At 31.9% G+C, this 62533-nt stretch overlaps 2 long non-coding RNA genes and 2 other non-coding genes across 6 annotated transcripts; all 4 read right to left on the reverse strand.

Moving 5' to 3' along the window:
• Positions 1 to 18109: 18109 nt before the first annotated feature.
• Positions 18110 to 21352, reverse strand: LOC131647968 (uncharacterized). Of its 2 annotated transcripts, XR_009298006.1 has the most exons (4): positions 21082 to 21352; positions 20340 to 20438; positions 18978 to 19094; positions 18110 to 18592 (listed from the first exon to the last, which is right to left on the reverse strand). It is a non-coding gene; the product is annotated as an uncharacterized LOC131647968 (long non-coding RNA). The 2 variants fall into 2 exon arrangements; XR_009298005.1 differs by lacking the exon at positions 18978 to 19094 and having other exon boundaries at positions 18115 to 18592.
• Positions 21353 to 37653: 16301 nt separating this feature from the next.
• On the reverse strand, positions 37654 to 37760 carry LOC131654331 (small nucleolar RNA R71). The gene has a single exon (XR_009299372.1). It is a non-coding gene; the product is annotated as a small nucleolar RNA R71 (small nucleolar RNA).
• Positions 37761 to 42099: 4339 nt separating this feature from the next.
• On the reverse strand, positions 42100 to 45342 carry LOC131647969 (uncharacterized). 2 transcript variants are annotated; one of them, XR_009298008.1, is made up of 4 exons: positions 45072 to 45342; positions 44330 to 44428; positions 42968 to 43084; positions 42100 to 42582 (listed from the first exon to the last, which is right to left on the reverse strand). It is a non-coding gene; the product is annotated as an uncharacterized LOC131647969 (long non-coding RNA). The 2 variants fall into 2 exon arrangements; XR_009298007.1 differs by lacking the exon at positions 42968 to 43084 and having other exon boundaries at positions 42105 to 42582.
• A 9912-nt stretch (positions 45343 to 55254) lies between these two features.
• LOC131654332 (small nucleolar RNA R71) lies at positions 55255 to 55361 on the reverse strand. The gene has a single exon (XR_009299373.1). It is a non-coding gene; the product is annotated as a small nucleolar RNA R71 (small nucleolar RNA).
• Between the last annotated feature and the right edge of the window lie 7172 nt (positions 55362 to 62533).

Here is a 62533-nt window from a genome sequence, read left to right on the forward strand (position 1 = left end):
TGCTTTTTACACCTCATTTTCAAAATGATTTCAAAGGCTACACTTTATTTACAAGTTAAAGTCCTTTTTCAAAATCTTTTCTAAACATACATTACACTTCTTTCAAACAAATCAAATAAACAAGTGAGCTAAGCAATTAAGAGCCCATGGATAACTATGGATACAAAGGGTGCTTACACCTCCCCTTTGTATAACCTACCCTCGAACTCAAAATCTTTAAAGGTCTTTCCTGTTCTTTTTTCCTTTCCAATTGGATAAAATAAAAGTCGGCGGCGACTCTTGCTATCCGCAACATTTTAAAATAAAGTCAGTTCTCCCACTGTATTACAGTGTGCTATCAGAAAACCTGTGGATAATTCTTCCCATATTAATTGGTTTTCTTCATCCATCTCCTGTGAGTTTAGAAATGAGAAAATTAGATTTTTTAGAGACATAATTGGCTTGGATCCTCCTCCTTTAAAGTCGTATTCCCTTCTTTATATCGGTTATGTGATCCGGCTCATCTTAAAGTTGGTGAGGTTGGGGTTTGGGTAAATAATTTTTAAGTGTGGGACATCGGCTTTAATGGGGTACGTGGTCTTGAGGGGATGATGCTTTATTGTTGGAAGATTTCTTTTTTATTTTGCATGTGGTAATTAATTAGAATATTTGGTTTATTTAATAAGAAAAATTTAACTTGTATAGCAAAATTTAAATAATTAGAATTTAAATATTTGATTTATTTAATAAGAACTAATAGTTTAAGGAACTATATATATATTACTTGTATTGCTTTGTATTGCTTTCCTTTTTATAAGAGACAAATCATTTTTTAGGTTCATTGAATAACTAATGTATTTGGTCTCTTTATAGACTAGATACATTGATTATTCAATGAATCTAAAAAGTGAATTTTCTCTTATAAAAAGGAACGGAGGTAGTAATTATTATTATTAATATATATATTAGTTTAAGGAACTAATAGTTTAAATAATAAGAAAATCAAGTAATATATATATGATGATGCTTTATTATATATTAAATTCAACTTGTATTGTAAAACATGAGAAAAATTTAAATATTTGGTTTATTTAATAAGAACTAATAGTTTAAGGAATGGATCGATCAAATTAAATATCTACAAAGAGCTATTAAATGGAGTAATTATAATAAAAATCACTCTCTAAATAATAATACAAATATTAATAGAAATAATTAATTATAATAACATGTTATATATACTGATATCTCTAACATAAGCTAATTCTAACGGATCAGAATTTGGTGACTTTGGTTTTTAGTAACTTTTTCTTTGTGTCATTCAGACTCAGTTTTAATAAATTATTTGTTTTAATTATTTGTTTTAATTATATTTATTTATTAAATACATTCACAATAACAGTAAAGTCATTCAATCTTCTTCCAATTCTAACTTGTACCGTTGACTTATGGTCTCGGCTCTGCCTCTAGACAAGAGAATTAATGAAACTTGGTTTTCGGTACATATTTTGAAACCCCTAAAAACAAAATTTTTAGTTTGTTTATGAAAATCTAAAGTTCTTTGTAAAGTTCTTATTTTCAGTTGGAGGTTAATTGTTAACAAGGACGAAATTGGTCAAGCATGGAATTATTGTATTTGTTGGCTATTTTATTTCTTTGGTTTTTTAGGTTGTATAAGGATGAGTACTCCTAATATTTATTTTTAGTTGTTACCATTATTTCTTTAAGCCTACTTGAAATGACAAGTCCGGCGATTTTGAGGGTGAAAAGAAGCATGCATGGCCCCTGGCTGCGGCTCTCCGGTTCCACCACAGTTGCATGTATTGACTAATTCAATACACATTGCTACACCGCGATAGAATTTTCAACATATCCCAATCTCCATTTATTGCGATTATTATGTCATTCGTCCTCATTTATCTATCTATCTTTTTCCGCCCCCATAAACAAAACATAAAGCCGACAATACATCATAAACTTAAATTTATACTCATCAAAGGAATATACTCATCATCTATCATCTGTGTATTGTGGACGATAATGCCTATTTAAGAAGAGTTGAGAGTTCAATTACAATAAAGCCGACAAAATATCATAAACTTAAATTTATATGCATGTATATCTCACAATTATGTAGCTATCTCCTACTATATTAAGAAAACACTATAATATGAAAAGTTTGTTTTTGCCCCCATTTTATTGGAAAATTGATATTTTTTTTCTATTTTATCAAATAAAAAATATTTAAATTCATTTTTTCTACTTTTTCATCCATTTTAATTAATATACTTTTCACTTGCTAATGCTCTTTGTTAATATTTGTAAGCTTTGTTTATATAATATAAAATTTCTGCTTTGTTATTAATGAAAATATACATTTGTAAAATGATATAAAGTAAACATCTAATAAATATTTATTAATAATAAGTTAATTAAAATAAATAATTTTATAATATTAATGACATAATATACATATATATATATATATATATATATATATATATATATATATATATATATATATATATATATATATATATATATATATATATATATATATATATATATATATATATATATATATATATATATATATATATATATATATATATATATATACTCCAAATTTTTCATTTATAAGTTTTTTTCATATTATTATTTTTATAGATAAATTAGTAAATAAATTATTTGAGCATATTAGTCAAATGCAAGAAAATGTTTATCACTAATTAAATAATTAAATTTAGTATTTCAAATATTTTCTCAATTAAAAATATAACAATCAAAACAATACATCAATTATAATTTATTATAAAAGTCATATATGAATCAATTTTGCACCAATAATTAATTAAATAATTTTTAATTTTATTAATATAAAAAGAAAAACATATACAGGGTTTATTCCTACAAAAATATTTATAATTTACTAATATAATTTAGTATAAAAGACACACTTTAATTATTTAATTTTTTTAAAAGTAAGTCACAAATATTTGTTAAAGAGTACTATTCATACACAATAAATACATAAATATTTTACTAAATTTATTATTTCTTTAATATCTTCAATAAAGAATGAGAATAATTATAATAAATTAATTGTAATATATTACTCATACTCAAAAATGTTTACACAATTAATTATTTCACGTATGATAAAAATCATACTAAAAAATTAATCATTTTACATTGAAAATTGACAAGTTTTCAATTTTTAATGGCATTTAAGTTAATTTTTTTTATCGTACCAAAAAAATATTACATATATTTTTTTAGGCTTTGTTTGCGAATTTGAAAGGGAGGAGAAGAGAATGTTTCGGAAAACGAATTTTTTAAAAAATATAATAAAATATTTGACACTTTTTAAAAAAATAACTTTGTATAGAAGAATAAAAGAGTGTTTATTATTACTATATGTTTAATTTTTTGATTACTAAAAAATTTATATAAGTCTTCCAAAACTCTCTTCAATACAAATTTTTAGTTCTCTCAAATCAAAAGGTTTATGGTGCAATGAATAAAAACAAATCCTCCAAAACCCTCCCAATCAAAATCCTTTCATTCTTTCCACTCGATCTTTCTCTTTTTTTCAAAGTCCTCTCCTTCCTTTTACTCCAAACTCCCAAACACATCCTTAAAATCTCAGACAAAAAACTATATGATAATTAGTCATTCTTTTTTTTGGTTTATCACCACCGATTTAGTTCGGTTCGAGGGTCAGTTATGACACCAAGTGGTTTCAACCCCCTACCGATCACAATTGTGGGGAATCGAATGATAAATCAAAATCCTTTCATTCTTTCCACTCGATCTTTCTCTTTTTTTTCAAAGTCCTCTCCTTCCTTTTACTCCAAACTCCCAAACACATCCTTAAAATCTCAGACAAAAAACTATATGATAATTAGTCATTCTTTTTTTTGGTTTATCACCACCGATTTAGTTCGGTTCGAGGGTCGGTTATGACACCAAGTGGTTTCAACCCCCTCCCGATCGCAATTGTGGGGGATCGAATGATTATAAGTCATTCTTCACTAGTCATATCTCATTTTAAAATAAATTTATTATCAATTTTAAGCAAAACATGAGAAGAGGATAAAAAAATATTTAAATTTAAAATACAGATACTATTTATGTGAATAAAGTAAAATAAAAGAATAAAATTGTAATTTAACCTTAAATTTTATATATTATATTTACTACTATATGTTTTCCACGATGTTTACACGATATTGTTTTAATTGGTCAGTTAAGAAATTACTGAAACACCCAATTTATACGAGCGACGTTATATTTATTATAATTTTTAATAAAAATCTTACACGAGTCATTTGTCTATTTAATAACTTTAAAAATATACAATTATAATAGAGAAAAAAATGAGATTAGTGGAGATATGTATGGTTAGCACTCCATTCATTTTTTTACGGTGGTGTGAGATGAATTTGTATGGTTAATACTCCAATATCTAAATGAGTTCAAGATTCAAGATGAGCATAGTGAAAAGTGGAGATAAGAGATTGTAATTTGCTCTTAGTGTGTGAGCTGATTTTGTACCTTGGGTCAAGTGGGATGGATTTGAGATGGATTGAGCCTTGGTCATTTGGGCCTTTGGTCAGCCAAGAACTGTTGCCCGCAAGACTTTGTCGAGCACTGAAAGAGCCAAGGAAACCTTAAGTAATACTAGTCGACCTTCAAGATGTGGTCTGATTTGAAATAGAATTGAAACGTTTGGAATCAGGTGAAAAAAGTAGTGGGGAACAGAAGTTTTAAATGCAGTCCCATAGTTGAAATGCTTCGACGTTATTTTCTGACACGTGCAGTGATGTGACCAGCTAGGGTATGTCGTAGTTGACATAGTACTTGAGAGCACTCGAGTTGGTGTGTATCCTTGAGTGGAAACCTAACAGTTGATCTTGTTGTGAAGTCAAGACTCTCCATCTATTATGTTTTGATGAAGAAAAAATGATAAACAAATGAATGGAGAAAGAATGGAAAAAGCTTCAAGTTTAATTGTAACATCAAGTGATCAAGATTCATCATAATGAAAGCTAGCAACAAATATATCAAGAATTTTACTTTGAAGACTAACATTGATCTTAAATTATTGAGGTACAAGCATGCAATTATATTGATAATTTTAGTGCTCAAATTATTCTCCAAAAAATCACTTGCATGCATTGTTCATTTGTGTTCAAAATTACTTTCAAATATATTTTTTTTAATCATATTTGAACCATGTTGAATCACTTTTAAATATAATTTTTTATCATGTTTGAACCATGTTAAATCACTTTCAAATATAATATATTTACTTGGATAAATCAATAGATGTTGTATAAAGTTGGTTCAAATATTTAGATAATTTTTTAAAATTTTCAATTTTTAAAACATGCAGAATTTGGTAAATTATGGCAGTTTTAGCCCTCATAACAGCACTGAAAACCGCCATAATTTACACCGATCTGAAACAGTGTTTTATTTAAATTTTGAAATTTGCTGCCAACTTTTTATGTCAGGTAACCGTTGGAACCGACTTAAAAAGTACTGTACGAATTTAATAAAAAAACAACAACTTTTTAACACATTTTCATGCACTCTTCATGAAACATTTTCATTTTAAATTGACATTTTTTCATGATATTTTTTAATGACTTCACCATGGTTCATAAAGGTGTTATGCTCTTATAAATACATTAAATTTCAAATTACAATTCACCTCTTCCATTGCAATTTAACATCATATATTTTTACTCAAATTTTCAAACAAGTGTTTTTGTTCTTAATATTTCATAAAGAATTTTTTACATGTATGTTCATAACATTCTAGAAAATTCATATAATTCTCATAAACACTTGAGCACTATATTTTCATCATAAATTTCTTGTTTGGAAGAGAAGATCAATCCTAGTGATTGATATATGTTCATCAACATTACTACTCAAATATATTTGGTTATTATCGACTTGCTATCTAGGATTGTTGGAAGCAATGGTTTTTGATTAGTGAGAGGATTGTTCTCATAATCAAGTTAGTAAATCTAAGAGGATTGTTCTTAGTGGTTGAAATCTTGTTGTCCAGGATTGTTGGAAACAAGTGAGTCATTAAGGGAGGATTGTTCTCTTAATGTACTTAGTGAAAATCCAAGAGGATTGTTCTTGGTGTTTGGTGTGTCTTGTGTAAGTCACAAACAATAGTAAAATCTCTTTCATGTTGAAAGGGGACTGGAGTACTCTCGGATTGTGAGGGGAACCAGTATACATCATTGTGTTATTTACTTTTCCGCATTTACCGCTTTCACAAATCATAACCAGAAAAGAAACTAACACATTTCTAAACTCTTGCACCAAACCAGAAAAATAAGAACATCAAGTATTCAAAAACCGGATAAATCTTCAAAGTCCTAATTCACCCCCCTCTTAGGTGCACTCAATAAACTTACAATTGGCATCAGAGCAAGTTATAGGTAACTTGTTTCTAAAGATCCAGAATGACTTCCGCAAATAAAAATCTTGTTTTCAAAGATGGTGGTAGTAACAACAAGCCTCCGTTGTTTTGTGGTGAATACTTTGACTTTGGGAAAATCCGAATGAAGGCTCACTTAGAAGCACAAGGAGAAGAAGTATGAGAAGCAGTCCAAAATGGTCCCTTTGTTCCTACAATTATTGTCTATGGCGTTGAATCAACAAAGCTTAAAGTTTCATGGAATGATGATGATAAGAAAAAGGTCCTCTATGATAAAAAGGCAATCAATCTTCTTCAAGGTGCACTTAGTATGGATGAATTCTTTCGTGTCTCGGCATGCACAACGGCAAAAGAAATATGGGATACTTTAGTCGAAACTCATGAAGGAACCGTTGAAGTTAAGAGATCTCGTTTAAATACTTTAAGTCAAGAATATGAATTATTCAGAATGCAGCCCAGGGAATCAATCCTTGATTTACAAAAAAGATTCGTTCATTTAATAAATCATTTGAGTGCTCTTGGAAAGATAGTCTCTACCGAGGAACAAAATCTAATGGTGCTTAGATCTTTAACAAGAGAATGGCAACCGAAAGTAACGGCGATATCCGAGAAAAGGAATCTATCAAAGATGACTTCTGCAACCTTGTTCGGTAAACTTCAAGAATATGAAACAAAACTCGGAAGACTTGAAACGCATGAAATTCAAATAAAAGATTCAAAAGACATTGCCTTAAAGACAAGAGTCAAACATCATGATAACAATCAAGAGGATGAATCCACTAGTGAAGAAGATAATGAGTTTATTAAAAAGTTTGAAAAATTTCTAAGAAAAGAAAGGAAAAATGAGATCATTAAAGAGGAAACACCAACAAGGAAGGTTAAATGCTTTGAATGTGGAGAAAGAGGACATGTCAAAAGTGAATGCCCTAAACTTGAAAAGAAAATAAATACTTCAAGAGAAATAAGGATAAAATATCAAAGAAAGCATATATAGCATTGGAAGACAATGATGAAAGTTCATCATCCGATTCCAAAAGCAAAGAATATACAAATCTGGCATTGATGGCATCACACCATTCTGATGATGAAGACAATGAGGTTAGTAATGAATTTACTATCTATGAAAATGATGCACAAGGTGCTATAGATGAATTGTTAAATGAATGCAAAAAATTATATAAAACTATAGCATCTCAAGAAAAACAAATCTTGTCCTTAGAAGAGAAAGTAGAAACAATTGAAAAGGAACTCAAGGATGAAAAACAAAAGATGATTAATGATCAAAAAGAAAAACTTGTGTGTAAGAATTGTGAATCATTGTCTTTTCAAATTGTTCAATTTAAGAGAGTTCTTGAAAGGTATGAAAAGGGACAAATTGGGTTGGAAGGTGTCCTTAGACAACAAAGATTCTCTAATGATAAAAGTGGTCTTGGTTATTCAAAGTCTAACAAACCAAGTACTAGTAAAACTATTTTTGTGAAGACAAGTGACTAATCCAACAAGAAAGAAATGGATAAAGCACAAGAGGTTCATTGTTATCATAAAAGAAAAAGTTTTGTTAAGAAGAAATCATATACTCCTAGATATAGAAACAACTTTGTACCTACTTGCTTTTATTGTGGTATTGTTGGTCATACACCTAATGCTTGCTATGTTAGAAACTTTAGTGTGGCAAGTGGTCATTATGTGTGGGTTAAGAAAGGAACTAACTATGATGGACCCAAAGCACATTTGGTACCAAATCAAACATAATTTTTTTTGTAGGTTTGCTTGAGGACCACCTACAATCTATGGTGTTTTTGACAAGTGGTGGTTCTAAGCATTTGATGGGAGACATATACTAACTTTCAAATCTAGTTCTATAGTCCAAGAGTTATTTCAAATATAGGGAATACCTTAAAGGAAGAATTCTTGGTATAGACAAAGTTGAAGTACTAAATTTCACATCCATTAAAGATATACTTTATGTTGAAGGACTAAAGCAATATCTTCTTAGAAAAATCCAACTATGTGACAAATGCTTCAAGTTCATTAAGGATGATTATTTGATGAAGCCACTCATGAGGTAAAACTCATAGGTAAAATAGTTAATAATATTTTCATAATTTATTTAATATACTTGAAGTCTCCATCCTTTTTGCTAATGACAAAGGGGGATAAGATTCTATGTATTTTTGTATGTCTTTCTATAACATTTTGTAGCAAGCATAAAATATCAAAAACTCTCAATCATGGATCAAGGGAAAGCATTGATCAAGGGGGAGTTATCATTGTTAGGGGGAGTATAATCCATCAAGCTTTCAATGGTTTGTCATCATCAAAAAGGGGGAGAATGTGAAGTCAAGACTCTCCATCTATCATGTTTTGATGAAGACAAAATGATAAACAAATGAATGGAAAAAGAATGGAAAAAGCTTCAAGTTTAATTGTAACATCAAGTGATCAAGATTCATCATAATGAAAGTTAGCAACAAATATATCAAGAATTCTACTTTGAAGACTAACATTGATCTTAAATTATTGAGGTACAAGCATGCAATTATATTGATAATTTTAGTGCTCAAATTATTCTCCAAAAAATCACTTGCATGCATTGTTCATTTGTGTTCAAAATTACTTTCAAATATATATATATTTTTTAATCATATTTGAACCATGTTAAATCACTTTTAAATATAATTTTTTATCATGTTTGAACCATGTTAAATCACTTTCAAATATAATATATTTACTTGGATAAATCAATAGATGTTGTATAAAGTTGGTTCAAATATTTAGATAATTTTTTAAAATTTTCAATTTTTAAAACATGCAGAATTTGGTAAATTATGGTAGTTTTAGCCGTCACAAAACATTTAAAACCGCCATAATTTACACCGGTCTGAAACAGTGTTTTATTTGAATTTTGAAATTTGCTGCCAACTTTTTAAGTCAGGTAATCGTTGGAACCGACTTAAAAAGTACTGTACGAATTTAATAAAAAACAACAACTTTTTAACACATTTTCATGCACTCTTCATGAAACCTTTTCATTTTAAATTGACATATTTTCATGATATTTTTTCATGACTTCACCATGGTTCATAAAGGTGTTATGCTCTTATAAATAGATTAAATTTCAAATTACAATTCACCTCTTCCATTGCAATTTAACATCATATATTTTTACTCAAATTTTCAAACAAGTGTTTTTGTTCTTAATATTTCATAAAGAATTTTCTACATGTATGTTCATAACATTCTAGAAAATTCATATAATTCTCATAAACACTTGAGCACTATATTTTCATCATAAATTTCTTGTTTGGAAGAGAAGATCAATCCTAGTGATTGATATATGTTCATCAACATTACTACTCAAATATATTTGGTTGTTATCGACTTGCTATCCAGGATTGTTGGAAGCAATGGTTTTTGATTAGTGAGAGGATTGTTCTCATAATCAAATTAGTAAATCTAAGAGGATTGTTCTTAGTGGTTGAAATCTTGTTGTCCAGGATTGTTTGAAACAAGTGAGTCATTAAGGGAGGATTGTTCTCTTAATGTACTTAGTGAAAATCCAAGAGGATTGTTCTTGGTGTTTGGTGTGTATTGTTTAAGTCACAAACAATAGTAAAATCTCTTTCATGTTGAAAGGGGACTGGAGTACTCTCGGATTGTGAGGGGAACCAGTATACATCATTGTGTTATTTACTTTTCCGTATTTACCACTTTCACAAATCATAACCAGAAAAGAAACTAACACATTTCTAAACTCTTGCACCAAACTAGAAAAATAAGAACAACAAGTATTCAAAAATCGGATAAATCTTCAAAGTCCTAATTCACCCCCCTCTTAGGCGCACTCAATAAACTTACACTTGTGACTTGTTTCTTTAGTTGATTTGAAACCTTTGAGCTTATGTTGCTTATAAATAGACAAATTTAGTATTTGGATGTTTTTTGCAACCCCTGTAATTCAACTTACAGTTACTTTCTAAGAGAACATATTTGTTTCCTCTTCTTTGAGAGTGTTGCTAAGACAGATTTCAATGCTTTGCTTATAACTTTCTCCTTTCTTCATCTTCTCATGCTTCCTCAATCTTAAATAACCAGGTACAATCCTAACTCAAGATTTTATCTCCAACATTTCCTGTTTCCTAGTCAGGATGAGTGATAGTATAGTTGACCTAGTGAGCGATTATGAAGGTGAAACTTCATGTGCTTATAGAATAGGGACATCCCCGATTCTCATCTCCTTCCTCTTAGTAGTGTTCACCTAGAACCATAAATCATACCCATATCTGACGATTATGACTCAAAAATGGTATCGCAAAATTCCTTGGATGAATAAACTTCGTCACCTGGTTCACAAGATTCCCTTCTCTCAAATGTTGACAGAGGAATGAACTACACCTAGGTCCCTATACCCTCTCGTGTCTTATGGAAAGAGGATACGCAAGCCAATTTTAAAAAGAGAGAATACACTAAAGATTACATGCAGCTTTGTATGCATGTTGATGGTTGTCATCCTAGCAACGCTTATGTGATGGCATACTTAAATATTTAAAGTTGGACGATTCTGTTGGAGTGTGACTATGTGGATGTAAAAGTAGCAGGTACTTCCTCAACTCTGAGTACTGAGACCGCTATAGATGTGTCTGGCATTGTGGTCGATGATCCCCTAGAATGGGTAACACTTCTAGTTGAGCCGAAAAAGAGGATATACAGTTCTTTTGACGGCTGTGTGACCCCATTCTATGAATGTTTGTTTACAAGAATAGAATTGTGGTTGTCTTATTTTGACTTTGAGGTAACCTTCTTAAACACACAAGGGAAAAATCCATGTTGCAATACCAAATAAATCTTGGACACGAAGCCTCCCTCGACAAAGAAAAAACTTTAGTATTTGTTGGGAAAAATAAACTTCCTAAGAAGATTCATATCCAACTTAAGTGGCAAGACACAAACATTCTCGCCATTACTTCGACTTAGGAAAGAGGATGATTTCAGATGGGGAAGTGAACACCCGAAGGAATCTGACAAAATCAATATATATTTGACGAAACTCCTATTTTTTACCCCTATTAGAAATAAGAACATGAAATTGTACATATTTGCATCAATTTCGACCATAGGCAACATGTTATCTCAAGAGGACGAGAATGGAGTCCAAACGCTTCCACTTTGTCGATATTGATCATGTACCTCGACTGGAGAACCAAGAAGCAAACGACTTATCACAAATTGCTTCAGGCTATAATGTCTCCACAGAGAGACTATAAGAGTTTTTCTAGGTCAAGGATAATCAGATTGCGATTGAATGCTACCTAGTGAGATCAATAACATCAAAACTTGGGGGGCAGATGAGTTTGGAGTTATACCAAATCTAGAGAGTTCTAAAAATTTTGAAAATTTTGAAACTTATAAAGTTTTTGCCATTGACCTATAGTCAGATAAGGATTGGCGAAGACCAATTGTCGAATACATGGAAAATCCAATAGGAAAAACAAATCAAAATATTAAGTTTAGGGACTTTAGCTATGTGATTATTGGAAGCGAATTGTTTAAGAAAATCCCTTAGGGGGTTCTTCTTAAGTGTCTTGGTGATAGAGAAGCATATCTAGAAACTTTTAAAGCAGATAGAGGATCATATCGCTCTTATCAAGCATGCCAAAAAATGAAATGGTTGTTGTTTGACTCTGCGTGTACTGGCCAACAAAGCTGAAAGACTCCGTAGATTTCGCGAAGGGTTGCCAAGAATGCCAAAGGCATTCAAGTATTCAGCATGCACCTGCAAGTGAGTTGCACTCAATAATCTAGCCATGACCTTTTAGAGACAGACTTTAGACATAATAGGTGAGATTAAACCTTCGAAGTCGAGAAAGCCTAGATATATCCTAGTCGGATAAGATTACTTCATTAAATGGATAGAAAATATCCCTCTACCTAACATCGACCTGGAGGCAGTGATTAGTTTCATCCAAAACCATATTATATATAGGTTTGGGATTCTTAAGACTATTACCACAGATCAAGGCTCAGTGTTTACAGGTCAAAAGGTGGTAGACTTTTCCTTAAAGACATGGTTTAAATGACTGACTTCAACACCCTATTATGCTTCACACACCACTTCACCTAAATTCCTCTTAAACATAAAAATAAACAAAACTTTACAACCGTTGGGGTGCCTCCCAACAAGCACTTGTTTTACGTCGTTAGCTCGACGCCTTTATTGTTTTGGTGTTTGGAAAGTAGCTTCCTCCAATCATGCCATGGTGACGTCTCACCGTACAAACCTAAAGAAAGTGTCCTAACCAAAGCACTCAACAAACGTTATAGGTACAAATATATACAAAAACTTCACAAACATAAAAACGAAAGTATACAACTATATACATAAACAAACACATATGCACAAGTATGGAACACAAACAACTATTATCATGCAAAAAGGAAAAATTTGTGAATGTAAACAAGTAAACATATACAAGTGAAAATATACAAGTGAAACTATACAATATATACGATATATACAAAGCTCAAGACCATATAAACTATTGCAATGCAATTCAACAACCATCCCCGGCAACGGCGCCATTTTGTTGAATGCAGTATAGGGCAAGCAACAAAAAAGATTTGGAAATATTGATCCGGGAATTATCGTCCTCAGAGATGGAGAGATGCCATTCAACAGTTTCTACGGTTTCGAGCTTGGGTTTGAATGAGCAAAAAGTAAACAAAGATATAGACAAGAAAAGAATAAACACATTCTTAGAAGAGAAATAACTTATCAGGAATGTAAATATATTCACTCTTCACAAACATACACTTACCAACCCGTTATACTCAACCTACGATACTCATCTATGTTATCACGTATCTCTCACATAAGCGTCCATTTCTGGAGCATAAACGAGATCATCTTACAAATAAGGTTATCTCTAACGCAAAGTCACGAGAACATCTGTGTTCTCGCGTCGGCGATCTCTCGCGCGGCGCTCAAACACGAAAGCATTATGTACAGATACCCACAGTGAATGCTAGCTCTAAATCTATCTCTAGAGTTCAGAACCAACAGATTATCATCCTAGATAAGGATTCAAGAAGTTTATCTCTAAAGCACCCCAAATCCCCAGCATAGAGCAAAAATCCAGGATAATATCAACACAGATTTGTAAAGCAAGTTAAACATAACATTATAATCGGTAAATATACATAAGATTCAAGTAAATATACAAAAAAAACCAACCAAAAAGAAATACACAAAGAAGAAGAGAAATGAACCGAAAATCTTCCGGTTTGTCAGCTCCGTTCGACGCTCAATCCACCTCCGATCATCCGTATGCAACCTCCGAAGTTGTTTTCTAAGCTAATTTTGATCTAAGAATGAAAAAGATGGAGTTGGGACTAAAACTTTCCCAAAACCATAACCCTAAAATGTCTCAAATGAAGAAATATAAAGAAAATTCTGCGCAGGTCCGCTCAGCGGACTCGAAATTGCATCCAGCCTCTGATTTGCTCCGCTCAGCGGATGACAGCAAAAGTGAAATCTTGTTTTCGCCATAAGTTGAGAACCGTAACTCCGAATTGCGCCCGGTTCGAAACGTTGGAAAGCTTATTCAATGCTCTATCCAATAATGAATGAATGGAGACCAAATTGATGATTTTGATCATCCTTATTTTGAGTATTATTCTTTGATGAATTGGTAGAATTTGCATTCTTGAAGCTTAGTCTTTGGTCTTTATTACTCAATGCTCCAAAGATGCATGAATACCTATAAAATGAATGGAAAATTATTAATTGGTATAAAAATTAATCAAAAACACAAGTATGCACATATTTACACAAAAGTTAGGATTTTATTACAAAAATCATAAGATTAAAATTGATAAGTGTCACAAATATATACTCAAAATATCGACATTTTGGCACTTATCAAACTCTCCCCAACTTGAAACTTTGTTTGTCCTCAAACAATGTCAAATAAATCAAAGAATCAAAAGTAATAAACCAAAGAATTGTAAATCAACAAGTTTTAAAAACCAAAAACAAATGTATGGCTCAATACAAAAACATATAAACAAAGTAAATACTTACCACTATCCTACAACGACAACATGTAAACGAAACACATCTTAAGTACAAAAAGCATACAAAATATTCTAACACAATACATGCTCACTTCATGAATCACACCTAGCAAAAATTCATCAATGGATGAATAACACACAAAGGTGAAGGACTTTTAACACTCATCCAACAATCTTGCAAACAAAAGATTAAATTATGCATTCATCCAAAAATCACATTGAAGATATAAAAGCAATAATCATAAGGACTTTTAAAGGTTGTAATGTGGCTTGGTTAACAAACAAGGGATATGTCCTAAGGCTAATCGAAACAAAAACTCGCCTAAACCTAAGGGAGTGATCAATCCACCAAAGATTTAAACAACACAATCCGATCAAACTTCTTCCTTAACCACAAGTTTCTCAAACCAATCACAATACTTATTAGCACAATTATTCACTTCTCTTTTCTTTTTCTTTTTCAAAACTTTTTCACTTTTTTCTTTCTTTTTCTTTTCACGTTTTTTTCTTTTTTTTCTTTCTTTTCAACCTCATAGAAACAACCACATAAGTAGCAACCATTTCTCTCCCCAACTTGAATTCAACCACACCATCATATGAATACTCCCTACTTTCTAGGCAAGGTAAAAATTCATACCAAAAATCATGGTTGAGGGTTCAAGAAAAAAAAGAATCAATCATCCATGCAAAAATGAGAACTAAACACTCAAAGATAAGCATTTAGCAAAAACAACATGGACATTGACAAAAAGGCTCAAAAGGGTTAACAAATGATCACACACTCACAAGGTGAATTGACTATTTGGTTATGGTGGTTGTGCTCAAAATGAAACAAAATGCCTTGATCCTTATTTTGAGTCTTATTCTTTGATGAATTGGTAGAATTTGCATTCTTGAAGCTTAGTCTTTGGTCTTTATTACTCAATGCTCCAAAGATGCATGAATACCTATAAAATGAATGGAAAACTATTAATTGGTATAAAAATTAATCAAAAACACAAGTATGCACATATTTACACAAAAGTTAGGATTTTATTACAAAAATCATAAGAATAGAATCGATAAGTGTCACAAATATATACTCAAAATATCGACATTTTGACACTTATCAATAGGTCAGAAGTCAAAAAATTGGCATAAAATTCTAGACTAAATGCTTTGGGCATGTCAAAATCCCCCTAAAGAGTCGACCAAATCCACACCATTTCGACTCATTTATGGGCACGATGCAGTTCTTCCTATAGAAATATACCTTAATTCATCTGGAATTCAAAGGCAAGCTGAAATACCAACTAAATATTATTAGGGTATGATGTTGGATGAATTGGTTAACCTATATGAAGAAATATTGATTGCTTTAGACGTTTTGATACGACATAAAGAACGAGTAGCTAAGGCTTGTAACAAAAAGTTTAAAGCAAAAACCTTTGTGTTAGGAGACTTCATCAAGAAAGTCATTTTGCCCATGGTTAAGAAGGATCAAACCTTGGGAAAATTGTCCCCAAATTTGGAAGGATCATTCCGAATCATGCAAGCATTTACAAATAATGCGTATAAGTTGAAGATTTAAGCCCTGAAGGTTGAATCCTGCGAATAAATAGTAAGTACTTAAAATGGTATAAACCTACGTTACAGGAAATACAAATAAAGGAAGAATAGAAAATCATGCTTCTATATAAAAATACTAAGGGTTTTTTCAACCGATGTTCCCGAGTTCAGGCTCTCTGTCTTCAACCTTATTCACATTTGAATGTAATTCCTCTATTTGCTGCTTCCACTTGAGGATGTTAGTGTCGCAAGCATTAATTTCTTCATCTTTCTTTTTGAAGGTCTTTTCTAAGTCTATAATTCGACTCTTAGATTCAATTGCTAAATACCACTCTTTTGACCGAGGGTTGCAACTTGACCAACATTTTTCTCTTTCTCTAGATATCAGCAGTTACCTGGTCGAGTAAAGGTTCAAACTCTACTAAAAAGCTAATGATAGCAAGGGGGACCAAGAAGTTCAAGTTTCTTCATTAGACCTTCGATCCCATAAGAAAAGATGAAGTCCTATTCGATCGCTTTAAACATTTTTGTACTTAGAAGTTTAACTTTCAATTAGCGTAGCACTTATTCAATAGGCTCGACTAAAGAATCTCCACCAGAGACTGTTGAAGAACTTGAACACTTCTCAGTTAAACATCTTTAAGATGCTTATTATCCTGTGGTGTGTTCTTTAAGGATTTATCACCATCTATTGGTTCATCTTCAAGTCCTTTTTCTTCAAAAGAATCGGTGATTTGTTGCCCCTTGTGGACATTCTCGCCATGATCGTGGCATCTAGGATAAGAAGCATTGTGATGTTCTTCTTGTTCAGGAATTTCCTCTTTGGAAATGTATTCCATTTTTAATGATCTAGTTCTTCATTGTCAGATTTTGAAGATGATTCATCAGAGTTTTGAATCCTGGCCTCTAAATCAGGAAGTTTGTTATTTTCCGCCTCTGTGGGTTGGTCGACTTCGCTGACTAATTCTTTCATCATCTTAAGATGGACTGAGGAAGAACTAGTATAAGGGGGAATTGTATATTTAATACTTGATTCACATTGGTAGAAGGATTTTCCAACAAAAATTAGTTTGTTAGCATCTTGAGACTATTAGCTCAAGAAAGGTAGTAATTAAAATAAACTCACCTTAGTCGCACCAATATCAGGACTAGAATTGGCACTTTCAGGTTCGACGGAGGCAAAATTCTTTACTTTCTTGGCTCCCTTTTCTCTAGTTTGTGAAAAGGACTTTTTTTCCCTTTTTGCTTCATTAATGAGGGAAAAGTTGGACCATAAATGACCTTTTGGGGACCAATCATAAGGGTTTTTGATTTATTTTTCTTCTCGTTAGGAGTTTTAGGGGAAGAAGTTTTGAAAGTAACCTCGTTCTCAAATTCTTTTATCTTTGTGCCTTTTAATTGCTTGTGAGCGGATGCTTGAGGTTTGTCTTCTGTATGAACATCGACGAGAATATTAACCTGAATAAGAGAGACAACTAAGGTGTATATGTTCGAAAAGTATGTTCAATATAAAAGTGAACATGTACTTATTTCTCTTCTACCAGAGCCTTCTCTCCTCTAGTTCTCTTTTTTAAGGCAGTAATAACCAAACTAGCATCCTTCATTGTGTTTTTCTTGTGAGCAACAACTGCAAGGAATACGACAACAGATATATAAGAATAGCATAAAGGAAATATAGGATAAGTTGATCCCAAAATTTCTTTACTTTTCTCACCTTCATGTCACTACAACATTTTTCCTCTTTGACAACAATTGAAAAATGTTGCCAGAATTAAGAAAAATGTTGCCTAAAAGAATAGGGGACGTTTTCCAGGCGTCCTCTATGCGAGCATTGCCTATTATTTAAGGGGACGTTTTTTTCGGCTTTTGGCCACACTTTCGTAAAACGTCCCCTAAGCTACAAGAAAAGGGGACGCTTTTCCCTAACATTTTAGGCAACGATTTTAAGGTGTAGTTAAAAAGTGCAACGCCTGAAAATTGTCCCCTCAAAGTGGTAGAGTGGGGATACTTTTTGGGGACAGTTTTCAAATGTTGTCATATCTGATAACTATTACAAATTGTTCCCTAAAAGTGAAATAATAAGAAAGCTTAATAAATGTTTCTATAAGTTACTTAGAAATTTTTTTTACCATATATTTTATAAAATAAAGAACTCAAAGAAGAATTGCATCAATCATAAATTGCATGTACCACAAAAGCTGTGTCAATAAAATCTTCAAACATTAACTCAAATACACTTAAGAAACACAAAATGTCTGGCATCACTTAATACTATAAGCTAACACTTAGAAGTATGAGTCTAGTAAATACATAACTTCTTTAAGCTTAATGCGTAAGTACAAGCCTATAACAACAACGTCTAACTCATTTAAATTTGTCAAACTCATCGTCATCTTCATCATCCTCTTCATCACCTATGTCGTCCTCTTGAAGTTCATCATTTATGTCGTCCTATTGAAGTTCATCACCTATTTCATCCTCATCACTTAAATCGTCATTCTCATCATCTTCTTCATTGATATCTTGCTGCATAAGAAAATTATAACAAAATCAAGAACAAACAACCCCATAGATGCGTAAAACCAACCAAATATGCAATTTGAAATCAAAATGTTTAGGGGATTCATGACAAATCAGGAAAAAGAAAATTCCATAAAGCCAAATCAATAGAGATAGATTAATCATTTCACATCTACTAGAAATTGGCATCCAACTATGCTGCCACCAATAAATTACTACTATATAAAAGGAATTACCCTTTCAATTATAAACAAAACACATGCTACATGCAAGTAGTTTTGTTACCCAAAGAAAAGTAGATTCAAAACCGAACCATGCATTTCATTTTATTAGAAAGCTAAAGAAAAATAAAAACTGAAGCAAATATATCAAACATTATGAGAAACAATACCTGAACAACATAATGAAGAATGAATGTAGCAACAACGAGAACACAACAACTCAAAGAAGCAAGAATGCAACAACGCCGAAAATGCGACAACTGCAGAACATGTCGAAATTGATGCTTCTACCATATGTTCAAAGAAGTTAATAAATTTGAATTGAATTATATGCTTCTTAAGTACAAAAATGACATGGTACAACAAATAAACAACACATCAACCTAAAAGAACACAAGACTACTTGAATTATAAGCTTCTTAATTAGGAATTGTTCCACTATGTTGTGTTCTAAATATAATAAATGCAAGTTTTGAAGATTCAATAAAGTTTCAGGTAATTGGTCGTGAAAAAGATTGTATTCAAGAACCAAAAAATAAAGATTGCTAAGATTGAACAACCGTATAGGTAGTTTAGAGAAAACATAATTGTAAGAAAGATCAATCAATATGTTTAAGTGAAGTGAAATTGGCATATTGAAGAGAAAATATCATTGGAAGAAAGATCAATCAATATGTTTAAGTGAAGTGAAATTGACATATTGAAGAGAAAACATCATTGTAAGAAAGATCAATATGTTTAAGTGAAGTGAAATTGGCATATTAAAGAGAAGAGCTTGCGCTTTCAAGTAGGCAATTACACCCACCGGTGTTTGAACCGGCTCGAAATTCAACTAGTATAACAGAAGAAAATATTATAGTCACGTGAAATTTCAGTCTAATTAATGCTACCATTTTACTTTACAGCTGCACATACATCAACATTTTTCAAATGTCAAAAGTTGTCTATGCCTTATCAAATCCACTTTTTCAATTAAGTTTATCAACTTCTTCATTTTAACTTTTCATCACATCACTCCACGCTCTCTTTCATCAATATATACAAATATATATTTTTTAAAGTATAAAAAAATGTTTCTATGCTTTAGAAAGATAAAATGTCACCAGTGCTTTGTATATCAAATAAACAATGGTGTAAGAACAACTTCAACCATAAAAAATAATTTCAAAGAATAAGGCTTTATTTGTATTAACAGTTTAATTAAGAAGCTATAGCATATATATAATAAATCATGCGATGTCATAAAATGTACTAAGATATTTCTATATCAAAAGATAAAATCAAATCAGGTTGTTTTTATATAAGCTAAGTTAATGGAAATAAGTTGAAAATAATTTATGGACATTTCGTTAACCGTTTTCACAAATAAGTCTCTCTCATATCTTTCCGTTAGTAGGAACTTCAAATAAGTCTATCTAAACAGAAGATGACGGTTCTCTTTGCACAGATAATATATCTAGCAAGTTTTTCACATTACTAAAGACAAAGCATGGAGTGAACAATAGAAGAAATATCCGAAATTCAGAACTCACCGGAAACTGATCTGAATTTGCTCAAAATATAAAATATATTGCTCCTTCGGCGGTGGAAGCTCTATGTTCATAACGTGCACCTGTTTTTGCGTTTTGTTCCTGAAATTGATGTTTATCCAACGTTCACAATCAAACATAAGAAGCTAAATTACATAAAAAATTCAAAAACTATATTACAAAATACCACTATTAAATTCCATCAAATACTAAAACAAATCAAACAATTAACGAATTTGAAAAAACATACACAAACCATAGAGGTGTCCTAAAAAGTTGAATAGTTTAGAGACACGCTCAATCTATCTCTGCTTCAAGCAATAAACATACACATCCGCTGAGAACTTGTATGTGAACAAACAATTCCACTTTCCTTTCAAAGTTTATAAGTACAACTTTTATTTACACTAAACTCAGATTTTTTATCATATACTGACCATCATAAATTGATTTAACAATTAATGTTTTTCATTTTCTCCTTAATTAACTACACACACCCTGATAGAGAAATAGGACATAGTTGCAATAAAACAAATCACATATATAAACCCAATTCGAAAAACAAACCAAACAAAATTAACAACAATGAACACTACAAGCCTATAAGAGAAGCCTATAAGGGAATTAGTCCTTTGAGGTATTATAAGGCAAATAGACGAACACTTACAGAAAAAGTAAAAACAATATGATAGCAATAGAGTAGGTAGCAAAACAGCAACACAACAACACAACAACAAGATGATACCAATTGAAGCAACTCGGTGGTACTTATGACTTTAGCACTGAGGGTACACGACGCATCGGCGAACAACAACATGGGAAAAAAACGCAAGGAGCAACAACAACAAGAGTCGTTTGAGATTAGCTTTTGCCTAATCTTTTTTTTTTTTTTTGAAAAAGCCAAAAGATCTATTAACAGCAGCACAAGAAGTGCCTAAATTCTGATATCTTTTGCCTAATCTTTTAATTAGGGTTCGCATAGGAGAGTTCCCTTTTCCCTTGTGGCTATTCTTTACTTTCCCTAATTAAACAGGTTATGACTTACGATAATAAATTTTTTTAATTTTTTAAATAATTTAATACATTAAACATTTTTTTATTCTTTGGCCAAGTTGAATTCTATTTATACCGAGTGTTTTATTAATTTTATTTAATAATTTAATTTTAGAATAAATATATTTTTATGAATATTATGATAAATGATAAATATATTCTATGACGTTTGGAGGGAAAATTGCCGATTCTTTTTTGGTAACAATTTTATGCAACATTTGAAAAATGTACCTTTTTGTCAGGAGTATTGTAACAATCTAAAATTGTTCTCATAAGTATTTAAAGGAACATTTATCATTTATTGCTAAAGATAAAATATAAAGACGCTTGAAAATTGTTCCCAGAAGTATTTTAGGGAACATTTATGAGATGTTGCGAGATTTGTCTTGGCAACAGGCAAAAAGTGTTGCCTAATTTTCTTTTAAGCAACAATTTACACATGATGCATAAAAAAGTGTTGCTAGAAGCTATAAATGTTGTAGTGTGTATAGTAGATAAAACCATAACATGATTTATGTCGACATGAAGGTGACCTTTGAAACTAAATATATCATGTTTAGTCATATCTGCTCATTTGACAAGTTTCTGTTTACAATCCTTCAAGCACGAGGCCTGTATGAGCTAAATGATTAAGCTAGAACATTTTGGTCCAAGTGCAAAAACCTTTCTTCTTCTTCTTCTTCTAAGACTCCAATTTTCATTATCACTATCTCATTATCAATATCATTGTGATGTGAGAGTGACAATTTGATGTATTATATTCAAAATTTAAAAGACATTAAAGTCTCAATATTGTATTTTTTGTTGTTGTGTTATGATACAAGTGTGAGTTAAAAGTCTCATACTGTTTGAAAAAATGTAGGCTGAGAAATATATAAGTGAGAGGAGGCATAACGCTTTAAGCTTTTAAGTGAAGAAATGATTTTTCTTTTATTTTTATGGTTGCTCTTAACGTAATGTAAATGTCCCCAACACCCATCAAAATAAGAATCATTGGGTCTGACTTAGGAGCGTGCAAGACGGACTACCACACATAGCCTGAAATTTGTTACAGTTAAAATGTGGTTAAATAGGGTCTTATTAACCATCTGGCTAAGAAAAATTAGAACCAATAAAAAATTGAAGATAAAGTTTTGTATATTCACTTTAGCTTAATTACAAAAAGGTGAATGTCAGCTATATATAGCCTAGGGGATGCTAATAATATGGAACAGTTGGAAATGTGCCCAACGACTATTTTCCAGTTATACACAAGGTAAAACAAAGCTTAAAAATAAAGATATAATAAGGTTACATGTTAATACCATCCCTCAAACTAGAATGGATGTTAAGAAATCTTAGTTTGCTAATACGGCTGGAAAAGGACCAAAGTGCAGAGACTTGGTAAAAATGTCGGAAGCTTGGTTGGCAGAAATCTTATTGAATGTAGCTTTTTGATATTTGCACACCAAAAGAATGCTTTTGTGTAAAAAATAAAACAATGTACTACAATAGCGTTTTGTAAAGAGTGCTATTAATGAAACATCCTATAATAGTGGGATAGAAGGGGGTAAGGTGGTGAATTCAAGGGCATTAGCTGAATCAGTGTTGGTATTTACCGGAGGTGTGGGTAGGATGAGGGGAAAGAGCAGTAGTCATTGTTGGTGTTTCAAAGGGTTATAAAGGGTGGGAAATATGGTTGGGGTCCTGAATGTAAGGATGGAAGGTGGGAGAGTAAGTAAGTAAGGTTAGTTATAATGGTAGAGGTTTAGTTTGGTTGTTTTAAGGGAATATTTGTTCATAAAAATGGTGTTCCGGGGTAAAAATAATTTGCTTACTATTAATATAAAAAAGAAGGTGGCCCTTGGTTCCATGGTTGTAACCAAGATATAGGCATTTTCTAGTTCTACTATCTAGTTTGGTTCTATGTCTCTTAGATCTAGAAGCATAGTCCAAACAACCAAATATTTCCAAAGAATTATAGTCAGGCAGAATATTAAACAGTAAAGTGTAATGATTTTCATATTTCAAAAGCCTAGAACGCTTGCGTTTGATAAGAAAAACAACATGAGAAAGGGCACGAGTCCAGAAAGTTTTAGGTAAATGGGATTGGAAAAGAAGGGCATAAGTGACACATAGAAGGTGTTGGTGCTTTCTTTCCACAATGCCTTTTTTAGGTGTATCCACACAAGAAGTGTGATGGATAGTGCCCTGAGTTAAATAGAAGTTTTTAAGGGTAAACTCGGGGCCATTATCAGACCTCAGTATTTTAACACAAGTTTGAAACTGGTTTTTGACAAAAGTGATAAAATATTTTACGAGCAAAGTAGTTTCATTTTTTTGTTTCATTAAATATATCCAACAAAAACGACTTGAATCATCCACAACAGTTATAAAATACTGATGACCTTGCATAACAGGGGTGAAGATATGCCCCCGGATATCCATGTGGATAAGGTCAAAGGGTTTAGTAGTAGTAGTGCTATGGGGGAAGGGGAGCCTCCTTTGTTTAGCAGACAAGCAAGCATCACAATGAGTAGGGTGTTTTGCATAATGAGGAATAGGAACATTTTTATTAATGTGTAACAAAGTATTATTATAAGGTTGGTCCAATCTTTGGTTCCACATATGATAAGTATTTCCAGTAACAGAGTTAATATTGGAAATGTGATTGAAGATATTGTGTAAAATAAGTGTGATTAACACATAGAGGCCATGAAGAAGCTCAGCTGCACCATTTGACAAGGCAGGACCACGAAGGTAAAAGGCGACAATTTTTTAATTCTTGCCAAAGTTTTTGAAGAGATGTGAAGTATTGTGTTATAGTGGAATCACTTGTTTAAGGGTAAAGATTTCCTCTTGAAGTTCAGAAACCCTAAAGATGTCTCCTTGAAGATAGCGATCTTGTAGTTCTTGCCAGATTTTGTGCGCAGTATCCATCCATAAAACACTTTCAAGAATTCCAGGATCTATGGAGTTGGTGAGCCATGCCATAACCATTGTGTTGCAACAATCCCAAGCTAAAGTTGTTCGATCGGTAGATGAAAGACGGACTAGGGTTCCATCGAGGAATCCTAATTTATTCTTGGAACAAATCCCCACCTTTAAAGACTGAGATCAAGTATGGAAGTTTTTGTTGTTCATAGTTTTGGAAATAATGGTGATACCTGGATTATAGCTAGGGTGCATGTAGAAAGGATCGAGCATGTCAGTTTGGTATGATCGATTGTTGTTATCGGGTTTCTTTAGTGAAGATTTTGGAGTTTGTTGTGTAGATTCATCGAAATTGGAGCTTGTCATGGAAAAGGAAACAAAAAAGGTTATAGGGTTTGTGTGAAGAATATAACAAAAAAGAAGCCAAGAAGAAAGAAAAAAAGGGGAAAGACAAGGGAAGATATGAGAGATCTGGGAAATCTAATCAAAAGAATGAAAACGGAAGGAGTGGGTCACGTGAGGAAATAGAAAAAAGTAAATCAAAATCACAAGTGAAAGGCAAAGGTAATTATTGAAGGAAGAGAAAGAGGTTATTAGAGCATTAATTCACCGATACCATATTAATCATCTAGCTAAGAAACATTGGAACTAATAAAAGATTGAAGATAAAGTTTTGTATATTCACTTTAGCTTAATTACAAAAAGGCGAATGTCAGTTATATATAGCCTAAGGTATAATAAGGTTACAAGTTAATAGGTTTCATAAAATATTATCATAGTTAAATCATGCTTAAATAGAATATTTATTTGTTTTGCAATTGTTAAATTGCGGCTAACCTACACAAAGTCTCTAAATATTTGAGACGACTATAAGAATCAGATTTATCGAAACAAGTCTCAATATATATGTTGAACTTAAGATTCATAAATTTGTGAATTACTTACACCTTTCCAAAATAAGTATCAAATTTAACAACATTTTTTGTCTCAAAATTATCATTTGTAATTTTTAATGCATTATCTTCTAATTTTTATATTTAATATAATATTATATGTTATACTCTCAATTTATAATTTTCATTTGGCATTTGTGAGATTTGTGAGTTTTTTTTAAAGTTGTTGATTTATAAATATGAGTAATTTATTTTCATTAATATATTAAAAATAAAGAAATGTTGTTGCAAATGAATAAACTATGAACAAACAATTCACATGTATGATAATTAGAATACACTAATGTTAGTAAAAATATTTTGAAAAAATTATTACTCTTTTTCATATTTTTCTATTTATATGAAACTTTTTAATGTGATACTTATTTTAAGACAGGTTGGAGTAATAATTTTGAAAATATTCTTTAGGAAGAAAAAATTAATACTCCTCCCTTAAATCTTTAGGAAGAAAAATTACTCTTCCCTTAAAACATTAACACAATTTTTTTAACTACAATGATTGTTAACCAAAATTTTTAATGCTATATAAGCAAAGAACATGCTCCCACACAACCAGAATCGTCGGTGTATTTAACTACACTAGTCGAATTTAATGACGGGGCATGCATGGCCCCTGGTTGCGACTCTCAGGTTCCACCCCCTGGTTGCATGTTTTGACTAATTTAATTTAATACACATTGATACACCACTACAACAAAATTTCAACATACTATCCCCATCAATTTATTGTGCTTATTATATAATTGGTCTTTCAAATAAATTTCTCTTTTTTATTCAAGGAATATCCATCTATCATTTGCCTAATTTGGACTATAATGCCAATTTCAGAAGAATTCAATTACAATATATATATATATATATATATATATATATATATATATATATATATATATATATATATATATATATATATATATGTAATGTATTAAAATTAAAGTTTTATATAACTAATTCCTATAAAAAATATTATATATATTTTTTTTTTAAATAAGCAATTGATTATAAGAACTCGCACTAGGGGTACAACCCTTACAAACGGGACGGACTAAGCCGAAGAAAAACAATCCAAAGGAATTTTGTACCAATTATAAAAGCTACTAGACACAAGCGGATTATATGAATATAACCAGCTCCAAGAATAAAACATCACGTTGAAGCACACAAGCTATATTCGACACCTTGACAAAGCTATATTTTCAATCAACATGAAATTTAAAATTTTTTCAATACCGACAATAAATCATAAAAATGATATTCATGTATATCTCACAAAATAAATTCTAATATGATGTCATGATTAAATATTATAATCAATTAAATATATAAGTTGATTTTGTATTGTCGATATATAGTTCCTCGCTTAAAAATTACTCAATATATTTTAATAATTACCATATATATGATGCATATATTTTTTATATCTAAAGAATTTTAAATGATATAGCCCACGTATATCTAATGAAAATTTGTGAGTTTGAAATTTATTTATTTATTTTTGACAGTAAAACAATTTCACTCATTAGATAAAAAAGGAGTACAAGCATAATGACAAACATTGATTGAGAGCATTTCTCATCCTTAATCTAAAATCAACACTAATAGCTAAGTTTACTGAGAGAGTTGGACAATAGTAAACTTTGAAAGATTACAATCCAAAAGAGTAATACCAATTCAATGAGTTTGGGAACCACAATCTTTGAATCTATCCAGTTAAGGATCATATGTTTAGCTGTATCACGCACAGTTCGATTATATCGTTTCTCTATCTTGAAAAAATCCACCATCTCTAAAAGAAACCTTTGTTGGATGGAATAGAGAAGCTGGTTAGAAATCACCCTTTGATTTTTACTCCAAAGTCCATTATCATCATTCAAACCTCTTTGGAGCAAAACATCAAACACCTTGAAGGCCCACTGCAGATAGCTTAAACTAAAGCATAACACACACAAAGATACCAAAAGACGATAACACAAGAAAGAAACCATAGAACTAAAATTAGATAAATGGAAAAGAGGAGGAAATCGTAGACCGTAGGGGAGTTTATCATGATTTGACACTCAGTGGTGTGGACTATCAAACTTATCAAATATCTCTCCATTCTCTATTTTTTTTCTCTTTCATCACTTTCTCACTTCTTTGAATAAATTTTTCCCGTATATCATTCTTGACTAAAAAATATTTCGATCATAAATACCATTTTTCGTATATATATATATATATATATATATATATATATATCAATAATAGTTTTTTTTTGTGGAAGAAAGAAGTGAGAAAGTGATGAAAGAGAAAAAAAATAGAGAATGGAGAGATATTTGATAAGTTTGATAGTCCACACCACTGAGTGTCAAATCATGATAAACTTCCCTCTGATCATAACCAAATTCTCAAGGAAGAAAAAATCTCAAACAATGAGATTAAGTTTCTCAGCAAGACCATTACCTTACCTAACCACCTAAAAATCTTATACTACATATTAATCAGCTTTGCATGTAACAAACAAATGAGAGACATATTCAATAGACTCAACACACCACCCACAAGATAGACCATCATAATCAAGAATAATTCATCTCTTAAACAATTTATCTCTAGTTGAGAATTTACCTAGGAGAAATTGTTAATGGAGTACATCCACTCTTTAGGGGGGTCCAAGTACACCAGTAGAAGCCACCATCTGATGTAGACTACTAGAGAGAGTGCTATATGCAGATGCAATATAGTAGACATACATCTTCACCCTTTAAGAACAACATTACTTTTAGTCAAATCTTACTTATAGTCAAAAAGAGGTCTCATCTGCTATAAATTTCAGACCAAAAATCCATCGACTCACCTTCCAATGTCACCCACCTTTTCTATTTTCTATGTGAAAATAAAAAAAAAAAAATAAAGAATGAAACCGTACTAGGAATATCCTCATCCTATGAATCTTTTCAAAAAGAAGTAAACATTTCATAATCCACCTTCTACCTCAAACTCCAAGAGTAAATTTTATTTTTTTAAAATTAAAACAAACACACCTATAATTAATGACTTAAAAATAATTAATTTGATTAAATAGATAAATAATTTAATTTATACCGAAAAGTATTATTAATTTATATAATTTAATTAATTATAATATTAAATATGAATTGAATTAAGAGTTTAAAGATAGTGCATTAACAGGGTTAACTAACTTTACATATACAACCAATTAAAATCCTTATACTTGCCATGTCATATTAGTTTTTTTAAATTAAAATTGTGTTTTAATTAGATACATGGTTGTGATTGGTTGACAGTGTAAAAATATTTTATACTGCCAATGCATATCTCTTTTTTTCTTGAATTAATTATTTCTTATATAACTGTTGTTTTTTTATTAAGATGTCTCTTACTAGTCAAAGCCCTTTGAGGCTATATATATGTGTGTCTTACAACCATCATATATATCAAACAGACACATAACATCACAAGTGAAGTGAGTCACATAAGTTTATATCATCACCACTTAAGCCATGGAGAAGAAATCACTAGCGGTCCTGTCCTTCCTTCTCCTCGTTCTCTTTGTTGCACGTAATTAACTCATCATTCTTAGTATATTAATTAATTATTATATACTGCATTTGTTGTATTTATTTATAAAAAAAATATGAATTTGATTTATTACCTCTATTTTTTCACCCATCAAATTATTAAAATAACAAAGATAAAGTATTTTTATACATCTCATTATTAAATATTGGATGCTTTTGAGTAAATCAGGAGATTTAAAAAGGAGAATCAATGACTATATATTAACTAATGTAATTGTATTTGGATGATGCAGAAGAAATAGTGGTGAGTGAGGCAAACACTTGTGAGAATTTGGCTGGTTCATACAAGGGAGTATGCTTTGGTGGATGTGACGGTCACTGTAAAAACCAAGAGGGGGCGATTAGCGGAAGGTGCAGGGATGACTTTCGCTGTTGGTGCACTAAAAACTGTTAAATGCCCTTTCTCCAACACCAGCACGCATAATATAGCATGAATAAATAAAAGACACTGCAACTATATATGTATTGTGTTGTTTCTGAATTATATGTGTGTAATCAATATCGTGTATAACGTGTTAGTTATGCACTTTTATTATATGGAATAAAACATTAATCAATAATTTCCTTTCCAATATTCTACTCTAGCACTAACTTTCTTGGATTATATATTTTGTTTGTCATTTACTACGATATTTCTGTACCAGAAATGAAAAAATCTCATATTTGGATTCTTTACCATATGTACTACTCAACAAACAACTATTGCCTTCTTGAATTCTATATTTTGCTTATCATTTACTACGATATTTCTGTACCAGGAATGAAAAAAAACTCATATTTGGATTATTTACCATATGTACTATTCAACAAACAACTACGGCAAGTTCAAATATAATTAAATGACAATATTCAACTTTTTCTAACCGAAAATAATTTATACATAAGAGAATTTTCAATTTTAACTAAAGGTTTCGAGACAGAAACACTCTTAGTAAAATGAGTCTTACATTTTTTATAAAAGGGTAAAACACCCAACACCATGCCAACATCGGAACCCAAAAACCCAACAATTCAAAGTAAAAAATGGAAGTTCGCAGTGGAAAGAAAAATGAGATGATCATAAAGTAAAATCCATCTTGACTTATATTTTCAGGTGGAACCAAAAATATGTGAGATGATGAATGAAGAAGTTCTTTGGTGCATAAGTAGGAGGAACTCTTAACGCGGCGGAGGGAAAAAAAGACATGCAAGATTATCACTCTAATATCTAAATCAGTGAAGTCTAAGAGATGTTGTTTGTAAGTGAGAACGCGGTAATACCCGAAACGGTGCATCTTTGAATTTATATATGGTATACAGTTTAAACTACGGGATGTCAACTTGCATCCATTAGCGGGGATCCCCGTGGAGATCCCCCCGCGGGGACGGGGTTGGGGAACAAAGTCTCCCCGAAGGCATTTCAGGGATGGGAGTGGCGTAAATATCCACCGCCCTGTGGAGTCTCTGCCCCGCCTAAAATAGCATAATATCTTTAATTTATTTATAATGTTAAATTATTATGAAAGTTTATTTGTCATTTCATATAATTAATCTTATACACAAATTTAAAATATATATGTATTGTTAGTAAAAGGGTAAGATCTAAATAATTATTTTAATTTTTTTAGTTAAAAACTTTGGTGGTCATCAATAAGTCAATATTATAAATTAAAAATTGTTAAAATAATATATTTATCATAAAGAAATAATTTCTCAATATATTCTGGTTAGTTTTTGAAGCTTTTACTATTAATTTAATTTAAAATAATAAAATCATATTTCTGGATCTCTGCATGAACCATGGGGATCCGTGGGGACCCGCGGAGATCCGCGGGGACGGGGATGGGAGACAAAACCCCCTGTAGCGGGGATCCGAAGCGGGGACGGAGAATAGATTCGAGGCAGGGATTGTGATGGAAATGTATATTGAAGAAGAGTTTTTGAAGACTTACATAAATTTTCAAAATATTTTTTATTTTGTTATAGTATTCAAAAAATTAAAAATATATTAATAATAGAAATTCTTTTATTACTCTATACAAAATTATTTTTTAAAAAAATATCAAATATTTTTTTATATTTTTAAAAAAATATCAAATAATTTTTTATATTTTAAAAAAAATTCATTTTCAAAAGCATTCCTCATCCTTCCCTTCCAAACTCCCAAACCAGATTTTTGCAATACTTTTCTTTCATATTATTTTTAATTAGCAAACATACATTTGTTCTTTATAAAATGTTTACTACATTTTTTAGAATATAATTGTTTAATAAAATATTTAATTTTAAAATATATTTATTATATTTTCTTTTGTGTCTAAATGAAATGATAGAAACTTACCAACCAATTATGAAAAAAAGATATCCATTGCTTATTATTATTTTTATTGATAAACAATATAAAATTATTATTAATAACATTTTAATATTAAAATATTTTACTTAAATTTATTGGTTTATATGTAGTGCTTATACCCACGGAATTAAGTTCATTGTTATTGTAGTTAGCAAGATATCTTATACTTATACTTATTATACCAACTAGTGTCTTACCCGTGTGTTCGTACGGGTACCTGTCGTTTTCGCGCATTGTGATTGAGAAAAATAAAAGATTTTAGTACAAGATTAAGTTTTGGTTAAAATTGAAAAAGTTATAAAAATAGTAATATTTTAATTGACAAATTATAATTGAAGGAAAGTTTTAAAATCGCAAATTCACAAATTATAATGAAGAAATATTCAATCAAATTATATAATTCAATTAGTGATAACTTTTTAATATAATTGATTAAACTACAAACTATTAGCCCAATCTCAAACTATATCAGCTAAGGAGAATCGATTATTTTTTGCTAGCTAAGGAGAAAATTAATTATTTTGGCTTAATTATAACTACAAATTATTAGCCTAATCTCAAACTATCATCTCTCCCTTGTAGGCCAATGCAAAACCACTACAAACTCCATTTATAATGATGATTCATTCAAAATACATAATTAATAGAAAAATACTTTGACCAGTTACTTCATGTTCCCGTTAATATTCATTATTTTGATAAGTAACTTCGTATTCCCGTTAATATTTTAAATTTCTTCCCGTTAATTTTCAATATTTTGATCAGTAACTTCATGTTCTTGTTAATATTTATTATTTTGATCAGTAACTCCTTGTTCCTGTTAATATTCATTATTTTGATCAATAAGTTCGTGTTCCCGTTAATATTCCAAATTCGTTTCCGTTAATATTCAAAAAAATTATCAGTAACTTAATGTTTCTGTTAATATTCAAAAATTTATCAGCAACTTCGTGTTCCTGTTAATATTCAATATTTTGTCAATAACTCTGTGTTCCCGTCAACATTTATTATTTTGATCAGTAACTTCGTGTTCCCGTTAATATTCAAAATTTGTTCCCGTTAATTTTTAAAATTTAGAACAGTAACTTAATGTTTTCGATGATATTCAAAATTTTGATCATTAACTTTGTGCTCCCATTAATATTTAATATTTTGATCAATAACTCCGTGCTTCCGTTAATATTCAATATTTTGATCAGTAACTCCGTGTTCCAAGTAATATTCAATATTTTGATCAATAAACTTCATTTCCTGTTAATGTTCAATATTTTAACCAGTAATTTCATGTTCCCTTTAATATTTTATATTTTGATCAGTAACTTCGTGTTCTCGTTGATATTCAATATTTTGTTCAGTAACTTCATGTTCCTGTTAAAATTCAATATTTTGATCAATAACTTCATGTTCCCGTTAATATTCATTATTTTGATAACTAACTTCGTGTTTCCGTTAATATTCCAAATTTGTTCCTGTTAATATTCAATAGTTTGATTAATAACGTCATGTTTCCGTTATTATTCAATATTTTTAGCAATATCTTCATGTTTCCGTTAATATTATATACTTTGCTCTTTAATTTAATACTCACGTTAATATTCAATATTTTGATTACTAACTTCATGTTCTCGTTAATATTCAATATTTTGATTAATAATTTCATGTTACCTTTAATATTCAATATAGTTTGATCAATAACTTTGTTTTCCCGTTAATATTCAATAGTTTGATCAATAACTTCGTGTTCTCGTAAATATTCAATATTTTGATCAGTAACTTTATGCTCTCATTAACATGCCATTTTTTATCAGTAACTTCATATTTCCATTAATATTCAATACATTTAATATTTTGACCAGTAATTTAATATTGCTTTTAATATTCAATATTTTGATTAGTAACTTCATGTACCCATTAATATTAAAAAAAACTATTAATATTCAATATTTTGATTAATAACTACACGTTCCCGTTAATATTCAATTTTTTTTATCAATAACTTCATGTTTCTATTAATATTCACTATTTTGATGATATTTTTAAAACAAAAATAAATTAATTTTAACATTGTTTAAAAATATTTGATGATAATTAAAATATTTTATAATAACAAAAATCTTAAATTGACAAATTATAATGAAGAAATATTCTATCAAATTATATAATACAATTAATAATAAATATTTAATATAATTGATTAAACTCAATTTACAAATCAAATATATTATTCCATATATAAAAATATTTGAATCAATAGTTAATTATTCCTATAGGGATCGTATCCGGTGAGAACTGATATCTATTGTGAGAAATGAGAACTAACGATATTAACCTTCTGATTTAATTAACGCTTCAGATTTTTTTATTCCATATAAAGAGCATCATACTGAATTATTTCTTTTAGACTTAATAATTAAAAATTCCATAAATGGAGAATCTTATCATAACTATTTTTCTATTTATTATACTAATATTTGGTATAAATAAAAAATATTTTTTTTCGATTCATTTTATTTTTAAAAATTAAATAAATAATAATATTTAAATTTTTAGTTTGTCAATATTTAAAAGGAGCTATAATTATTATAATATTGTATTTTCAATCAAATGAACATTCCAAATTATTTATAATATATTTATTTTATACTTTAAAATAGATATAATTCTATTTACTATTTATTTTTGAATAACCTATATACATAGTCTTTAATTTATGTTCTAGACTTAGTGTAATTTTATTCATTACATAATTATAAATATATTGATCTATAACATATTTTGATGAAAAAGAAATAACGTTCTAATATATTTATCTATAATTTTCAAGTATAAATAAATCTTTTATAAATAAAAGCATCTTTTTATCTTTTATTATTTTTCTATTGTGACCATTTTCAATAAAAATATATTATTGATTTATTACTTATATTTTTATTTGATCTAAAATGTTAAAAAATGTAAATGATTACATATATTTTAATTTTGTTGATTTATTTATTTTCAAGTTAATAAATGTTTTATTTTTTATCTTCAACTTTTGGAACCGTTTAAAATAAAAATAAATTATTGATATATTACATAAATATTAATTTGATAAGAATTTAAAACTATCACCTAAATTTTAATTGAGTTGATTTATTTATTAGCAATTGAAAAAAATTACTTTTAAATATTTTTAAGTTACTAGCATTTTAAATAAATTTTACTATTCTATAAATATTATGTTAATTATGGTGCTTATTAGATATTGGCAAACTAAAAATTTATTATTTATTTAATTTTTTAAATAAAAAAATATTAGTCTTTATTTATACCAAATTTTAATATAATAAATAAAAAATAATTATGATAAGATTCTCTATTTATGGAATTTTTAATTATTAAGTATAATGGAAAAAATTCAATATGATGATCTTTATATGGAATAAAGAAATCTGAAGCGTTAATTAAATCCGAAGGTTAATATCATTAGTTCTCATTTCTCACAATAGATATCAGTTCTTACCGGATACACTTCCTATTCCTATATATAAATATTTTTGTTTTGGAATTATTTATAAAACTATTTAAATCAATTGTAAACTTATTCTCGTTATTATTCAACATTTAATTAAATATGTTAATATGAGTACCATATGCGCGTACCATATAATTACGCGTGTGTATCCGTAATATATTATTTTGTATTTGGATAGAATTGACCCCATTAAAGTTTTAATGGTAATATTTCAATTACTCCAGGAGTAAGTTATCAACACTTACTCCTAACCATGACCATTGATTCTTCTCAATCTAATGGTTAAAATTAATGAGTGTTATTTTTCTCTTTCCACATTTAATTACTCATTAATTTTAACCATTAGATTGAGAAAAATCAATGATCATGATAATGAGTAAGTCTTGATAACTTACTCCGTGAGTAAGAATATCCCTCCTCATATATATAACTTTCAGATTTTATATTTTAAGAGCATCCACACACATGCGACTCAAAAAGGTGGTATAAATGGACCCCACTTAATTAATTATATTTTTTTCTTACACTTTTTAATTTCTTAAACTACTTCACTATATCTTTGAAACATCCATACCAGTTGATAACACGATTTTATATCGTATATTTAGCTTAAAATCCATAGATATTTATAGCATTTTCCGTTTATTATGTTAATTTATTATGATATTACGCGTGTATTTGCTTTGTTTCAGGTTTTACACTCTTATTATGCCGAATTGTGAAAAAGAGAAGAAATGGAGCCAAAACGACCCTTATCTATGCCTAAAAGACGTAAATTGGGTGCTGAAGTAAAAAGGGAGTGCAATTAAGAGCCAAGTGTGCTGAGAGAGACCCAAAGACCCAATGAAGCAATCTAGCCCACGAAGGAAAGCAGCCCAAGCCACACAAGTAAGCAGAGACGCACGTCTCTGCCACCTCAGCAAAAGGGAGACGCACGTCTCCACCTCCCTAAAGACTCTCCACTTGAGACGCACATCTCAAGTCTCCCTGAAGAATCGGAGACGCACGTCTCCACGTCCCAGTCTGCAGAATCTCCTCTTTTCACGCAAAGCAACTGCAAAGCTTCCCCTATAAATAGAGCCAGCCACTTCACTTCAATCTGTCCGATTTCCTGCCAACGAAGTGCTGCCGAAATTGTACCGCGAACTGCTTTTCTTTATTCTGCCTTCATTTAACCGTTTATTTTCTCACAACGATTTCTACACTGGAAATTGTTGTGAACTTTTCGTAGATCTACCCTTACGTTAGATTTATCGTTTTATTTCCTTGTTTTTATTTTCTGCCATTTAAATTCCGAAGAACGATCCAGCCAACCTGTGGTGGAAGTTCGAGTACTTCAAGATTCAATTCAATTCAGATTTATTTAATTCAGGTTTTTATTTACCGCCTTATTTATATTATTATTGCATGATATATTATATGCCATTTAATATGCTTATTATTATGAACCGAACCGATATATGTATGTTTAATAGTATCAATATGTCTGGCTAAATTACTAAAGGTGTCGGTATGTAAAGTAACTTAACCGTAGGGATCCGAAATAGATTGGCTTAATTATGTTTTATTAATTATCACTTATTTTTGGTTTGTATGTCTAATTTAATTAGTAAGTCTTAAAACCAATAGAGCGAAAGTTTGAGGGGTTAGGGCGGTCAAAGGTTAAAATCAATAGAGCGAAAGTTTGAGATCTTTAACCGGATAGTAGGCATAGGACATTAGTTTTAAGGATGGCGAAAGCGTATTAAAACTGATTGGAACTTATTTATTTTCAAAAATTGTTTTTACACTCGAGCGGGATGGCGAAAGCGTACGTTAGGGTTATTAGCTTGCTCCGAGTCAACAGAGCGAAAGTTTGAGATTAGGAGATTTAAATAGATAACAACCTCGTAAAATAGGCATTTTATTAATTACATTGTTTCCAAAAAGCTCTTCTAAAATCTAATGGGATGGCGAAAGCGTACATTAGGATTAGGATAGTAGTCTGAATCAACAGAGCGAAAGTTTGAGACGAGGATTTTTAATCAATTGGAATTAGTAAAGATTTTTAATTTAATTATGCAAAAGCCAATGGACCTTCGGATTACCTTTAGTTAAACGAAATACATACTGATACCTGTCTTTTATTATTATTCTTTATTTTCTCACAATCACTTTCCCTTAGGAACAATTGAAATTTTAGTACTCCTAGCTTTACATAGTAACCTTAGATAACGGTAGATCGATTCATAGTCCCTGTGGATTCGATATCTTTTAAAACTACACGACACGACTGTGCACTTGCAGTTACCAGATTTATAGACACGTAAAGTCGCGATCAAGTTTTTGGCGCCGTTGCCGGGGACTATTTAAGTCGATATCGTAACTCACTGTTACACCGTAGAGACTAGGACAATTCTTCCCTTTCTTTTTGAACGATTGTATGCCAAATACTCAATCACAAGGAGGAGATTTAATACAACGAATTAACGAGATCGAACGTTTCATTAACGTCAAACGACGAGCTCGCAATCTTCCCGAAGTAGCAGAAATTCCGATTAATCAGGAATTGATTTTTACTGATCAAATTAATCAAATCACCCCGAAGTTAGAGATGGCTGCTATTCGTCCTCTTAGAGACTATGCCGCTCCTTCGCGCGCTGAACCGCATTCAAGTATCGCACCACCTGCGATTGAGGCGAACAATTTCGAACTCAAACCTTCACTGGTCCAACCTGTTCAACAGAATCAATTCTCTGGAAGCCCTGTAGATGACCCCAATCTCCATTTATCCGTGTTCGTGCAATACGCCGACACTATCAAAGCCAACAACGTTAGTTCCGAAGCTATTCGATTACGCCTTTTCCCTTTCTCTTTGAGAGATAGAGCGAGAGCGTGGCTTCAATCCCTGCCTTCCAATTCCATAACTACGTGGGTCGAATTGAAGAGAGTATTCTTAGCGAGATACTTTCCGCCTAGCAAAACTGCTATGCTTAGAGGTCAAATCAACGGATTTACCCAGAAAGATAACGAATCGCTCTTCGAAGCTTGGGAACGTTACAAGGACATGCTTAGAATATGCCCTCATCATGGACTCGAACCATGGCTGATCATCCATACTTTCTATGGTGGTCTCTTATATAACACTAAAATGACTATAGATGCCGCTGCTGGCGGAGCATTAATGGACAAACCCCATGATGAAGCATACAAACTCATAGAGAACATGGCACAAAACCATTACCAATGGGGTGGAGAACGAGCCGCTCTAGAGAAAGCCCAAACCAAAGGAGGAATGTACGAAATAAGTGGTATAGACCGCGTTAACGCTAAAGTAGACGATTTAACTCAGAAGATCGAAAACTTAACCATCACTCCTTCAGCCACCGCTGCCGCTGTAACACCTAACTGCGAGATTTGTGGATTGACTGGACATGTAGTTGCTGAATGCCAACTCTTGACTGGAGTCCCATCTGATCAAGTAAACTACGCTCAAGGAAACCCTTATTCTAACACGTACAACCCTGGATGGAAAAACCACCCGAACTTTTCTTATAAGAACAACAATGCGTTGTACGCGCCTGGACAAGCACCTGCTGTACCACCTGGCTACCAAAAAGCGCCTGTAGCTGCTCAAAACACCCCTAGGAAGTCAAATCTAGAAATCATGATGGAGAACTTCATAGCTTCCCAACAACAAACCAATAAAGACTTCCTGAATCAAAACATCCACAATAGCGAGCAACTAAAACAACTATCGAACAAAGTAGATGCTTTGGCTACGCATAACAAAATGTTAGAAACTCAAATCTCACAAGTAGCTCAACAACAAGCACCTACTGCTGCCCCTGCTGGCACGTTTCCTGCTCAACCTCAACCCAATCCTAAAGGACATGCGAACGCGATACAAAATATTCTAACACAATACATGCTCACTTCATGAATCACACCTAGCAAAAATTCATCAATGGATGAATAACACACAAAGGTGAAGGACTTTTAACACTCATCCAACAATCTTGCAAACAAAAGATTAAATTATGCATTCATCCAAAAATCACATTGAAGATATAAAAGCAATAATCATAAGGACTTTTAAAGGTTGTAATGTGGCTTGGTTAACAAACAAGGGATATGTCCTAAGGCTAATCGAAACAAAAACTCGCCTAAACCTAAGGGAGTGATCAATCCACCAAAGATTTAAACAACACAATCCGATCAAACTTCTTCCTTAACCACAAGTTTCTCAAACCAATCACAATACTTATTAGCACAATTATTCACTTCTCTTTTCTTTTTCTTTTTCAAAACTTTTTCACTTTTTTCTTTCTTTTTCTTTTCACGTTTTTTTCTTTTTTTTCTTTCTTTTCAACCTCATAGAAACAACCACATAAGTAGCAACCATTTCTCTCCCCAACTTGAATTCAACCACACCATCATATGAATACTCCCTACTTTCTAGGCAAGGTAAAAATTCATACCAAAAATCATGGTTGAGGGTTCAAGAAAAAAAAGAATCAATCATCCATGCAAAAATGAGAACTAAACACTCAAAGATAAGCATTTAGCAAAAACAACATGGACATTGACAAAAAGGCTCAAAAGGGTTAACAAATGATCACACACTCACAAGGTGAATTGACTATTTGGTTATGGTGGTTGTGCTCAAAATGAAACAAAATGCCTTGATCCTTATTTTGAGTCTTATTCTTTGATGAATTGGTAGAATTTGCATTCTTGAAGCTTAGTCTTTGGTCTTTATTACTCAATGCTCCAAAGATGCATGAATACCTATAAAATGAATGGAAAACTATTAATTGGTATAAAAATTAATCAAAAACACAAGTATGCACATATTTACACAAAAGTTAGGATTTTATTACAAAAATCATAAGAATAGAATCGATAAGTGTCACAAATATATACTCAAAATATCGACATTTTGACACTTATCAATAGGTCAGAAGTCAAAAAATTGGCATAAAATTCTAGACTAAATGCTTTGGGCATGTCAAAATCCCCCTAAAGAGTCGACCAAATCCACACCATTTCGACTCATTTATGGGCACGATGCAGTTCTTCCTATAGAAATATACCTTAATTCATCTGGAATTCAAAGGCAAGCTGAAATACCAACTAAATATTATTAGGGTATGATGTTGGATGAATTGGTTAACCTATATGAAGAAATATTGATTGCTTTAGACGTTTTGATACGACATAAAGAACGAGTAGCTAAGGCTTGTAACAAAAAGTTTAAAGCAAAAACCTTTGTGTTAGGAGACTTCATCAAGAAAGTCATTTTGCCCATGGTTAAGAAGGATCAAACCTTGGGAAAATTGTCCCCAAATTTGGAAGGATCATTCCGAATCATGCAAGCATTTACAAATAATGCGTATAAGTTGAAGATTTAAGCCCTGAAGGTTGAATCCTGCGAATAAATAGTAAGTACTTAAAATGGTATAAACCTACGTTACAGGAAATACAAATAAAGGAAGAATAGAAAATCATGCTTCTATATAAAAATACTAAGGGTTTTTTCAACCGATGTTCCCGAGTTCAGGCTCTCTGTCTTCAACCTTATTCACATTTGAATGTAATTCCTCTATTTGCTGCTTCCACTTGAGGATGTTAGTGTCGCAAGCATTAATTTCTTCATCTTTCTTTTTGAAGGTCTTTTCTAAGTCTATAATTCGACTCTTAGATTCAATTGCTAAATACCACTCTTTTGACCGAGGGTTGCAACTTGACCAACATTTTTCTCTTTCTCTAGATATCAGCAGTTACCTGGTCGAGTAAAGGTTCAAACTCTACTAAAAAGCTAATGATAGCAAGGGGGACCAAGAAGTTCAAGTTTCTTCATTAGACCTTCGATCCCATAAGAAAAGATGAAGTCCTATTCGATCGCTTTAAACATTTTTGTACTTAGAAGTTTAACTTTCAATTAGCGTAGCACTTATTCAATAGGCTCGACTAAAGAATCTCCACCAGAGACTGTTGAAGAACTTGAACACTTCTCAGTTAAACATCTTTAAGATGCTTATTATCCTGTGGTGTGTTCTTTAAGGATTTATCACCATCTATTGGTTCATCTTCAAGTCCTTTTTCTTCAAAAGAATCGGTGATTTGTTGCCCCTTGTGGACATTCTCGCCATGATCGTGGCATCTAGGATAAGAAGCATTGTGATGTTCTTCTTGTTCAGGAATTTCCTCTTTGGAAATGTATTCCATTTTTAATGATCTAGTTCTTCATTGTCAGATTTTGAAGATGATTCATCAGAGTTTTGAATCCTGGCCTCTAAATCAGGAAGTTTGTTATTTTCCGCCTCTGTGGGTTGGTCGACTTCGCTGACTAATTCTTTCATCATCTTAAGATGGACTGAGGAAGAACTAGTATAAGGGGGAATTGTATATTTAATACTTGATTCACATTGGTAGAAGGATTTTCCAACAAAAATTAGTTTGTTAGCATCTTGAGACTATTAGCTCAAGAAAGGTAGTAATTAAAATAAACTCACCTTAGTCGCACCAATATCAGGACTAGAATTGGCACTTTCAGGTTCGACGGAGGCAAAATTCTTTACTTTCTTGGCTCCCTTTTCTCTAGTTTGTGAAAAGGACTTTTTTTCCCTTTTTGCTTCATTAATGAGGGAAAAGTTGGACCATAAATGACCTTTTGGGGACCAATCATAAGGGTTTTTGATTTATTTTTCTTCTCGTTAGGAGTTTTAGGGGAAGAAGTTTTGAAAGTAACCTCGTTCTCAAATTCTTTTATCTTTGTGCCTTTTAATTGCTTGTGAGCGGATGCTTGAGGTTTGTCTTCTGTATGAACATCGACGAGAATATTAACCTGAATAAGAGAGACAACTAAGGTGTATATGTTCGAAAAGTATGTTCAATATAAAAGTGAACATGTACTTATTTCTCTTCTACCAGAGCCTTCTCTCCTCTAGTTCTCTTTTTTAAGGCAGTAATAACCAAACTAGCATCCTTCATTGTGTTTTTCTTGTGAGCAACAACTGCAAGGAATACGACAACAGATATATAAGAATAGCATAAAGGAAATATAGGATAAGTTGATCCCAAAATTTCTTTACTTTTCTCACCTTCATGTCACTACAACATTTTTCCTCTTTGACAACAATTGAAAAATGTTGCCAGAATTAAGAAAAATGTTGCCTAAAAGAATAGGGGACGTTTTCCAGGCGTCCTCTATGCGAGCATTGCCTATTATTTAAGGGGACGTTTTTTTCGGCTTTTGGCCACACTTTCGTAAAACGTCCCCTAAGCTACAAGAAAAGGGGACGCTTTTCCCTAACATTTTAGGCAACGATTTTAAGGTGTAGTTAAAAAGTGCAACGCCTGAAAATTGTCCCCTCAAAGTGGTAGAGTGGGGATACTTTTTGGGGACAGTTTTCAAATGTTGTCATATCTGATAACTATTACAAATTGTTCCCTAAAAGTGAAATAATAAGAAAGCTTAATAAATGTTTCTATAAGTTACTTAGAAATTTTTTTTACCATATATTTTATAAAATAAAGAACTCAAAGAAGAATTGCATCAATCATAAATTGCATGTACCACAAAAGCTGTGTCAATAAAATCTTCAAACATTAACTCAAATACACTTAAGAAACACAAAATGTCTGGCATCACTTAATACTATAAGCTAACACTTAGAAGTATGAGTCTAGTAAATACATAACTTCTTTAAGCTTAATGCGTAAGTACAAGCCTATAACAACAACGTCTAACTCATTTAAATTTGTCAAACTCATCGTCATCTTCATCATCCTCTTCATCACCTATGTCGTCCTCTTGAAGTTCATCATTTATGTCGTCCTATTGAAGTTCATCACCTATTTCATCCTCATCACTTAAATCGTCATTCTCATCATCTTCTTCATTGATATCTTGCTGCATAAGAAAATTATAACAAAATCAAGAACAAACAACCCCATAGATGCGTAAAACCAACCAAATATGCAATTTGAAATCAAAATGTTTAGGGGATTCATGACAAATCAGGAAAAAGAAAATTCCATAAAGCCAAATCAATAGAGATAGATTAATCATTTCACATCTACTAGAAATTGGCATCCAACTATGCTGCCACCAATAAATTACTACTATATAAAAGGAATTACCCTTTCAATTATAAACAAAACACATGCTACATGCAAGTAGTTTTGTTACCCAAAGAAAAGTAGATTCAAAACCGAACCATGCATTTCATTTTATTAGAAAGCTAAAGAAAAATAAAAACTGAAGCAAATATATCAAACATTATGAGAAACAATACCTGAACAACATAATGAAGAATGAATGTAGCAACAACGAGAACACAACAACTCAAAGAAGCAAGAATGCAACAACGCCGAAAATGCGACAACTGCAGAACATGTCGAAATTGATGCTTCTACCATATGTTCAAAGAAGTTAATAAATTTGAATTGAATTATATGCTTCTTAAGTACAAAAATGACATGGTACAACAAATAAACAACACATCAACCTAAAAGAACACAAGACTACTTGAATTATAAGCTTCTTAATTAGGAATTGTTCCACTATGTTGTGTTCTAAATATAATAAATGCAAGTTTTGAAGATTCAATAAAGTTTCAGGTAATTGGTCGTGAAAAAGATTGTATTCAAGAACCAAAAAATAAAGATTGCTAAGATTGAACAACCGTATAGGTAGTTTAGAGAAAACATAATTGTAAGAAAGATCAATCAATATGTTTAAGTGAAGTGAAATTGGCATATTGAAGAGAAAATATCATTGGAAGAAAGATCAATCAATATGTTTAAGTGAAGTGAAATTGACATATTGAAGAGAAAACATCATTGTAAGAAAGATCAATATGTTTAAGTGAAGTGAAATTGGCATATTAAAGAGAAGAGCTTGCGCTTTCAAGTAGGCAATTACACCCACCGGTGTTTGAACCGGCTCGAAATTCAACTAGTATAACAGAAGAAAATATTATAGTCACGTGAAATTTCAGTCTAATTAATGCTACCATTTTACTTTACAGCTGCACATACATCAACATTTTTCAAATGTCAAAAGTTGTCTATGCCTTATCAAATCCACTTTTTCAATTAAGTTTATCAACTTCTTCATTTTAACTTTTCATCACATCACTCCACGCTCTCTTTCATCAATATATACAAATATATATTTTTTAAAGTATAAAAAAATGTTTCTATGCTTTAGAAAGATAAAATGTCACCAGTGCTTTGTATATCAAATAAACAATGGTGTAAGAACAACTTCAACCATAAAAAATAATTTCAAAGAATAAGGCTTTATTTGTATTAACAGTTTAATTAAGAAGCTATAGCATATATATAATAAATCATGCGATGTCATAAAATGTACTAAGATATTTCTATATCAAAAGATAAAATCAAATCAGGTTGTTTTTATATAAGCTAAGTTAATGGAAATAAGTTGAAAATAATTTATGGACATTTCGTTAACCGTTTTCACAAATAAGTCTCTCTCATATCTTTCCGTTAGTAGGAACTTCAAATAAGTCTATCTAAACAGAAGATGACGGTTCTCTTTGCACAGATAATATATCTAGCAAGTTTTTCACATTACTAAAGACAAAGCATGGAGTGAACAATAGAAGAAATATCCGAAATTCAGAACTCACCGGAAACTGATCTGAATTTGCTCAAAATATAAAATATATTGCTCCTTCGGCGGTGGAAGCTCTATGTTCATAACGTGCACCTGTTTTTGCGTTTTGTTCCTGAAATTGATGTTTATCCAACGTTCACAATCAAACATAAGAAGCTAAATTACATAAAAAATTCAAAAACTATATTACAAAATACCACTATTAAATTCCATCAAATACTAAAACAAATCAAACAATTAACGAATTTGAAAAAACATACACAAACCATAGAGGTGTCCTAAAAAGTTGAATAGTTTAGAGACACGCTCAATCTATCTCTGCTTCAAGCAATAAACATACACATCCGCTGAGAACTTGTATGTGAACAAACAATTCCACTTTCCTTTCAAAGTTTATAAGTACAACTTTTATTTACACTAAACTCAGATTTTTTATCATATACTGACCATCATAAATTGATTTAACAATTAATGTTTTTCATTTTCTCCTTAATTAACTACACACACCCTGATAGAGAAATAGGACATAGTTGCAATAAAACAAATCACATATATAAACCCAATTCGAAAAACAAACCAAACAAAATTAACAACAATGAACACTACAAGCCTATAAGAGAAGCCTATAAGGGAATTAGTCCTTTGAGGTATTATAAGGCAAATAGACGAACACTTACAGAAAAAGTAAAAACAATATGATAGCAATAGAGTAGGTAGCAAAACAGCAACACAACAACACAACAACAAGATGATACCAATTGAAGCAACTCGGTGGTACTTATGACTTTAGCACTGAGGGTACACGACGCATCGGCGAACAACAACATGGGAAAAAAACGCAAGGAGCAACAACAACAAGAGTCGTTTGAGATTAGCTTTTGCCTAATCTTTTTTTTTTTTTTTGAAAAAGCCAAAAGATCTATTAACAGCAGCACAAGAAGTGCCTAAATTCTGATATCTTTTGCCTAATCTTTTAATTAGGGTTCGCATAGGAGAGTTCCCTTTTCCCTTGTGGCTATTCTTTACTTTCCCTAATTAAACAGGTTATGACTTACGATAATAAATTTTTTTAATTTTTTAAATAATTTAATACATTAAACATTTTTTTATTCTTTGGCCAAGTTGCATTCTATTTATACCGAGTGTTTTATTAATTTTATTTAATAATTTAATTTTAGAATAAATATATTTTTATGAATATTATGATAAATGATAAATATATTCTATGACGTTTGGAGGGAAAATTGCCGATTCTTTTTTGGTAACAATTTTATGCAACATTTGAAAAATGTACCTTTTTGTCAGGAGTATTGTAACAATCTAAAATTGTTCTCATAAGTATTTAAAGGAACATTTATCATTTATTGCTAAAGATAAAATATAAAGACGCTTGAAAATTGTTCCCAGAAGTATTTTAGGGAACATTTATGAGATGTTGCGAGATTTGTCTTGGCAACAGGCAAAAAGTGTTGCCTAATTTTCTTTTAAGCAACAATTTACACATGATGCATAAAAAAGTGTTGCTAGAAGCTATAAATGTTGTAGTGTGTATAGTAGATAAAACCATAACATGATTTATGTCGACATGAAGGTGACCTTTGAAACTAAATATATCATGTTTAGTCATATCTGCTCATTTGACAAGTTTCTGTTTACAATCCTTCAAGCACGAGGCCTGTATGAGCTAAATGATTAAGCTAGAACATTTTGGTCCAAGTGCAAAAACCTTTCTTCTTCTTCTTCTTCTAAGACTCCAATTTTCATTATCACTATCTCATTATCAATATCATTGTGATGTGAGAGTGACAATTTGATGTATTATATTCAAAATTTAAAAGACATTAAAGTCTCAATATTGTATTTTTTGTTGTTGTGTTATGATACAAGTGTGAGTTAAAAGTCTCATACTGTTTGAAAAAATGTAGGCTGAGAAATATATAAGTGAGAGGAGGCATAACGCTTTAAGCTTTTAAGTGAAGAAATGATTTTTCTTTTATTTTTATGGTTGCTCTTAACGTAATGTAAATGTCCCCAACACCCATCAAAATAAGAATCATTGGGTCTGACTTAGGAGCGTGCAAGACGGACTACCACACATAGCCTGAAATTTGTTACAGTTAAAATGTGGTTAAATAGGGTCTTATTAACCATCTGGCTAAGAAAAATTAGAACCAATAAAAAATTGAAGATAAAGTTTTGTATATTCACTTTAGCTTAATTACAAAAAGGTGAATGTCAGCTATATATAGCCTAGGGGATGCTAATAATATGGAACAGTTGGAAATGTGCCCAACGACTATTTTCCAGTTATACACAAGGTAAAACAAAGCTTAAAAATAAAGATATAATAAGGTTACATGTTAATACCATCCCTCAAACTAGAATGGATGTTAAGAAATCTTAGTTTGCTAATACGGCTGGAAAAGGACCAAAGTGCAGAGACTTGGTAAAAATGTCGGAAGCTTGGTTGGCAGAAATCTTATTGAATGTAGCTTTTTGATATTTGCACACCAAAAGAATGCTTTTGTGTAAAAAATAAAACAATGTACTACAATAGCGTTTTGTAAAGAGTGCTATTAATGAAACATCCTATAATAGTGGGATAGAAGGGGGTAAGGTGGTGAATTCAAGGGCATTAGCTGAATCAGTGTTGGTATTTACCGGAGGTGTGGGTAGGATGAGGGGAAAGAGCAGTAGTCATTGTTGGTGTTTCAAAGGGTTATAAAGGGTGGGAAATATGGTTGGGGTCCTGAATGTAAGGATGGAAGGTGGGAGAGTAAGTAAGTAAGGTTAGTTATAATGGTAGAGGTTTAGTTTGGTTGTTTTAAGGGAATATTTGTTCATAAAAATGGTGTTCCGGGGTAAAAATAATTTGCTTACTATTAATATAAAAAAGAAGGTGGCCCTTGGTTCCATGGTTGTAACCAAGATATAGGCATTTTCTAGTTCTACTATCTAGTTTGGTTCTATGTCTCTTAGATCTAGAAGCATAGTCCAAACAACCAAATATTTCCAAAGAATTATAGTCAGGCAGAATATTAAACAGTAAAGTGTAATGATTTTCATATTTCAAAAGCCTAGAACGCTTGCGTTTGATAAGAAAAACAACATGAGAAAGGGCACGAGTCCAGAAAGTTTTAGGTAAATGGGATTGGAAAAGAAGGGCATAAGTGACACATAGAAGGTGTTGGTGCTTTCTTTCCACAATGCCTTTTTTAGGTGTATCCACACAAGAAGTGTGATGGATAGTGCCCTGAGTTAAATAGAAGTTTTTAAGGGTAAACTCGGGGCCATTATCAGACCTCAGTATTTTAACACAAGTTTGAAACTGGTTTTTGACAAAAGTGATAAAATATTTTACGAGCAAAGTAGTTTCATTTTTTTGTTTCATTAAATATATCCAACAAAAACGACTTGAATCATCCACAACAGTTATAAAATACTGATGACCTTGCATAACAGGGGTGAAGATATGCCCCCGGATATCCATGTGGATAAGGTCAAAGGGTTTAGTAGTAGTAGTGCTATGGGGGAAGGGGAGCCTCCTTTGTTTAGCAGACAAGCAAGCATCACAATGAGTAGGGTGTTTTGCATAATGAGGAATAGGAACATTTTTATTAATGTGTAACAAAGTATTATTATAAGGTTGGTCCAATCTTTGGTTCCACATATGATAAGTATTTCCAGTAACAGAGTTAATATTGGAAATGTGATTGAAGATATTGTGTAAAATAAGTGTGATTAACACATAGAGGCCATGAAGAAGCTCAGCTGCACCATTTGACAAGGCAGGACCACGAAGGTAAAAGGCGACAATTTTTTAATTCTTGCCAAAGTTTTTGAAGAGATGTGAAGTATTGTGTTATAGTGGAATCACTTGTTTAAGGGTAAAGATTTCCTCTTGAAGTTCAGAAACCCTAAAGATGTCTCCTTGAAGATAGCGATCTTGTAGTTCTTGCCAGATTTTGTGCGCAGTATCCATCCATAAAACACTTTCAAGAATTCCAGGATCTATGGAGTTGGTGAGCCATGCCATAACCATTGTGTTGCAACAATCCCAAGCTAAAGTTGTTCGATCGGTAGATGAAAGACGGACTAGGGTTCCATCGAGGAATCCTAATTTATTCTTGGAACAAATCCCCACCTTTAAAGACTGAGATCAAGTATGGAAGTTTTTGTTGTTCATAGTTTTGGAAATAATGGTGATACCTGGATTATAGCTAGGGTGCATGTAGAAAGGATCGAGCATGTCAGTTTGGTATGATCGATTGTTGTTATCGGGTTTCTTTAGTGAAGATTTTGGAGTTTGTTGTGTAGATTCATCGAAATTGGAGCTTGTCATGGAAAAGGAAACAAAAAAGGTTATAGGGTTTGTGTGAAGAATATAACAAAAAAGAAGCCAAGAAGAAAGAAAAAAAGGGGAAAGACAAGGGAAGATATGAGAGATCTGGGAAATCTAATCAAAAGAATGAAAACGGAAGGAGTGGGTCACGTGAGGAAATAGAAAAAAGTAAATCAAAATCACAAGTGAAAGGCAAAGGTAATTATTGAAGGAAGAGAAAGAGGTTATTAGAGCATTAATTCACCGATACCATATTAATCATCTAGCTAAGAAACATTGGAACTAATAAAAGATTGAAGATAAAGTTTTGTATATTCACTTTAGCTTAATTACAAAAAGGCGAATGTCAGTTATATATAGCCTAAGGTATAATAAGGTTACAAGTTAATAGGTTTCATAAAATATTATCATAGTTAAATCATGCTTAAATAGAATATTTATTTGTTTTGCAATTGTTAAATTGCGGCTAACCTACACAAAGTCTCTAAATATTTGAGACGACTATAAGAATCAGATTTATCGAAACAAGTCTCAATATATATGTTGAACTTAAGATTCATAAATTTGTGAATTACTTACACCTTTCCAAAATAAGTATCAAATTTAACAACATTTTTTGTCTCAAAATTATCATTTGTAATTTTTAATGCATTATCTTCTAATTTTTATATTTAATATAATATTATATGTTATACTCCCAATGCGAAACCACTACAAACTCCATTTATAATGATGATTCATTCAAAATACATAATTAATAGAAAAATACTTTGACCAGTTACTTCATGTTCCCGTTAATATTCATTATTTTGATAAGTAACTTCGTATTCCCGTTAATATTTTAAATTTCTTCCCGTTAATTTTCAATATTTTGATCAGTAACTTCATGTTCTTGTTAATATTTATTATTTTGATCAGTAACTCCTTGTTCCTGTTAATATTCATTATTTTGATCAATAAGTTCGTGTTCCCGTTAATATTCCAAATTCGTTTCCGTTAATATTCAAAAAAATTATCAGTAACTTAATGTTTCTGTTAATATTCAAAAATTTATCAGCAACTTCGTGTTCCTGTTAATATTCAATATTTTGTCAATAACTCTGTGTTCCCGTCAACATTTATTATTTTGATCAGTAACTTCGTGTTCCCGTTAATATTCAAAATTTGTTCCCGTTAATTTTTAAAATTTAGAACAGTAACTTAATGTTTTCGATGATATTCAAAATTTTGATCATTAACTTTGTGCTCCCATTAATATTTAATATTTTGATCAATAACTCCGTGCTTCCGTTAATATTCAATATTTTGATCAGTAACTCCGTGTTCCAAGTAATATTCAATATTTTGATCAATAAACTTCATTTCCTGTTAATGTTCAATATTTTAACCAGTAATTTCATGTTCCCTTTAATATTTTATATTTTGATCAGTAACTTCGTGTTCTCGTTGATATTCAATATTTTGTTCAGTAACTTCATGTTCCTGTTAAAATTCAATATTTTGATCAATAACTTCATGTTCCCGTTAATATTCATTATTTTGATAACTAACTTCGTGTTTCCGTTAATATTCCAAATTTGTTCCTGTTAATATTCAATAGTTTGATTAATAACGTCATGTTTCCGTTATTATTCAATATTTTTAGCAATATCTTCATGTTTCCGTTAATATTATATACTTTGCTCTTTAATTTAATACTCACGTTAATATTCAATATTTTGATTACTAACTTCATGTTCTCGTTAATATTCAATATTTTGATTAATAATTTCATGTTACCTTTAATATTCAATATAGTTTGATCAATAACTTTGTTTTCCCGTTAATATTCAATAGTTTGATCAATAACTTCGTGTTCTCGTAAATATTCAATATTTTGATCAGTAACTTTATGCTCTCATTAACATGCCATTTTTTATCAGTAACTTCATATTTCCATTAATATTCAATACATTTAATATTTTGACCAGTAATTTAATATTGCTTTTAATATTCAATATTTTGATTAGTAACTTCATGTACCCATTAATATTAAAAAAAACTATTAATATTCAATATTTTGATTAATAACTACACGTTCCCGTTAATATTCAATTTTTTTTATCAATAACTTCATGTTTCTATTAATATTCACTATTTTGATGATATTTTTAAAACAAAAATAAATTAATTTTAACATTGTTTAAAAATATTTGATGATAATTAAAATATTTTATAATAACAAAAATCTTAAATTGACAAATTATAATGAAGAAATATTCTATCAAATTATATAATACAATTAATAATAAATATTTAATATAATTGATTAAACTCAATTTACAAATCAAATATATTATTCCATATATAAAAATATTTGAATCAATAGTTAATTATTCCTATAGGGATCGTATCCGGTGAGAACTGATATCTATTGTGAGAAATGAGAACTAACGATATTAACCTTCTGATTTAATTAACGCTTCAGATTTTTTTATTCCATATAAAGAGCATCATACTGAATTATTTCTTTTAGACTTAATAATTAAAAATTCCATAAATGGAGAATCTTATCATAACTATTTTTCTATTTATTATACTAATATTTGGTATAAATAAAAAATATTTTTTTTCGATTCATTTTATTTTTAAAAATTAAATAAATAATAATATTTAAATTTTTAGTTTGTCAATATTTAAAAGGAGCTATAATTATTATAATATTGTATTTTCAATCAAATGAACATTCCAAATTATTTATAATATATTTATTTTATACTTTAAAATAGATATAATTCTATTTACTATTTATTTTTGAATAACCTATATACATAGTCTTTAATTTATGTTCTAGACTTAGTGTAATTTTATTCATTACATAATTATAAATATATTGATCTATAACATATTTTGATGAAAAAGAAATAACGTTCTAATATATTTATCTATAATTTTCAAGTATAAATAAATCTTTTATAAATAAAAGCATCTTTTTATCTTTTATTATTTTTCTATTGTGACCATTTTCAATAAAAATATATTATTGATTTATTACTTATATTTTTATTTGATCTAAAATGTTAAAAAATGTAAATGATTACATATATTTTAATTTTGTTGATTTATTTATTTTCAAGTTAATAAATGTTTTATTTTTTATCTTCAACTTTTGGAACCGTTTAAAATAAAAATAAATTATTGATATATTACATAAATATTAATTTGATAAGAATTTAAAACTATCACCTAAATTTTAATTGAGTTGATTTATTTATTAGCAATTGAAAAAAATTACTTTTAAATATTTTTAAGTTACTAGCATTTTAAATAAATTTTACTATTCTATAAATATTATGTTAATTATGGTGCTTATTAGATATTGGCAAACTAAAAATTTATTATTTATTTAATTTTTTAAATAAAAAAATATTAGTCTTTATTTATACCAAATTTTAATATAATAAATAAAAAATAATTATGATAAGATTCTCTATTTATGGAATTTTTAATTATTAAGTATAATGGAAAAAATTCAATATGATGATCTTTATATGGAATAAAGAAATCTGAAGCGTTAATTAAATCCGAAGGTTAATATCATTAGTTCTCATTTCTCACAATAGATATCAGTTCTTACCGGATACACTTCCTATTCCTATATATAAATATTTTTGTTTTGGAATTATTTATAAAACTATTTAAATCAATTGTAAACTTATTCTCGTTATTATTCAACATTTAATTAAATATGTTAATATGAGTACCATATGCGCGTACCATATAATTACGCGTGTGTATCCGTAATATATTATTTTGTATTTGGATAGAATTGACCCCATTAAAGTTTTAATGGTAATATTTCAATTACTCCAGGAGTAAGTTATCAACACTTACTCCTAACCATGACCATTGATTCTTCTCAATCTAATGGTTAAAATTAATGAGTGTTATTTTTCTCTTTCCACATTTAATTACTCATTAATTTTAACCATTAGATTGAGAAAAATCAATGATCATGATAATGAGTAAGTCTTGATAACTTACTCCGTGAGTAAGAATATCCCTCCTCATATATATAACTTTCAGATTTTATATTTTAAGAGCATCCACACACATGCGACTCAAAAAGGTGGTATAAATGGACCCCACTTAATTAATTATATTTTTTTCTTACACTTTTTAATTTCTTAAACTACTTCACTATATCTTTGAAACATCCATACCAGTTGATAACACGATTTTATATCGTATATTTAGCTTAAAATCCATAGATATTTATAGCATTTTCCGTTTATTATGTTAATTTATTATGATATTACGCGTGTATTTGCTTTGTTTCAGGTTTTACACTCTTATTATGCCGAATTGTGAAAAAGAGAAGAAATGGAGCCAAAACGACCCTTATCTATGCCTAAAAGACGTAAATTGGGTGCTGAAGTAAAAAGGGAGTGCAATTAAGAGCCAAGTGTGCTGAGAGAGACCCAAAGACCCAATGAAGCAATCTAGCCCACGAAGGAAAGCAGCCCAAGCCACACAAGTAAGCAGAGACGCACGTCTCTGCCACCTCAGCAAAAGGGAGACGCACGTCTCCACCTCCCTAAAGACTCTCCACTTGAGACGCACATCTCAAGTCTCCCTGAAGAATCGGAGACGCACGTCTCCACGTCCCAGTCTGCAGAATCTCCTCTTTTCACGCAAAGCAACTGCAAAGCTTCCCCTATAAATAGAGCCAGCCACTTCACTTCAATCTGTCCGATTTCCTGCCAACGAAGTGCTGCCGAAATTGTACCGCGAACTGCTTTTCTTTATTCTGCCTTCATTTAACCGTTTATTTTCTCACAACGATTTCTACACTGGAAATTGTTGTGAACTTTTCGTAGATCTACCCTTACGTTAGATTTATCGTTTTATTTCCTTGTTTTTATTTTCTGCCATTTAAATTCCGAAGAACGATCCAGCCAACCTGTGGTGGAAGTTCGAGTACTTCAAGATTCAATTCAATTCAGATTTATTTAATTCAGGTTTTTATTTACCGCCTTATTTATATTATTATTGCATGATATATTATATGCCATTTAATATGCTTATTATTATGAACCGAACCGATATATGTATGTTTAATAGTATCAATATGTCTGGCTAAATTACTAAAGGTGTCGGTATGTAAAGTAACTTAACCGTAGGGATCCGAAATAGATTGGCTTAATTATGTTTTATTAATTATCACTTATTTTTGGTTTGTATGTCTAATTTAATTAGTAAGTCTTAAAACCAATAGAGCGAAAGTTTGAGGGGTTAGGGCGGTCAAAGGTTAAAATCAATAGAGCGAAAGTTTGAGATCTTTAACCGGATAGTAGGCATAGGACATTAGTTTTAAGGATGGCGAAAGCGTATTAAAACTGATTGGAACTTATTTATTTTCAAAAATTGTTTTTACACTCGAGCGGGATGGCGAAAGCGTACGTTAGGGTTATTAGCTTGCTCCGAGTCAACAGAGCGAAAGTTTGAGATTAGGAGATTTAAATAGATAACAACCTCGTAAAATAGGCATTTTATTAATTACATTGTTTCCAAAAAGCTCTTCTAAAATCTAATGGGATGGCGAAAGCGTACATTAGGATTAGGATAGTAGTCTGAATCAACAGAGCGAAAGTTTGAGACGAGGATTTTTAATCAATTGGAATTAGTAAAGATTTTTAATTTAATTATGCAAAAGCCAATGGACCTTCGGATTACCTTTAGTTAAACGAAATACATACTGATACCTGTCTTTTATTATTATTCTTTATTTTCTCACAATCACTTTCCCTTAGGAACAATTGAAATTTTAGTACTCCTAGCTTTACATAGTAACCTTAGATAACGGTAGATCGATTCATAGTCCCTGTGGATTCGATATCTTTTAAAACTACACGACACGACTGTGCACTTGCAGTTACCAGATTTATAGACACGTAAAGTCGCGATCAAGTTTTTGGCGCCGTTGCCGGGGACTATTTAAGTCGATATCGTAACTCACTGTTACACCGTAGAGACTAGGACAATTCTTCCCTTTCTTTTTGAACGATTGTATGCCAAATACTCAATCACAAGGAGGAGATTTAATACAACGAATTAACGAGATCGAACGTTTCATTAACGTCAAACGACGAGCTCGCAATCTTCCCGAAGTAGCAGAAATTCCGATTAATCAGGAATTGATTTTTACTGATCAAATTAATCAAATCACCCCGAAGTTAGAGATGGCTGCTATTCGTCCTCTTAGAGACTATGCCGCTCCTTCGCGCGCTGAACCGCATTCAAGTATCGCACCACCTGCGATTGAGGCGAACAATTTCGAACTCAAACCTTCACTGGTCCAACCTGTTCAACAGAATCAATTCTCTGGAAGCCCTGTAGATGACCCCAATCTCCATTTATCCGTGTTCGTGCAATACGCCGACACTATCAAAGCCAACAACGTTAGTTCCGAAGCTATTCGATTACGCCTTTTCCCTTTCTCTTTGAGAGATAGAGCGAGAGCGTGGCTTCAATCCCTGCCTTCCAATTCCATAACTACGTGGGTCGAATTGAAGAGAGTATTCTTAGCGAGATACTTTCCGCCTAGCAAAACTGCTATGCTTAGAGGTCAAATCAACGGATTTACCCAGAAAGATAACGAATCGCTCTTCGAAGCTTGGGAACGTTACAAGGACATGCTTAGAATATGCCCTCATCATGGACTCGAACCATGGCTGATCATCCATACTTTCTATGGTGGTCTCTTATATAACACTAAAATGACTATAGATGCCGCTGCTGGCGGAGCATTAATGGACAAACCCCATGATGAAGCATACAAACTCATAGAGAACATGGCACAAAACCATTACCAATGGGGTGGAGAACGAGCCGCTCTAGAGAAAGCCCAAACCAAAGGAGGAATGTACGAAATAAGTGGTATAGACCGCGTTAACGCTAAAGTAGACGATTTAACTCAGAAGATCGAAAACTTAACCATCACTCCTTCAGCCACCGCTGCCGCTGTAACACCTAACTGCGAGATTTGTGGATTGACTGGACATGTAGTTGCTGAATGCCAACTCTTGACTGGAGTCCCATCTGATCAAGTAAACTACGCTCAAGGAAACCCTTATTCTAACACGTACAACCCTGGATGGAAAAACCACCCGAACTTTTCTTATAAGAACAACAATGCGTTGTACGCGCCTGGACAAGCACCTGCTGTACCACCTGGCTACCAAAAAGCGCCTGTAGCTGCTCAAAACACCCCTAGGAAGTCAAATCTAGAAATCATGATGGAGAACTTCATAGCTTCCCAACAACAAACCAATAAAGACTTCCTGAATCAAAACATCCACAATAGCGAGCAACTAAAACAACTATCGAACAAAGTAGATGCTTTGGCTACGCATAACAAAATGTTAGAAACTCAAATCTCACAAGTAGCTCAACAACAAGCACCTACTGCTGCCCCTGCTGGCACGTTTCCTGCTCAACCTCAACCCAATCCTAAAGGACATGCGAACGCGATAACACTACGAAGTGGAACGAATTACGATGGACCCATAGATCCTAGAACTCAAAACGTACCCATGTCACAACAAGAGCCAAAGGAAACCCAAAAGAAAACAACTGACGAACAAACTGCTAAGACTGATGAGAACAATAACGAAGTGGAACCCGAAAAAGAGAAACCTTATGTTCCACCACCACCTTATAAGCCACCAATTCCTTACCCTCAGAGATTAGCTAAATCAAAAACCGAAGCGCAATTTAAAAGATTTGTAGAACTTCTGAAGCAATTAAACATAACCATACCGTTCACAGAAGCCATAACTGAGATGCCTTCGTACGCTAAGTTCTTAAAAGAAATCTTATCAAACAAAAAAGAAACTCGAGGATAACGAAACTATAACGCTTACCGCTGAATGTAGCGCTATCATCCAAAATAACATGCCTCCAAAACTGAAAGACCCTGGTAGTTTCTCTATACCCTGCGTAATTGGAAAAACCATCATAGAGAAAGCCTTGTGCGACTTAGGAGCTAGTGTTAGTTTGATGCCTCTTTCGACCTGTAAGAAACTCAATCTAGGTGAGCTTAAAGCAACGAGAATGTCTCTTCAACTAGCAGACCGTTCAGTTAAGTACCCTGTAGGAATGTTAGAGAATATCCCTGTTCGTGTAGGTCAATTCTACATCCCAACTGACTTCATCATTATGGATATCCAAGAAGATTCTAACATCCCGATCATATTAGGAAGACCATTTTTAGCAACCGCTGGAGCAATTATAGATGTAAAGCGAGGAAAGCTTACTTTCGAAGTAGGAGAAGAGAAAATAGAATTTATACTTTCCCAATTCCTAAAAGCACCTTCTATAATTGACACATGCTGTTCTACTGACATAATCGACGAGTGTGTCAAGGAAATAAAATCCGAACCAAATAAGGAAACCGAAATCCTAAGAATTCCTATGCCGCCAATTCTTGAAGATGACAACTGGCGTGAGGAATATCAAGATAACCACCTGAGTGAATGCTTAGCCTTGACTCCCGATCCTATACCTGGACCTAAGAAACCTGCTATAGAGCTGAAGACACTTCCTACCGATCTTAGATACGAATTTCTAGACGAAGAACTAAACCGACCAGTTATAGTGAACGCCAACTTAGGACGAACCGAGACTGAAAAATTACTTAATGTCCTAAGAAAATACCCTACCGCTTTAGGATATAACATATCAGATCTGAAAGGTATAAGCCCTTCTCTGTGTATGCACCGCATTATGCTCGAAGACGATAGTAAAACCTCTAGGGAACATCAAAGGCGAATAAATCCTATTATGAGCGATGTGGTTAAAAAGGAAATCCAAAAACTGCTAGAAGCTGGAATAATATATCCTATATCCGATAGTAAATGGGTTAGCCCTGTTCACGTCGTACCGAAGAAAGGAGGAGTCACTGTAATCACTAATGCAAAAGGAGAATCTGTAGCACAACGTACCCAAACTGGATGGAGAATGTGCATTGACTATAGGAAGCTAAACAAAGCTACCCGAAAAGACCATTTCCCTTTACCTTTCATAGATCAAATGCTCGAACGCCTAGCTAAACACTCGCATTTTTGTTATCTGGATGGATACTCCGGATTTTTCCAAATTCCTATCCACCCTGACGACCAAGAGAAGACCACATTCACCTGTCCTTATGGTACATTCGCTTATAGACGAATGCCTTTTGGGCTCTGCAATGCACCCGCGACCTTCCAAAGATGCATGATGGCAATATTTGCCGACTTCCTAGATGGAATAATGGAGGTCTTCATGGACGATTTCTCTTTCTGTGGAGGAAGTTTTGAAACATGTTTAGAAAACCTTGAAATGGTGCTTAAACGATGCGTAAGCGTAAACCTAGTCCTTAATTGGGAAAAATGCCATTTCATGGTTCGACAAGGAATTGTACTTGGACACATCGTATCCGATAGAGGAATCGAAGTTGATAAAGCAAAAATCGAAATTATCGAAAACCTTCAACCTCCCAAAACCGTTAGAGAAATAAGAAGTTTTCTGGGACACGCTGGTTTTTACCGACGCTTCATTAAGGATTTCTCTAAAATAACCAAACCCTTAACTGAATTACTCATGAAAGACGCCGACTTTATTTTCACCGATAAATGCACTGAAGCATTTCAAACGCTTAAACGAGCATTAATCTCTGCGCCAATTATGCAACCTCCCGACTGGAATGAGCCTTTCGAAATAATGTGTGACGCAAGTGATTATGCTGTAGGAGACGTTCTAGGACAAAGAAAGGATAAGAAACTACATGTCATATATTATGCGAGTAGAACCCTAGACGAAGCTCAGATGAATTATGCCACGACGGAAAAAGAATTATTAGCTGTCGTATTTGCATTAGACAAATTCCGTTCTTACCTGGTAGGAGCCAAAATAATCATATACACTGACCACGCCGCTATTAGGTACCTCCTAACAAAAAAGGACGCTAAACCAAGACTTTTGAGATGGATCTTGTTACTGCAAGAATTCGACCTGGAAATTAAAGATAAGAAAGGCACTGAAAATGTCGTAGCAGATCACCTCTCTCGATTGGAAAATCTGAAACCCGAACAAGTACCAATTGACGATGATTTCCCTTATGAAAGACTCATCGCCCAATTAGAAGCAAATGAATTCGAACCATACCGTCCAAACTCTGAAACCGACAAATTAGTAGAAATAGCTTTAGCCCGATCTGACGCACCTTGGTATGCAGATTTCGTAAACTACCTAGCTGCTGGTGTGCTTCCTCCTGATCTAAGTTACCAACAGAAGAAGAAATTCTTCCATGACCTAAAACATTACTATTGGGACGACCCACTCCTGTTCAAAAGAGGCCCCGATGGAATCTTTAGACGTTGTGTACCCGAGGAAGAGATAAGAAGCATAATAACACACTGCCATTCTGCACCGTGTGGAGGACACCATAGCACATCTAGAACCTGCGCCAAAATCCTTCAATCTGGACTTTTCTGGCCTAACCTGTGGAAAGACGTTTATTTTGCTGTACTAAGCTGTGATAGATGCCAACGAACTGGAAACATTTCAAGACGCGATGAAATGCCTCAAAAAGGCATTCTAGAAGTAGAAATATTTGACGTCTGGGGAATAGACTTCATGGGACCGTTTCCGTCATCGTTTGGAAATCAATATATACTCGTAGCCGTCGATTACGTTTCAAAATGGATAGAAGCTATTGCTTCTCCTACAAACGATACATGAGTAGTTATCAAACTTTTCAAAAACGTCATCTTTCCTAGGTTCGGTGTGCCAAGATTGGTAATTAGCGATGGAGGTTCCCATTTCATTTCAAGGATACTTGAGAAACTCCTTCGAAAATATGGAGTGAATCATCGAATAGCCACACCATACCATCCACAAACAAGCGGTCAAGTAGAAGTATCTAACCGCGAAATAAAACAAATATTGGAGAAAACTGTTGCTATATCTAGGAAAGATTGGTCAACCAAGCTAAATGAAGCTTTATGGGCTTATAGGACAGCTTTCAAAACTCCAATAGGAACTACCCCATTCAAACTCGTTTATGGAAAATCATGCCACCTACCGGTAGAGTTAGAACATAAAGCCTATTGGGCCATTAAGAATTTAAACCTAAACTACACTGCCGCTGGTGAGAAACGACTTCTAGACATAAACGAATTAGAAGAACTTAGACAAGACGCTTACGAAAACGCCAAAATCTATAAAGAACGAACGAAAAAATGGCACGACAAGCGTATATCTAGGAAAATTTTTAGCATAGGCGATAAAGTGCTTTTATTTAATTCTAGACTAAAATTATTTCCTGGTAAGTTACGATCTAGATGGTCTGGCCCTTTCGAAATAACTAACATATTTCCGAGTGGAGCGATAGAAATCAAAGGAGAAACCGTCAAACCTTTTGTCGTAAATGGGCAACGTCTTAAGTATTACCATCATCTCGAATACGATGAAAACATCGAAGTTTTTAAACTTGACGAACTGCCCGCTCTTTCGAAAAAATAGTTTTCTATTTTAAAATCGTCGAGCTTACGACATTAAACAAAGCGCTTGGTGGGAGACAACCCACATTTATTTATTCTTTTTATTCTTCATTTTATTTTATTTTTAAAATTTTAATCTTTAATTTTCATTTAACTATTCTATTTTTAATTATTCTAGATTTTAATTTTCTTATTATTTTTCATACATCTTATAACAACTATTATAATTATAGCTGCTATCTTAATTCGAGAAAATACTTCCTTTTTATAATTATAATTATTATTATAACTTGTTTTATTTAATTTTATTTTTTTTAAAAAAAATGAACACTAGCCTAGTTCTGACTCAATCTTAATATTTTCAACTTCTAGGTTTTTCATTTAACTACTAACTACGATGCAAGAAGTTGATAATATGGAAGTTGTGTTCCGTGGTAGAGGACAAGAAGCAAGATTTAACAAGCTGGCTGGAAGACACATGGAGTTGACTTGCTATCCTCACCAACCAACTATGGTGAAACTTGGTATCGAAGAAAGCATCCTACACCTGCTTAACCAAATTGGTTGGACTGGTTCTCACTTGTTCCGCAAGTTTAGCACTTACCGGAAGCTCACTCTGGAATTCTTGAGCTCCCTGACCTATCTTCCAAACTGTGGACAAGGGCTGAGAAAAGGAGTTATTCTCTTTAGACTCTTTGGTATGGAGTTTAATTTCTGCATCCGAGAATTTGCTGAAATGTTAGAACTACCTCATGGACCTGATGCATACGCCAAAGTAGCTGAAGAAAATCTTCCATACTGGGAGTTGGAAAAATACTGGGGCAAGATCACTGGAAACGACAACCCTGAAGAGAATGAGTTTCAATCTGAGAACATCCACAATCCTGCTTTCCGCTACTTTCACAAGATCCTTGCTCACTATATTTTTGGAAAGCCTGATAATGTCACTGAAGTTACTAGAGAAGAGTTGTTCATCATGTTTTGTACATCTCAGAATCGCCCGGTCAATGCCATCGCATTCATGCTAACAAACTTCGAGCGCATCACGCAAGACGAAGTTTCACCCATTAGGATCGGCGGATTTGTCACTATGATTGCTAATGCCATAGGAATGAGAGTGCCTTTGCTTAGATTGACACCTTTTGGTACCCATACCTCTATGGACATCAATTTCTGCTTTAATCGAGGTATCATCGGTAATCTTGGACCTGATCGTTTTGAATTGCTCATTGATAACAAATTTTGGTATCAGTTCACCTTACCGAATCCTAGGACGAGTGTGCACAACCCTACCAACTGGCTTTATGTTAGGAGTAAATTATTGGTAAATTCGTGTGTTAATATAAGTGATTTCTTCTCTAGACCAATGCAAAAATGTGATGAATCCATAGGTTTTTATTAATAATTGAACTGAATAAGTTTAGTTCGTGCGTAAAGCAAATCGAATCACTTGTGGGTGTTATTGTTGCAGGTTTTGAGCTGAATAAGAACTTAAGAAGAACATGAGGAGGAAAGAAAGCTGGAAGTCTCAAAGGCTGAAGAAAAAGATGGAAAGTACAAAGGGCGCGCCGCGAGAGTTCCTAGGCGCGCCGCGAAAATACTTCTGTTTGAGGGGCGCGCCGCGCCAGCCCGTTGCCGCGCCGCGGCCTCGGCGTTAAAGGCCCAAAACTTCTATTTAAAAGCCCTAGCTTCCAAGAGAAAGAGAACTTTGTGAAGAGCGAAATTAGGAGAGCAATCTGAAGGTGCAGCCACAATCATCAATTGAAGACCAATTCTCTATCAAGCGAAGACATTCCTTTGATGAAGATGAATTCTTCCATTAATCTTTGTATGTTCTTCATGTCTATGGAGAGCTAAATCCCTCTTGTTGAGTCTAAGGTAGTAGTTAACCTATGAATATACATTACCATTGATTAATTCCTGTGAACAATTGTTTGAATTTATTATCAATAAGAAACCTTGCTTTTAATTTACATCATTGTTGAATCTTTGATCGAAAGAAAGGATTTAACTTTTGCCCTAGGTTACTATATTGATTCAATTGCAATTTGCAGAGATGGAATTGTAATTGGGTTTTCATAATTATCGTTCTTAATTACTATTATCGTTATTGTGATTTGGAGAGATCGAATCTCATACCGGTAAAAGTTATCTAATTTGATTTGCAGACATGGAATCTTATTTGAGGATAAGTGAAGATAATGATTCAAAGGATTGTTCTATTGAGAATTAATTGATAATTGTATAGGATTAGGTTGATGAACCCTAAAGACTCAACATCTTTCTTTAATTGTTAACACAAAGTCCTTTACTTACTTTTATTTTATTATTTGCTTTTGATATTATTATTAGT

This window comes from Vicia villosa, linkage group LG2 (genome assembly GCF_029867415.1).
Source record: "Vicia villosa cultivar HV-30 ecotype Madison, WI linkage group LG2, Vvil1.0, whole genome shotgun sequence".
Classification (NCBI taxonomy): Eukaryota; Viridiplantae; Streptophyta; class Magnoliopsida; order Fabales; family Fabaceae; genus Vicia; species Vicia villosa.